We start from the raw sequence: 72,089 nt of genomic DNA on the forward strand, positions 1-72,089 counted from the left end.
CTCATCTGTAACTTGAGCCAGAGAAGGAAATGGCCAATCACTCCAGTATCTTGGCCAAGAAAACCCCAAATGGGGTCATGGAGAGTCAGACTTGACTAACTGACTAATCAACAACAAATGATAACAGTAATTCAGTCCTCTGAAGGCATGTTTGCTGATGTGTTATACTGAATCATTTAGTGATTTGGATGGTGCATATATAGAGGCAAGGGCCCTGTAACTCTGTGACCCCCCAGGAGTCTACAACCTGCAGGGTAGGAACGACTATTTCACAGTTTACAATTATTTCATAGTTGATTAAATATAGCATTTTAAAAGTACAAAATCTAGGCATCAAATTCTTCTAGGGTGGGCTGGGCTGGGCTGTGGGACAAACTGATGTGAGCTCTGGGTCCAAGCTGGGTTCCAGGTTCTGGGCTGGGCTTAGGGTTGGGTGAATTTGGCATCTGGGCTGGGTTTGGCAGAGCAGTTTTTTAGGATGAGTGACAAATATAATTAAAGTCGTTGGCAGAGCAGGCTTCGGTGATGGAGCAGTTGACTCAGCCCTGGATTTAAGCACTGCATGATGGATTTTCTCAAATTCCTTCTTGTTTGAGAAAAGTCAGTTCATTGCTTAAAAAGAGCACCTTAAATCTGTGATAGTCATAGAAATTCTTAACCTCTCTTGCTTCTGCCGCAATAATTAACTACCCAAAATAGCAATGGGATTGTCAGCATATTCCGCAAATCGGGGCAGTATAACACAGTCAAAAGAGGACCGGCTTTGGAGTCAGAAGACCCAGGTTCGAATCCTAACTGCTTCTTGCTACATGTGTGACCTTGGGGAGGAAGTTGCTTCACCTCCCTGGGCCTGAATTTCATTATCTGTATATTGGGTGGGGTCTTCCCCTTCCCAATGATTCTTTTATGAAGGCAAACTAGGCCACCTTTTGCCTCAGTTCTTACCTAACCTTATTGCCTCAAGACAAATCGAGACCTAGGAAAGACCTTAGTTTTAAAAGGCCAAAGTCTTTCACTACAACTGGGGCCAGTCATCTCACTGTATGTCTTGCTGTTGGACGCCAATGACCCTGGAGGAGAAAGTGAGGCTGGTGACTCTGCACAGCTCTGCCTCACTTAAATCCAATTCACTTGCAAGTCAAGACATCACCCTGCTGATATCATTGGTACTCTTCCAGGATGAAAGAACAACAGATAAGTCTGATTAATGGTGCTTTGGGACTAAAGTCCCTGGGCATGCTCTCCTCTGGAAGTACCATATAGTTCTGCCCATAGTTCCCCACCCTTCTCTCTATCTGGGTGAGCTGGCCCCTAAGCTATTGTCTCCATGCTTTCTCCCCAGTACCCAGTGATCGATCAGAATGTTTTTCTTGGTTCTTTCATGGATCGATTCCACCATCTCCTCTGAACTCCAAACACAAATGGGGAATATTGGAAATTTATCTTACCTAAGAATCTATTGGTTAAAACCAAATGGAATAGCAAAAGTACTTTAAAGATAAAAAAAAAGATGAGTTGCCAAGTACAGGTTTCTGAGTGATATGGGTCACAGACAAAACTCATCCACTGTTATCTGTGAGTCGCAACCAGTATAGCTGCCTTCAAAGGGCCTTCAGTCAGTCTCAAAGCCTGGTCTTCTACCCCAACTTATTAGACACCTATAGCCACGTGTGGGGAACTGTCTTATTACATGAAATATTTCTCACAACATCTTCCTTCCCTAGTCACAAACAGATATGATTGAGGAGAAACTACCCTAGACTTGCTGTCAGGAGTCCTGGGTTCAAATTCTAGCTTGAAACTTAAAAGCTGTATATAACCTTTGAATAATTCATCCCACCAAACCTCAGTTTCTTCATTGGTAAAATGGGGGTGATAATACTTTCACCGCCTACCTCAATATGCTGGAAGGAAAGTGAACTGCACAGCACTGTGAAAACATGAGCCACGACTATTATTTTACTTCCCCCAAGGCATGTTGGTCATTTAAATATTCTTGATCTCAAGGGTCTGCTAGACAACTGCTCTTCCCAAACCCTGAAGAACCTCCTTCTGGCAGCCCAGTTCTAAAGATGAATTTCAGGATCCTGTTTTCCAAGGCCAGAGAGGAAGAAGGAGCAGGTTTCCATCTGGGCTGCTTAATGGCCCCGAGTGGAGGAAAATCCTCCTACCTCATCCTACTTTCCAAATGCTGCAGGATTTCAGTGTGGTCGCCATGAACCTCCCCTGGTCTTCACCAGAGCTAATCATGACTCTGCACACAAGGAACTGTCTGTCTCCTCTGCCAGCTCCTCTAAGCTTGCCCAGGGGGTGCCAAGGCAAACACCAGTTTTACTCATGCAAAGTTGAAATAGTGGCACATATGTCAAAGGAAGAAAAACAGCTTAGCCCTAATGTTTATGCTTTCATAGTACTTGGTGAGCTCTGCAATCAATTCACTCTCTCCCTGTTTCTGAAGCCAAGGTGTCCAAAGTGATTCTGGGCCTTGCTTCACAGTTCACTAGAGGGTAGAGGCTTGTCCATTACACTCCTGGGAGGGTGGGGTGGAGCAAGAAAGCAGGGCAGGGGCTTATGAACTAATGAATTGGGCTGGTTAGCTGGCGAGACTGGGACTGCAGACATGGAGAGAGGGGGTGGGGGGGAATTTACAATTGCTCAGTTTATCTCCATTAATCAACAAACATTTATTAAGCATCTATGATGTGCAGGGCAATTGGATTGGTGCTAAGGATACAGAAACAGAAAAGAAACAATCATCTCTGCCCTCAAGGATCCTGTTGAGATATACGCATTCACACACATTCGTATACATATATATATGTATATATGTATATATTATATATTATATATGTGTGTGTATTTATGTGTGTATTTATACACACACACACACACACACACACACACACACACACACACACACATATATATATATATACACATGTATGTATGTGTGTGTATAGACAAACCACAACCTTGGTTGCCTTACTTTCCTCATCTGTAAAATGAGCTGGAGAAGGAAATGGCAAAGGATGGCATTCCAGTATGTCTGCTAAGTAAACCCCAAATGGGATCATGAAGAGTCAGACATGACTGAAAGATGACTGAACTGAAAGAAAAAAATATATGTAAATATCTGATTATGTGTGTATATATGTATGTACATATTTGTGTATGTATATGTATATAAATATAATTATAGATAGAGTTATGGATACAGATACAGATATAGATACAGATGTAGATATAGATATGTAATACCACAGATCTAGAGCTGGAAGGGACTTCCAAGGTCATCTAGTCCAACCCCTTCATCTTACAGATAAGAAAACTGAGACACAAGGAGGTTACCCCATTTGACCAAGGCCATACAGGTAATGTCAAATGCAAGATTTGAACTCAGCTCTTCTGACTTTAGGATCAGCAATCTTTCTATAATGCCACATAAGTTAGTGTAGTAGCAATTTAGATTTGAAGATCTTGCCCACCCATTAATAGGCTATGTGACCTGCTTATGTCACAGGAAGCCTAAGTCACATGTGGTGGGAGGAGCTTCCTGACAGGAAAAGGGAGTTATGTCACAGGAAATGCAGAGAGAGAGAGAGAGCAGCTGTGGCTGCTAATGGCTGCTAATGGCCGCCCTCGTGATTGTTAGAGCTGAACAGGCTGACTTAACTGTACTGTGAGCTTGTTTTGGGAAAGACCCCAGCAGGGGGTTGGAGAGGTTTGGGATGGTGAGGCTCCATGTTGTGATATTGCGTATTGAATGTTTTACCGCTCTGATAAACTGGATAAATGGCTTATGGGATATGGTTCTCTGGTGTCCGAAACAATGATTTACTTCTACCTTGTGTGTGGAGGGTCTCATATACTTTGTGATACAGAACCACACAGGCATTTTGACAATTATCATGTACTTTCTTATTATTGCCTTACTGATACAGTTAGACACAAAGCAGGTACAAACAAATGATTTCAGAGGTGGGAGAAGTTATTCAGCTGAGGACAGCAAGAGTCACTTCAAGTAAGAGTGGAGAATGAGCTGAGCTTTGAAGGAAGCTAGCTCTGGATCTCAGACACAGTCACCCCCATTCCTTAACCTGATGCAGGATCACTAGCCCCAAGGGTCCTGTTGCTATGGTACCCTTCTCCCAGGGCTTGGATAAATTTTCTGAGAAGACAGCTACCCATTCTCTTATGTGGCTACACTTCACCAGAGGGGGACCCTACCACCACCACTTCCTTCTATTCCCCTCCCTCCCACACATATCCAATTGAATTTGCCCCATGAAGGAAAATTCCTACTTTCAACTCTGCTTTAAGAGACCTTAAAAATCATTTAGGGTAACCACTGTATTTTACAGATAGCAAGGAATGTCCAGAGAGTGAAAGTAACTTTCCATTGATCACATAGCTGGCTAGCAATAGAGCCCACTCTAACATTAATACTTGTGTTCTTTATGCTAAGCTATGTTCTCTCCCTTGACATGGCTTCTGGTCTCCTCACTTTCATGGCCACCCTCCTTTTGCAGCACCCCAATTGATAAAGGTCCCTCTTAAATATGGCATAAAAACTAGACATAATACTCCACATATAGCCTGACCACAAAGAGTACAGTAGAATTATCACCTCCCTCATTCTGGGCACCATACAATCAGGTAATATATATATATATATATATATATATATATATATATATATAGCACTTTGCAAACTTTAAATCACTATATCAGTGTTAGTTACTATTTTCATCATCTTTACGGTTATTACCACTACTACTCAGTAATGTTACACTTACATCTTTTTACTGTCACAATACACATTACACTGTTGGCTTATACTCAGTCACCAAAACCCAAAGATCTTTGTCACATGTCACACTGTTTCCATTATTAGCATTCTCTTTAACATAATTATTAATTATTTCTATTATTTATACTTTAACCTACTCATTATTCAGGATGCTATTACTTAATTGGCATGTGCTTATGTTTCCTCTGTTACTTTCTCTGTTAGTCAACAAATGGGCTGTAAAAGTTGCATTTAATATTTTTGCCTCTTAGTATTTATTATTTCCTTGTGCCCTAGGACATGATAAATACTTGTAAAGTTATTAAATATTGAGAAATATGCATATTTTTTGATGTTCTTATTCAGAAGATGCCATACAATTTTCAAATCCAATTCTTCCTACAGTTTGTTCCTCCATAATTTCCTTTTTTGTTTATTTTTTCTGTTAGATTTGTTTAGCTGGGAAAGAAAGACATAAAAGTTTCCTATAACTATTATCTTACTATCTTTACCTATTTTCAGATTAGTTTTTCCTTTAATAACCTAGATGTTAAACTCTGCATACGTATTATTTTATTGTCTATGAAACATGTAAGCATAACCGTTTCCCTCTTTCTTTCTCCTATAATTGTGAATTTTTATTGTTGCTTCATCTGAAATCATGATTACAACTCCTGTTTCCATGGAGGCTTCTATGCATGATGCATAGTAAATTTGGCTCCAACTTTTCATTTACATTTTGATAGGTTTCTTGTATGCAGCAAATTGTCATATTTTGTCTTCTTATCCATTATACTGTCCTCTTTCATTTTATTGTAGAGTTCCATGATAGACAGAAGCTCATCCCTGCACCCTATCTCCATCACAAGATTGATGGAAAGATCAAATTAAATAATTGATGGGAAAGCTCTCTAATATATAAATATATGTATACACACACACATATATGTATATATGTGTGTATATATGCATATACATATACATACATATACATGTGCACATAAACATATACATATAAATATGCATACGCATATACATATATATAATTACCTTACAAATGTGAAAGATTGTTTGGGGATGAAGAAAATGGAACAAATATTTATTAAACTGTGCAAAGCACATCACAACTATTTCTTTTTTTTCTTTTTTTAATTTATTTAATATATTTAGTTTTCAGCATTGATTTTTACAAAAGTTTGAATTACAAATTTTTCCCCATTTCTACTCTCCCCCCACTCCAAGATGGTGTATATTCTGGTTGCCCCATTCCCCAGTCAACCCTTCCATCTGTCACCCCACTCCCCTCCCATCCCCCTTTCCCTTCTTCTCTTGTAGGGCAAGATAAATTTCTATGCCCCATTGTCTGTGTATCTTATTTCCTGGTTGCATGCAAAAACTTTTTTTTTGTTGTTGTTGTTTTTTGAACGTCTGTTTTTAAAACTTTGAGTTCCAAATTCTCTCCCCTCTTCCCTCCCCACCCACCCTCCCTAAGAAGGCAAGCAATTCAACATAGGCCACATGCGTATCATTATGTAAAACCCTTCCACAATACTCATGTTGTGAAAGATTAACTATGTTTTGCTCCTTCCTAACCTATCCCCCTTTATTGAATTTTCTCCTTTGACCCTGTCCCTTTTCGAAAGTGTTTGTTTTTGATTACCTCCTCCCCCTGTCTGCCCTCCCTTCTATCATCACCCCTTTTTTATCTTCTTCCTCCTTCTTTCCTGTGTGGTAAGATACCCAATTGAGTATGTATGGTATTCCCTCCTCAGGTCAAATCTGATGAGAGCAAGATTTACTCATTCCCCCTCACCTACCCCCTCTTCCCTTCCAGCAGAACTGCTTTTTCTTGCCACTTTTATGCGAGATAATTTACCCCATTCTATCTCTCCCTTTCTCCCTCTCTCAATATATTCCTCTCTTATCCCTTAAATTGATTTTATTTTTTTAGATATCATCCCTTCATATTCAACTCACCCTGTGCCCTTTGTGTGTGTGTGTGTGTGTGTGTGTATGCATACATATACACATACATAGACACACACATATGTATATATATGTATACACACACATATATATATATGCATATTCCTTTCAACTACTATGATATTGAGGTCTCATGAATCATATACATCATCTTTCTATGTAGGAATGTAAACAAAACAGTTCAACTTTAGTAAGTCCCTTATGATTTCTCTTTCTTGTTTACCTCTTCATGCTTCTCTTGATTCTTGTGTTTGAAAGTCAAATTTTCTATTCAGCTCTGCTCTTTTCACTGAGAAAGCTTGAAAGTCTTCTATTTTATTGAAAATCCATATTTTGCCTTGGAGAATGATACTCAGTTTTGCTGGGTAGGTGATTCTTGGTTTTAATCCTAGCTCCATTGACCTGCGGAATATCGTATTCCAAGCCCTTCGGTCCCTTAATGTGGAAACTGCCAGATCTTGTATTATCCTGATTGTGTTTCCACAATATTCAAATTGTTTCTTTCTGGCTGCTTGCAGTATTTTCTCCTTGACCTGGGAGCTCTGGAATTTGGCAACAATGTTCCTAGGAGTACCCTCTGGCTCTAGAATATCAGGGCAATTCTGCTTGATAATTTCTTGAAAGATGATATCTAGGCTCTTTTTTTGATCATGGCTTTCAGGTAGTCCAATAATTTTTAAATTATCTCTCCTGGATCTATTTTCTAGGTCAGTGGTTTTTCCAATGAGATATTTGACAGTGTCTTCCATTTTTTCATTCCTTTGGTTCTGTTTTATAATATCTTGATTTCTCATCAAGTCACTAGCTTCCACTTGCTCCAATCTAATTTTTAAGGTAGTATTTTCTTCAGTGGTCTTTTGGACCTCCTTTTCCATTTGGCTGATTCTGCCTTTCAAGGCATTCTTCTCCTCATTGGCTTTTTGGAGCTCTTTTGCGATTTGAGTTAGTCTATGTTTTAAAGTGTTGTTTTCTTCAATATTTTTTTCAGTATTTTTTTGGGTCTCCTTTAGCAAGTCATTGACTTGTTTTTCATGTTTTCTCGCATCCTTCTCATTTCTCTTCCCAATTGTTCCTCTACTTCTCCAACTTGCTTTTCCAACTCCTTTTTGAGCTCTTCCATGGCCTGAGGCCAGTTCATGTTTTTCTTGGAGGCTTTTGGTGTAGGCTCTTGGACTTTGTTGACTTGTTCTGGCTGTATGTTGTAGTCTTCTTTGTCACCAAAGAAAGATTCCAAAGTCTGAGACTGAATCTGAGTACGTTCCCAGCCAACTTACTTGACCCTTGAGTTTTTCGTCGGGGTATGACTGCTTGTAGAGCAAAGAGTACTTTGTTCCAAGCTTGAGGGGATGCGTGGTTGATTTCAGAGCTATTTCTATACAGCCAGCTCTGCCACCCCAGCACTTCTCCTTCCTCAAGAACCATCAACCCGGACCTGACGCAAATCTTCAGCAGGCTGTGCACTCCTAATCTGATCCACCACTTAATTCCTCCCACCACGTGGGCCTGGGGCTGGAAGTAACTGCAGCTGTAGCTGCACCTCCCCCGCTGCCCCTGGGGCAGTGGCCAAACCACGAACTTTGTCCCCTGCAGCTTTTCCCACTAACCTTCACTGTTGTCTTTGGTGTTTGTGGGTTGAGAAGTCTGGTAACTGCCACAGCTCACTGATTCAGGGTGCTGGGACCTGTTCTGCCTGGCTCCTGGTCTGGCTGGTCCTGCTGCCTCCCACGCTGAGCTCTGCTCCCCTCCACTCCATGCACAATAGACCTCATCCAGAGACCATTCAGGCCGTCCAGGCCGTCCGGGGCTGGATCCCTGCTTCCCTCTGCTATTTTGTGTGTTCTGCAGTCCACAACTATTTCATTTGATTGTCGCAACAATCCTGTGAGGTAGGTATTTTTCTTATCCCTATTTTACAGTTGAGGAAGCTAAGGAAACAAAGGTTAAACAATTTGTGATGAGTCGCACAATTATTAAATATCTGAAGGTATATCAGTGCTCTGTCCACTCTGCTACTCACCTGCCTCACAGCCTAGAAAAAGAAATTTAAATTGAGAAAGGGAATAATATGATTGAGATCTCAGTGCAGTGTGAGGACAAACTAAAAAAACAAGACCTTTTCAGCTGAAAGTTGGAGGGATTGATGTTTATAAATTCATTGTTCTAGGCCAAGTCTAATTCAGATGAATGAAAGAATTCAGATTCAAGATTAGACCTTGCCGAAACAGTCATGGACCATATAACTGATAAAAAGACATTTCCTTAGCAATTAATTAAAAGGAGATTAAATAAGGATAGAGCATTGATTCAGCAGAATAATGTTCTTTAATGTCTCCACTTTTGTCCCACTGGCAACATCCAAATAGAACGTGATATTGATTTTGAGGGCAATAGGATTCCATTATGTCGGAAAAGTAACAGGTTCTTCATCTAGTCCTTGAAGAGTGGGGTTTCCCCACTGTTTGCTTAGGGATAAGATCCCTAAGCCCTCTAAAGTGTGTGAGGAGTGTGTTTTTCCTATTTCTTTATTGTTTTGGTCGCTGATTAAATTGAGTTGGGTAAAAGCTGAGTTTGGGTGATCTTAGAAGTTCCCAGCCAAGGGATGGTAGCTTGAGTCAAATGAGGAGGGAAAGTGAGATTTGCCTGACAAAAGCAATGTGAGTATACAGGGAACCCATTAGCCCTTACATTTTTTAAAGAAATGTAGAGAAGATGGAAGGAAGGCAAATGATAGAGGATGACTATAAGTGTGGCACTCTCTGGCAAAAAATAATGCCTTAGGTACTAAAGCTCAGAATGAATAAGGCTGGTGAAGGAAGCTAAGAGCAACAAAAAGATTTCTCTTAGCTAGAAAAAGGGAATCAAAGAAGGAAAAAGACCTTTGCTTGGAGGGGATGGGATGATGACAATTGACAACAGAGAGAAAGTAAGGAGGGGAAAAAATTATGAACAGTTGAAATCCAAGATAATTAAGGAAATAGTAAGAGAGCACCTAGTTGTCCTTAATGAATGCAGATCACCAGGTAAACTAGATCCTTAGGTACTAGTACCCTTTGTGGTTTTTCATTTATACTTTAGTCTTTCCTTGCAGCGGCTCTTGCTAGTGTAGGATTGGATCCCTTTGGTGGGAAACCTCACTTTCACTTACGATGACTCTGAGTTACCCAAATTTTCTTCTCTACAAAGTGGGCCGTAACTAGACAATGGCCATCTGCCCAGTAATCGCCAAACAGCTCTAACGTTTGGGCTTCCCAGTTTTTTTGTTTGTTTGTTTGTTTTAACTCTAAGCCCTCTCTGATCGGTTCATTTAATGATTGGTGGGGGAAATGTACAGAGGAAACCTATGCCCTGAAGGCAAGTTCAATGTCTATACAAGCTACTCTGCTGCTTTCCTGACTTTTTTAATATACATTTTAGCTATTTTAAGCTCCACATGTTTATAAGGTGTGACTGAGTCTATTCAAACTTTTATATTTTTTACAAGTTACAAAATAATTCCCTCCAAATCAAAAGAGACTTCCTTTTAGAGCAAGGTAGACAGACAGATAGACAAGCAGATAGACAGACAGATATGATGATATGATATGATACAGGTGCAGATAGAATAAAGATGGAAATGAGATAGAGATAAAAGAATTTTTTCAACCAAATCTGTGATTTCATCTATGTAGAAAACTCACAGTGAGAGAGAATACTCCCTACTGACGCATATTGGCACCTTCTCTGCAATTTAGTCTTAGAGTTGTCTATGGCACTGAGAAGTCAAATGACTTGCCCAGAATCACACAACTCTCTTTCCCCTTACTTCCTCTGCCCTCTTTTTCTTCTCCTCAGCTCCATAAATCTTTATTGAATTTAAATATATTTGTGTGTATATTGTTATCAACATAGACATAGGCATAGTTAGAAATAGGAATGATATAGAGAAATGAGAGGAGGAGGAGGAGAAAAGAGGAGGAGGAAAGTGAAAGGGAAGGTAGGAGGAATTATCCTCAGAATCAGGAAGACAGAAGTTCACATCTCCCCCCGCAAAAAATGTATGTATTTTCACGTGTAGAGAGCCATACTTGTGATATTATCAGCATAGGGAATTTCTGGCATAGAAACTCCTCCTTACTGATACATATCAACAACCTATCTGTAACTTAAACTCTTAGAGTATTGCCTAGGACACCAAGAGGAAAGTGACTTGGTCACAATCATGCAGCCAGGATTTGTCAGAGGTAGAACTTTAAACCAGGTCTGCTTGACTTTTGGGCTGGTATGGCTTTGTAGATGTGTGTGTATGTGCATGTGTATATGGAGAGATAAAAATATGGATGTCCAGATGATAATAACAAAACTACTAATATTTATATAACGCCTACTGTGTTCCAGGTACGGGGTTGAATACTATACAGTTATCTCACTTGATTGTCACAAAAACTCTGGGAGGTAGGTGCTATTATTATCCCCATGGTACAGATGAGGAAACTGAAGCAAACAGAGGTTAGGTAATTTGCCCAGGGTTACGTAGCTAATAAGTGTCTGAGTTCAGATTTGAACTCAGGTTTTCTTGACCCATGCTCTATGCACTACACCATCTAGCTGCCATAAATAGATAGATGATAGATAGATAGATGATTGATAGATGATAGATAGATGGATGGATGACAGAGATAGATAGATAGATGATTGATAGATGATCGATAGATGACAGAGATAGATAGATAGATAGATAGATGATTGATAGGTAGATGGATGGATGACAGAGATAGATAGATAGATAGATAGATAGATAGATAGATAGATAGATAGATGATTGATAGATGATAGATAGATGATTGATACATAGATTGATTGATAGACAGGCAGGCAGACAGACAGAGAGAGAGAGAGAGAGAGAGAGAGAGAGAGAGAGAGATGTGTGTGGGAGGGAAAGGGGGGAGATAAATGATAGAGATGATGGATAGATTATGTAGAAAGATAATAGATTGATAGAGAAAATCTATTTAAATATATATGTGTGTATACACATATACGTATACATAGTGTGTGTATATATACACATATGTGTGCATGTGTATTTCCCTGCTCTATAAAATAGTTTTTAATAGATGATCTCTAAGATCTCTCAACTCTAGATTTTACAATTTAAAAAAAGTTCAAAAGTCCAACCTCATAACATCATTTACAAGCAAGCAATATAGATCCCACTGCAGCCCTATGTGGATATCCATCCATTAACATATCCCATGGTACTTGTTCTGCAGCAAAATAACAATTTTACCACTTCCTTGCTTCTGCAAGACTGCACATGATCACAACATCTCATATTGCCATTGCATTTTATAGTTTACAGAGGATTTCCATCACAACAACCTCAGCCAGCAGATGGTGCAAATATTATTAACCCCATTTTGCAGATAAGAAAAGGAGAGGGTGTGTGTGATTTGACCACCAACTAGCTAGTAAAGTAGAAACTTTTATTTTTTCATTTTTTATTCTGCATTTAATAAACATACCAAAAAGACAGAAAATAGTTCCATTTACAAAATAAAACAAAGAATATTGTATGTGAAACAGAGAACCTCTTACATACAGCCTGCTTTTTTCAGTTATGTAATAGTAGCTGGAATGTATATACGATTTTAAGGTTTGTAAAGCATTGTAGATACATTCTTTCATTTGATCTTCACAACAATCCTGTGCAGTAGGTAACATTATCATTTCCATTTTACAGATGAAGGAACTGAGGCTGAGAGAGGTTAAGTGACTTAACCAGTGTCACACAAATACTAAATGAGACAAGATTTGAACTCAGGTCTTCTTGACCCCAAGTCCAGCACTCTTCTCTGATCCATTTAGCTGCCTACTAATAATAAATTTAATGTTACCCCCAAATATGACATTCATGTTTGTGTAGCCTTCTGAACATCTTTTTGCTCTCTCTCATGAATTTTTAAAATGCTTCAATGACCTTCATCATATTTTTACCAACTTTATTTTTTCTTATTTTTTTCCTTTTCTAAATCTTTTCTTCCTTTTACCCCATCGTGAAATTTAAAACAATGAAGCCCTCAACAATCCATACATAGTCTAGCAAAGTAAATTCCCATATGGATCACATCCAAAAACTTCTCTTCCTGCATTTTAACTGTCACCTTTCTATCAGGAGGTGAGTGGCTTGTTTCATCTTGATTCTTTTAGACTTGTAATTTATTGTTGTAGTAATGAGAGTTCTAAAGTCCTTCAAAGTTGTTTTCTCCTATAATTTTATCATATGAATAATTCTCCTAGTTCTGCTCACTTTGTCCTATTTTAGGTCACAGAGGTCTTTCCAGATTCCTCTAAAACTGTCCGTGTCATCATTTTGTATGACACAATAATATTCTATTACATTAATATGCCATAATTTATTTAGTGTTAGGAAGACAGTTCCTTATTTTCTAATTTTTGACTACCATAAAAAGCCACTATCAATATTTTTGTATATATAAGTACTTTTCCTATTTCTTTTATTTCTTTAGGGGTATAAGTCCTGTAGTTGCATAGCTGGGTTGGTTTAATAATTTTTTGGACATAGTTCCAAATTGCTTTACAGATGGCAGGTCCAATTCACAGTGGTACCAACAATACACTGATGTATCTCTTTTCCCAAAGTCCCTCCGACATTTGTCATTTTCTTCTTCTATCATCTTGGTCAGTTGGGTGGGTGTGAGATAGAACCTCAAAGTTGGTTTAATTTGCCTTTCTCTAATTATTAATAATTTGGAATATCTTTTCATATGGTTGTTGATGGCTGGGATTTCTTCCTTTGAAAATTGCCTATTCATATCCTTTAAACATTTATCGGTGGGGGAAATATCTCTTAGTCTTATAAATTTGAATCAGTTCCTTATTTATCTTGGATATGAAATCTTTATCAAAAAAAAAACTTGCTACAAAGGTTTTTCTCCAGTTACCTGTCTACCTTGTGATTTTAACTACATTAGATTTATTTGATAAAAACTTTTAAATACTATTGTATATAATCAAAATTGTCCATTTTATTTGTGTGAAGTCTTCACTTACCCATACAAAATGTAACTGCTTCCATCTACTTCTAATTATTTGTAGTGTGACCTTTTACATTTATGTCAGTTGTGAGATGTGAGTCTATACCTACTTTTTTCCAAGCTGCTATCTAAATCTCTCAGCAATGTTTGTCCTTCCCCCAGTAAATGAGGTCTTTGGAATGATCAAACACTATGCTACTGTGTTTGTTTCTGTAAAATACGTAGCTAGTCTATTTCACTGATAGATTTCTCTTTTTTAAACTAATACTAAATTCGATCATTGATTACTGCTTTTAGTGCAATTTGAGGTATGGTACCAATAGATCTCCTTTCTTTTCACATTTTTTTTCAAAGAAGCCAGCAGATTCTTGACCTTTTGTTCTTCCATATGAATTTTGTTATCATTTTTCTAGCTCTATAAAATATTCCTTAAGCAGTTTGATTTGTATGATATTGAATAAGCAAATTAATTTGGCTAGTGTTGTCCTTTTTATTATATTGGCTCAACCTACCCATGAGCAATTAGTGCTTCTCTAATTATTTAGGTCTGTCTTTCTGCAAAGAGTATTTTTACAGTTGGATTCACTAGGTTTCTGTGTGAAGTAGGTGTACTCCCAAATATTGCATAATTTCTCTAGTTATTTTGAATGGAATTTCTCTTTCTAACTCTTCCTAGAGTTTCTAACTCTGACCTTCCTGGTTTAAGATGGAAACTTTGGCAAAGATACTACATGAAAGGTGCAGGGGAGCCCAATTCACCCACTTTTGAAACAGCAATGATCTGAAAAGTGTCCTAAGATCAAACAATGACCAAAACACCCAAAGAGAACCTTCAATAACCTTTTTCATCCATCACAGACCTGAACAAAAAAATTAACCAGAAGTTGCAGACATTAGAAGGGTCTTGCCAAAGAAATAGTATATTACCTCTTCATATTCAGCAGCTGGTCCACTTCATAATTTGTAATCTCTGTTTTCAGGGTTTCTTACAAAAAATGGTTAAAGTGTTATTATCACACATTTGTGGAGCTATCAGTTCTTCAGGAATCAGGACTTCATTGGCTTTTCTATGTATAGATTCTATTCATCTTTCATCTTCTACTCCAAAAGGCTAGCTGAGCTATTCCTCCCAGCTTTCTGTTATCTGCAAATGATGAGTCTGTGGCAATGGTCCAGAGAACAGACCAGTTATGGTACCAGTCCCACCATGAGAAGAAGTAATATACACAAGGAGAAAGGCAGGCCCCCAAAAAGGAGTGCCATAGTGATAGGACCCTGGGGGTGATAGCTCTGAGGTGAATTTTACACAGGTCAGCAGAAGAGTATGAAGTAAGGTATGTTCCCCTAGACATCAGTGGTCTAGGACAAAGCCTCATTTGCCCCTTTGCAAGTTAAAGCTTGATCTCCTTTCTTCTTTACATCTCCAACTCCCATTTACAAGCATCCCTGTATGAAAAGGAGAGAGACAGAGTTCCTTTGGAATGATCTGGAAGACAGCCCTGAGTTAGCAAAGACTAGGAATGGAAAGTATACTGGGGACTCTGAAGAGTGGAGAGAGCTTCCTTCAAACCTGTTTACCACACTAAATTCCTCTAAATATACTCATCTCTAGGTTAAAAACCCTTCTAATTATATTAGGAACAGCCTAAATAAGAAGCCTTTAATAAAGGTAAAAACACACGGCCCCATTTAATCTACACGTGCAGAATATATTAATATAATTTTAAATGTATGAGCCAGATATAAAGAGCATTTCAAAAAATCACAAGCAGTGCTTTGTGGTGATTTAGAGGCTATTACCATGAGCCGGGCCTTTAAGACACAAACACTCAGGTGGAGACACGCGCACATGCTCACCAAAATGGTGAGAACAACTGGCACCTCATAGTACAGCCTTGTCCTCCTGAGGTTTTCAGGAATGGGAGCCAGGCTGGTTTTTGGATCCGAGGCTTGAGGTGGAGTAGGAAGCACTCACTGCCCTGGAATCATTTAAGACAGGGTAATTCAGTGCTGACCAGATGGGCAGCTATGCTTGGGTACTGATAACACTTACTGGGCGAGCCTGAGCAATCTCCTTGCCTTCTCTGGACTCTGATTCCCTCATCTGTGAAATAGAAAGCCTGAGAGCTTCCCTGCCTCTCATCACTCCCTGAAATGAGGGTAAAATTCCTCAAAGAATCCAAGTGCACTCTGTAAAATAATAACTCATATTTGCCGTAAAGCTGATTTTTCTACAATGCTTTAGGGTTTACAAAGAGAGGAAGATCTGGGTACCAATTCCACCTCTGACACCAATTTGGCCTCTTGGTGCTTCTAGGATTCCTTAGGACTTATTTACTAGGTCATAAACAGGTTTCAGTTTGCATTGAAGAAGGAAGTTCCCTACAAAGACAAAGTCACATGCTCTTCAAATGTTTGCATAAAGTTTGCAGACCACTTTCCATACATCATTAAAACTTTACAAAAAATCTGGGAAGCATATAGAACAAGTGTTATTGGCTTCATCTTTTAGGGGTGGGGATTAGACCTGTGATTTCAATCAAACAGGAAGTATTTATTAAATTCTCACTATGTGCTAGACATTGTGAGTAAAAGGGGTGAGGAGGGGTTGAGGAGGGATGCGAAGGGGGAAAAAGGGCATAGTCCCTACCCTCAAAGATCTTGCATTTTAATGGGTAAAATGTGTTTAAATTGGTACATAGAAGATACATATAGAGTAGATAAAAGTGCTAACAGATGGGGGTGGGGAAGAAAGATCAAACATCCTGTTCATTTAAGTATAGGGAAATCTCGGTGAAAATACTCTCTATTGATGGGTGGCACATTGGATAGAGCACCAGCCCTGGAATCAAAAGGACCTGAGTTCAAATGTGACCTCAGGTACTTCCTAGCTGTGTGACCCTGGGCAAGTCACTTAACACTGTTTGCCTCAGTTTTCTCATCTGTCAAATGAGCTAGAGAAGGAAATGGCGAACCACTCCTTATCTTTGCCAAGAAAACCCCAAATAGGGTCACAAAGAGTCACACATGACTGAAAACAACTGAACAACAATACTTCTGCTGTAATTTACAGTCTTACCAAGTTGCCTGTGTTACTAAAAGATCCAGCACCTTCCCCAAGGTCACATAGCCAAGAGGTGAAAGAGACAAGACTTAAACCCAGACTGTCTAACTCCCATGCCAGCTTTCTCCCCACTATACTACATTGCTCTCATCTGCCCTCTTCACCTTTACAGAGCATTCTACATACGTCATCACATCCAAACCCCACAAAAACCACATGAAATGTGGCCTCCAATAATGTTATTTACATTTTATGGATGAGAAAGTGAAACCAATTGTGAGACATGGGAAACACTGGCACTAGACCACTCAGCATGCCCGTATCAGAGAGGGTGCCGTGCTCTATGAGTGAAGCAGAATTTCAGGAGCTCAAAAGGAATGTGATGCACAAATTTAGTGACATCGCCACTCTAAATGTTCGCCTGGACTATTTGTGCCTGAACTGTGCTAGAGTCTTCTGAGCTCATGTTGGTCTGATCAGCCACAGTCAGACACACTGTACCTTGTCCCCAACACAGTGATGTCATTTTGGTCCTCTTCAAGAATGGACAACAACTGTAGATGAGAAAATTAAGGCTCAGAAAGATTACATGATTTGCCCCAGGGAAATAAGTGATTTGCCCAAAGTCACAAAGTTAGTTAGGTGAGAGTGTTAAGTCTCCTGGTCCTTAAGAATTCTTCAGAATCCTGGTCTTTTGGCCTCCTAGACCTGTACTCTTAACTACTATAACACCTGGTTGCTACCTCTTAAAATAAAGGCACAGTACTTTACAGAAAAGAGGTAATGGAGAGGAGATGGCTGAACCAAGAGTCAGGAGACTTGAGTTCTATGCATGACTTTGTGGTTAGCTACGAGACTTCAGGCAGGTCATACCTACTCTCTGTGAAATGACAAGACCAGACAAGATAATTTCTGAAGTCCCTTCCATGTCCCAAGACGTTCTCATTGGCTACATGGTTTATTCACTTAAGCAATTTTGCTTCCCTGCCTGACGCAGGCAGGCCCCAATGTGGAGGGGGGAAACCCACCAAGATACCAGGGGTTTACTCCCCAGGGGCTTGGTTTGGCTCAGTGCTGTTATTGAAACTGGTTTATTCCTGTCTTTGTTTATATTGACTGCATTTTATGATGCTTTGGTAGTTGCCAGTAAAATATTTATTTAGCAGTGAAAACATTCTGCAAATGATTTTCCTCTCCCAGAGGGAACAATTTCTCCACCTGCTAAAGTGACCCAGAGCTGTTTCTGTGCCAAGCAATCACATATTGATAAACCTTCTCCCCTGGCAAGAATGCATATGAATGCCCTGTGTCAGACTAGGCCAAATCCACATAGCTAGTATTTATTAGAAGAGCATGTTATCATGAAAGATCAGATGTCTTGTTTTCAGCTGCTGTAGCCACCCCTAAGAAGAAACACACTTTTTTTGAGTTTCCAAATATTTCTGTTTAAGACTATTTCTACATGATGCCCAGTGTCAGAGGGGAAAGTGAAAAATTCAGTCAGGCATCCAGATGTTTCTAAATAACCAGATGTTTGGCATCACTTAGGCCAAACATGGAGGGGTTTGGCTGAATTTTTTACTCCTCACCCCAATAGGCTGTTGTATTCAGATATGGCCTGTGGCTATTTGTAGTTGAACTTGACAGGGTCTGTCCCTGGAGATCTTTTGGCTTGGCCATGACACCAACAACCTCTCAGTCTTAGAAAAAATATCCTCATTTTATTTCATTACCCCCCACCTCCAGCTTCCTTCTCTGCTGCCATCCCCACCCTCTATAACTCACTTGCTCTGTACAGTTTTTAGAAGCTGAGCTCTTATATTTCATTTCTACTGTTTCTGTTGGAAACAGGGCAGGACAAGACAAGCCAAGGATGGCAGAGACCAAGACACTAAACAGACCTTGAAAGAGGGCAGGAGGCCTTGGGGTTGGGTGCGGGTGGAGGGCAATAGAGAATGGAGGAAATCAGAGTAAGAGAAGGAAGCAATTTATATTGAGTAGCTCATTTCTAATTTTAAAAATCTGGAGAAATATGATCTTGCGTACTAAACTTGGGATATTTGATCATGATCTCTCAAGGATTTGAAAGGCAATGACAAAGAGCTGAAACACAGAATGCAGCCTGGCAGTCAGGACACCAGGGTTCTAGCATTGTCAAACTCACTTTATGCCCTGGGATAAGTGACTTAACTTCTCTGGGTCTCAGTTTCCTATCCTGAAAAATGAAAGGATAGGAATTAATTACCTTTAACATTTATTTGAATTCTAACATTCTACAATTTTATTTCCCCACATTAAATACAATCTCTGGTTATATATTCCATGGACTTTTCACTATGACTAGAAAATGTTCCGGGTTTTGACATGAAGCCATTAGAGAACAGTACAAGATAGCATGCCGTCAAATTTAAAAACATGTATAGCCTTTACGCCGTACCATGCAGGGCATACTGTATAGAGCACCAGGGCTGGAATCAGGAAGATCTGAGTTCAAATCCAGTCTCAGACACCTACTAGCTATGTGAGGTCATTTAACCTCTTCCTCAGTTTCCTCATCTGTAAAATGGGGATAATAGCACCTATTTCCAATTCAATCCAATAAACATTTATTAAGTGCCTATTATGTGCCAGGCACTGTGCTAAGGTCTGGGGATAGAACTAATACAAAAAGAAATACCATCCCTGCCCTCATTACAATCTAATAGAGGAAAACAACACACAAAAAGATGAAGGAAAGGGGAGACAGGAATACCAGGGGGTACTTGAGGGGGATATCTTATTCTATAGAGTTGGAGGGAAAAGCAGGTGGGGGAGCAGATGCAGAGTAGAGTGAGTCCCAAAGTCCAGTGTCTGCTATCCATAAAGGAAGGCACTGGGAAGAGTCTGGCGCTCCATCCTCCATCCTTCCAATGAGAGGGGAGAGCAAGTTAAGGGAGGTTGTGTTCATCAAGCTGCACAGTAATAAAATTGGAGGCAGGGCAGCAGATTGAAAGTGGAGTAAGGGTTCCCAGGACTGTTGTAAGGATCAAATGAGATCATAGTTATAAAGCACTTAGCACAGTGCCTGGCACATAGTAGGCACTATATAAATGTTTGTTGTTGTTATTACTAAAGGGTTACATAAATGTGAGTTTCATTATTATTATTAGGTGCCACAGGAATTGAGTGAAAGCTGGAATCCATGAATCATTCAATCCACAAACGTTTATTAAATGCTTACTATTCTCCAAGCTCTGTGCTAAGGAAGACTTCCCTGGGGAAAAAATGGAAATTAATTTGGACCTTGTAAAATGATCAGGATTTGTATAGGGGAGGAGAATATTTTGAGTAGCAGGTTGGTGCACTGGAAAGAGGACCTGTATTCAAATCCCAGCACTCCTGCTTAACTATCAATGTAATTTAAAACCAATAAGGTTTACTGTCTTAGACAAGGGGAATCTAGGTGGTGCCATAGTGCACAGAGTGCTGGGCCTGGAGTCAGGAAGACTCATTTTCATGAGTTCAAATCCAGCTTCAGGCACTTACTAGCTGTGTGACTTTGGGGAAGTCACTTAACCCTGTTTGCCTCAGTTTCCTCATTTGTAAAATGAGCTGGAGAAGGAAATGGCAAACCACTCCAGTATCTTTGTCGAGAAAACCCCAAATGGGGTCATGACTGAACAACAACCTTAGACAAATCAGCTGTCCTATCTCATCACCTGTTTTTTTCCTCTAAATCTATGGTCCTGTGTGTTATAATAATCATATTAAATGTGCAGACAATGCAAGGACCATTACATTCATCCCTATTTTTATATATGAAGTAGATATTTCATGATTTCAAACCCAGTGTTCTTTCTTTCTTTTTTTGTAAATTCAATTTTATTACAAACTTAATAAGCATGAACATTTCAATATACAAAGAACCAAAAAAAGGATTGAGTATAAAAAGATGAACCTCTATTAACATTGAACTCTATGCCTCTGTAGGGTTTTTTAGCAGCATGTATTAAATTTAACACAGTAACAAAATTGTCTCATTCATTTTTACCCCTTTCTGGACTGCTTTTGGTTTTCTTCTGTGTATTTTTAAAGTCTGCTTGATTCTTTTTTCTCTCTTTCTTTTTATATCACTAACAACCCTCTCCTTTTCATCCACCACAAAAGCTGTCCCTTGTAAATGTATGTGTGTGTGTGTGTGTGTGTGTATGTATGTCTTTATCATCAGCGAAAAGAAACCCAGCTCTTTCTACCAAGCCATCCTGTCTCTCATTGACAAGGGGTAAGATAGAGAGGGTGGAGGAGGGAGAAAAAAGGAGGGGTATTTCCAGTGTGGGAAAGCTACATGAATCAGTATAGTATTATTAAAAATTAGCATAGGTATAGCGTATAAATAGTATAGGAATAGTATATAAATTTATATAAATATATTTATATGTATTTATATAAATTACTATAGTGTACATCTGGAGGGCAGGAAGCAAATCCATGACTGAAAGGCAAACGGCATAATGATAAGTGGTGATAAATACAACTGAACAGGACATATGGGCTCAGTCTCAAATACCTGGCTAAGAAGTCCATGATGGATCTCACAGTCAATAGAAAGTCTTCATAGGTTGCTGAGTATAACTAAACTAGTGTTAGGAATTGCTGCTCTAAGTCCTTCCATCTTACTTGGATCTTGGTGCCATGTTGGTGTTCAATTATGTGAGCCAGGGCATGGCCTCACTGTCTGGATGAAGGATCTGTTCTTAGTCAATCAGACACAGTATACTATCTGGGAAGCAGTCTGGGTATTGTGGAATCACAGCCACATTAGGATCAGAAATCTAGTCCAACCCACCCATTTGAAAGATGCGGAAACTGAGTCCCAGAGAGGATATGTGACTTGCTCAAGATTACACAATGAGTAAGCATGAAAGGCAAGATGTAAACCCAGTGTATCTAACTTTATTAACAATCTACCACCTCTTTTTCCCAAATCCCTTCTGGATTTACTCAATTCCTCACTTGGAATTAGATTTAGATTTAGGACCAGGGACTCCCAGAGCTGGAAAGGATTTTGGAGCCCTCTGCTGCCATCTTCCCCTTTTTATAGAGAAGGAGAATGAGTCTCAGAGAAGTTTAATTATTTATTCAAAGTCACATGGCTTGTGTATGACTAAGCTAATGAAGCAGGGAGTCAAATTTGTTTAGAGTGGCAGCCCTCGCACCTAAAGAAGGATACTGAGAAATACTTTGGGAGAAACACTTTGAGAGACATGGTGTTAGAGACAGTCTTAAAGATACAATGTCAGAAAAGTGCTATCAGAGAAATAACATTAAAGAGACATTTCTTTTAAGTTGAGTTAAAGTGGAAATAAGATTACAAATATAACAGGAATGGTAGAGCTAAGGCACATGGAGCCCCTCAACAAGCAGCCAATAAGCCTGCCCAGCTCCACCACCTCAGTTACACTGGGACATAGACCTGCACAGATTCATCACCCCATCACACCAAGAAAGGGTGAGAAATAACAAATAGAACCAGAAAGAGAGGTACAGTGGACATCATAGAGGTACAGGTACATCATAATAAAGAACACAAGAAAAATAGAAACAAATTATATATAACCAGAAAGAGACAAGGTAATAGTGAGCTGCCAGAGCAACTTGACCTCCTTGAGTATATTTCAGCTTTTCTCTGTTTAAAAGAAAAGCCAGTACGTGCATGATAATGAGGCAAGGAGTCCTATGCCCAAATAGTCTCTTTTCCAAGAACCTTTAATAATTGCACTGGTGCAAGAGCACATAAGAGGTGGAAATGCTGACCCATAACTTTCTAAACATAGGTCAGAAACTTGTTCTTGAGAATAAACTTCATCAGGCCAAGAGATGTAGGAAGGAAGGAAGGAAAGAAGGAAGGAAGGAAGGAAGGAAGGAAGGAAGGAAGGAAGGAAGGAAGGAAGGAAGGAGAGAAAGGAAGAAAGGAAGGGAGGAAGAAAAGGAGGGAGAGAAGGAAGAAGGAAAGAAGTAAGGATTGATAGAGACAGGGGCCAGTGGAGGAGGGACTGACTTAGAACAAAGGGGTGAATCTACTAAGATTTTAGAATTTTAAATAAAAGTCGTTTGTGAATATTGCTAAACATTTTAAAAAACTGAATATGAAGAAATTTGAGAAGACTCTCATGAACTGATGCAAAGGAAAATAAACAAAACCAGGAAAAATACTGATAAAAACTACAACAATATAAATGCAGGAAAAAAGAAATTAAACATTCTATAATTATAATGATTAATCTTGGCCCAAAATAAAAAGAGAAAAAAAAAGTTCTGTCCTCCATTCTTTGCAGAGGTAGGGAACTATGTATGTGCAACATTGCATATACCATCACACTTAGTTGGTATGTCAGTAGGTTTTGTTAAACTAACTTCTTTCCTTTCTTGATTTTTAATTCTTTGTTATAAGGGATGGCTCTCTGGGTAAGGGTGGGAGGAGAATATATGTTAAAATGAAGGTGATAGAAAGATGCTACTAATAAAAATTGGGGGGGGGGCTTTGAGATGATCATAGATTTAGGGTTGAAAGAAACCTAAGATGTCATCTAGTCCAACTTTTAGATGAGAAACTGAGGCCCAGAGATGTTCAATGATTTACCCAAGGTTGCATAGGCAACAAGTAGTAAAACTGAGATTCAGATCAAAATCCTTTAACTCTCAGTCCAGAAGTCTTTCTATTTGCCCATGCTGCTTCTAACTCATGTGTTTTCAGGTTGGACTACTCAAGGAAACATCAAATGGGCTCATGAATTGTAGTTTTTGAATGGATGTTAACTCAAATTGTACCTTGAATCTATAGTCTGGGAGCTCAGGCTATACAAGGAAAAGCACATATACAAATACACAAATAATATAGTAGGCTAAGGTAAGTGGAAGTACTTATAAAATAAATCCACCCAAATCTTAGATCAAATGGCACCTAAACTTTCTAACCAAATCCCCATCCAAAGTCATATAGACCAAGCTGGGGTCTTCTTTTTATAAAACATCTCCATCTACCTGAGTTCTTTGATGTAGCTCGTTGGACCATTCTTCCAATCCTGTTCTCATTCTCAGTTAGGTAGGCAGCCACAGGAAGACATGACAGCCGTGTTGGTGCTGTTCAATCATTTATTCATTAAGTTTTATTTATTAAGTGGCCACTCTGTGCCAGACACTATGCTAGGCACCAGGGAAACAAAAACAAAAATGAAATAGTCCCAGTCCTCAAGAAGTTTATACTTTATTGAGAGGAAACAACATGTACATATGAAAAATAAATACAAAATAGATAACAAAGTAGTTTGTAGGGGAGGGGACTAGTAACTGGAGAATCAGAACAGTCTTCTCATAAAAGGTAGTACTTGAACTGAGCTTTGATGGAAGCTAGGGACTCTACAAGGTGGAGGTGAGGAGGGAGTGCATCTTAGGCTTGAGGGGACAGCCTATGCAAAGAAGGTAGGAAGTAGCATGTCATATATAGGGGAAAGCAAGTAAGAGTTAGGCTGGAACATAAAGTTTGTGAGGGGGAGTAATATTTACTAAGCATCGAAAGTTAGACTGAAGTCAGATTGTGAAAGGCTTTAAATGACAAAGAGAGAAGTTTTTATTTTATCTTCCAGGTGGTAGGAAGCCTTGAGGAACTCTCGAGCAGAGGAGTATTGTAGTCAAACCTGTGCTTTAGGAATATGAATTTGGCAGCTGTGTGGGTGATGAATTGGATAGGAGAAAGGCTAGGAAAGCATTTAGGAGGCTCTTGAAATAGTCCAGGTGAGAGGTAATGAGAATCTAAACTATGGTGGTGGCCATGTTGGGGGAGAGGAAGAGACAAATTCAAGATCTGTGAAGGGAGACTTGATAAGACTTAGCAACTGATTCACATAATGGGTGAGGGAGAGAAAAGAGTGGAAGATTGCAAAACTGAGTGCCTGGAAAAAGGGTGATCCCCTAACAAAAATAGGAAAGTTCAGGAGAAGGCTAAGTTTTGAAGGAAAATACAATTGACTCTGTTTTGAACATGTTAAGTTTAAGATACACCAGTGACATCTAGTTGGTGTTGTGGTTCTAGAGTCCAGGTAAGAGACTAAGGTTAAAAAGATATATCTGAGAGTAATCTGCATAGAAATGATGAGATCATTGAGACAAAATGTAGAAAGAAAAAGAAAAAGGTCCAGAATAAATCCTTAGGGGTACACTCATGCCTGGGCACAGGGATCTAGCAAAGGAGACTGTTGTAATATTTTTTACCCTTCTCCTTCTCCAAATAAAAAACTGTCCAATGAAATATGTCTGACTATAGGGTGTACATGCAAGAGGTAGAGCTCATAATTTGTGCAACGGGGGAAAATAAAGCAAATAGAAGAGAGGCGAGAGAGATGATGTTCGGGCATAGAAGGAAAACTCAAGAGATACTGCCTTCATCTTACACACGAGAGATAGCGCCATTGAACTGAAGGGCTCTAGATGCAGAATCATGGACTTTCCATTGGAAGGGACCTCAGCCTTCTAGTCCAACACAACCAGAAAAAGAATCTCCAATACAACTTACCATTTGGTCCTCTCCCCTCCCCCACCCCGCTTTGCCTGAAGATTTCTGGTGAACAAGATCCTACCACTACACCCCCTCATCATCACCAGCTCTCACACCTGAGGTAGCTTATTCCATTTTTGTATAACTTTGTTAGAAAATGTTCCTGACATCATGCCCAAATTTGTCTCTGCACCTTCTACTTATTCCTCCCAGATCCACCCTCTAGGAGGAAGTAGAATAAATTTAATCCCTCTTCCATATGATGGTGTTTATTTAAGTACTTGAAAATGACTGCCATATTTCCCTGAGACATCTCTTCTCTATATTAAATATTCCCAGTTCCTTCAACAGATCTTCATATGACAAACTCAAGGTCTTTCACCATCCTGTTTGACCTTCTTTAGAGGCTTTGAAGCCTCTCAGAGTCCCCTCTAAAATATGGTACCCAGAACTAAATACAACACAAAAGTTATGATCTGATGAGGACAGAGTACAGAAGGATGATTAGCTCCCTGTTCTTGGAAGGCAGGCCCCTCTTAATGCAGTCAAAGATGGCATTAGCTTATATGACTTCAGTAGCACAGAGTTGATTTGCATCTAGATAGCAGCCCACCAAAATCCCTAGATCTTTTTCAAACTACTGTCTAGCCATGTCTTCCTCATATTGTATTCATGTAGGCAAACTTTCAATCCCAAGGGCAAGATTTCTTATTTCTATTAAAATTCATTTTATTAAATTGAGCCCAATGTTCTAGTTAGTCAATGTATTTTTGGATACTAACATTGTCATCTACTGTTAGCTATCTCTATCAACTATGTATCATCTGAAAATGGGATATTGCTTGCCATCTGTGCTTTTATCTAAGTCATTGGTGACAGTGGTAAACAGCACGGAGTGAAGCATAGATCCTTAGGGGCTTCCATCCATTGAATTATCAATGACTGCTCTTTGGAGCTGACTATTAACCCATTTCTAAATTCATCTAATGGTCATATTATCTTATTCACATCTCTTGATCTTCCCTACAAGAATAGAATTAGAACAATTTATCAAATATTTAGCTAAAATCCAAAGTAAACCATAACTACTTAGCCTTCTATTGATCTATCCTATTAGAAAGGGAAATAAGCTTAGTCTGGCATGACCTATTCATGATAAAATCGTGCCAGATTTTGGTAATCACCACATCTTTTCTGTATGCATGCTAACCACATCCTTAATAACACATCTTAGAATTTTGCCAGGAATCCAAGTCAAGCTCACAGCCCTATAGCTTGCCAATTTCATTCTCTTCCCTTTTTAAAAAAAAAAATGTAACATTTACACTCGTCCATTTCTTAAGTATCTCTCCGACTCTCTAAAATCTTTCAAATGTCATAGGGTAACTCAGTTATTACATCTGCTGAATCTTTCAGGCAGATAGGTAGTCCAATGAGTGGTGAGCCCAGAGTAGGGAAGACCATGGTTTGAACCCACCCTCAGACAACTTAGTAGCTATGTCACCCTGGGAAGGTCACTTACCCTCAGTTTTTTTAACTGTAAAATGAGGATTACAATAGCACAGACATCCTAGGGTTAATGGAAGGCTCAAATGAGATAATATTTGTAAAAACATTCAGTGCAATGCATAGCACATAGTAAGAGCTTAATAAATACTTGTTCCATTCCCCCATCCAAGGATATAGCTCACCTAGGTGAGGTGACAGCTCAAGATCAGCTGAGTGCGTATCTATCTATTTACTTAGGGTATCAATTATTAGGCATTTTTGTTCTATCCTTTCAAGTGCAAAGAAATGAGCAGCTCTTAATTCTTTCACTTGTCAATTATCATCCTCACATGCACCCTGAGCTTCTTTGATAGTTACTTCTCTTTTCCCAAAAAGCTTTTAAACAAATCTTTTGCATTGGCCTTAGTTTACCTTTTGAGCCTCAGCCCATTCTGAACTTTGAGCATTCCTGACAGGATCAGGACACAGTTTTATATTACTAACTGTTCTTATTTATCCTTTTCATGTCTTTTTTTTTCTTCTCTAAGTTGGTTGGTGGGTTCCCTGTGCAGCCACATTCATCCTCTAAGACAACTACATTATTACCTCTTGACCAGAATATTTTCTGTTTTCATCTTCAGACTTTCATTGGGTATTTCCTAGCTGCGAGGACTCCAGCATGGTACCGTGGACTGAAATCTGAGTTTGGAGTCAGAAAACCTTCTTTTCATCTCAGCTCTGTCATTTACTAGCTAATAACCTTGGGCAATTTATTTCAACTCTCTGAGACACAGTTTTCTTATCTATAAGATAAGGGATCAAACTAGATGATTCCTAAGGTCCCTTTTAGTTCTAAATCTTATATCTATTTGCAGAAGGGTTCTCTCAGTCATCTGCACCATGTAAAGAATGGGAGGGCCTGGGTTCAGATACTGCTATTACTACCCATGTGACCTTGGATTCATCACTTTACTTTGCTGGATTTCAGTTTCCATATGTAAAAAGAGATACTGATCGGACTAAATGTTCTCTAAAGTCCCTTCCAATTCTAAATTTGTGATTCAATGATGCAATTGGCTTCTCATAAAACCATAGATTGCCAAAATCAGAAGAGAACTCAGAAGATTGTTTAATCTAGCGCCCTACCTTCTTTTTAGGTTACAAAAATTCGACCATTTCAACTTCCAGGAGCCAAGATGGCAGAGTAAGCAATAAGTCACTCTCACCCTCTCTTATAAACTGTGAAAAACACAGAGAACATTGCCCTAGGAAAAATTCTAGAATAGCAGAGCCAGCAGAAAGACGGAGAGACAGCAGTCTTTTAGCTCAGGAGGCTATGAAGATTAATGGGAAAGGTCCTTCTTGCTGTGGCTGAAGGGGACCAGTACAGGAGCAGAGGCATCCCAGCAAGCCAGCAGCAAGCCCTGCCTCAGCGGACCAGTGAGAGATCCTGAGCCCAGGGTGGAGGAACAGGCAAGCACCAACACTAGGCACACACCAGCCACCACCACGGGCTCCAGCTCAGCACCAGGTAAACTACCAGACCACTACAACCTCCAGCTGCCAGCACCTGAGACCCCAGCACACAAAACCAGTAACCAGGCCCCGAGCCCCCAGCACAAGAAGTCTGGGACAGGGGGGCAGCTAGGTGGCGCAGTGAGTAGAGCACCAGCTCTGGAATCAGGAGGACCTGAGTTCAAATCTGGTCTCAGACACTTGACATACTTGTTAGCTGTATGACCTTGGGCAAGTCACTTAACCCCAATTGCCCTGCCTTCCCCACTGCAAAAAAAGAGAAGTCTGGGACAGTGCCCCCTGAACCCTGGAAGCAGAGATCAAATTTAAAAGCCAGAAAAAAGGCAAACAACATGAGCAAAAAGCAACAAAGAAAAATAATGACCATAGAGAAGTATTTTGGTGACAGGGAATATCAAAACACAAATTCAGGAGAGGACAACATTGTCAATATACCCACATCCAAAACCTTAACGGGGAATATGAACTGGTCTCAAGTCCAAAAAGCCTTTTTGCAAGAGCTGAAGAAGGATTTTAAAAGTCAAATAAGAAAGGTTCGAGGTTACAAAAATTCTTGCCTCTCCCTAATTTCTTAGCCCTTCCTTATTAAATAGATGCTCTGATTGAAGGACAGCAAAGAGCCGGGTTGGGGGCACTCTACAGAAATACTGGCTGTTCTGGGTTTCATGGAGCCACAGTCTGGTGAACTGCCAGTGTTTTCTAAAGCAATTTCTCTCAACAAAGCTGGGCAAGGAAGAGATACAGGTGTCTCCAGGATCCTTTCCTTTTGTGCAATATTGTCAATTCCTGTGTTAATTAAGAGTCACTGACATCCAGGAGATTAAGTGGTTTGAAAATCTGGGGACTTAGAGCCCAGACACCAATCACACTAGACATGGCCCCTTTCCTTCTCAAGATCAACTCACCTCCTTTCACTTTTCAAATTAGAAACATAGCAAAAAACTGAAATATGGGGGAATAATAGATCTTGATAAAGAAGGAAAGAAAAAACTCTACCCAAGAATCTTCTGGACTCTCAGAGGCTTTCCAGAGTAACTGTATTTTACAGACAGCTCAGCCATAATCAACGAGGGGAGCAGAAAGCTTCTGTGAAGGAATCCCTTTCAAAGCACTGTATCACAGGAGTGAAATTCTCATATCAATCAGTTAAGTAGCAGCTAGTGTCTACTGTGTGCCAGGCATTGTGCTGGCTGTAGAGGATACAGATACAAGAGATGGGGGTGGGGAGAGAGAGAGAGAGATAGAGAGAGAGAGAGAGAGAGAGAGAGAGAGAGAGGGAGAGAGGGAGAGAGGGGGAGGGGGGAGAGAGAGAGAGAGACAGACAAAGAGACCAAGAGAGGCAGAGAGAGATAGAGACAGACAGAGACAGAGAAACAGAGACAGAGAGATAGAGAGACAGACAGAGAGGCACTCCTTATTCTTAAGGAACTTACATTCTGTCTGGGGAAACATCTGCAAAATGTTCCCCCAGTGTCTCATAGAAGTAAATTGAGGAACAATTATGAGGCCATGGATAACTGGGGCTTGGTCCCTCAGGAAAGGACTCCTTTTCCAAAAGAGAATCTTTTCCCCTTGAGGATGGATTAGTTTTGTTTCATTATTAATAGACAGTTAATACTCCATTCATTTCTATCTCTTTCTCTCAAAATCCCCATGACAATGAATCATCAGACTGCCTAGATATAAGCCATGCCCCTCTTGACCTCCCACTTCTCATTCTTTCATCCCCATTCACCTCAACCCTATGCCTCCAAATGTCCCACTCCAGTTCTGCTTACAGTGCCCTCTGGAATTCTCATTCCCTTCATTTTAAACCTCCTCTTCTCAGGTTTCTTCCACCTACTCTAACTCACAGGCACCTCATTTCTCCCCACCCCATCCCACCCCCGCCAGAAGACACTGTCTCTAGTTACTCTCTCCAACACTAACTGCACTTTCTCAGCATACTAGTCTTAGAGAAATCATAATATTCCTTGTACCCCACTACCATTTCCAGAATCTCCATTTTCCATCATCACTCAGCAACTTCTCCTTTGAGGTTCACTGCACTAAAATTCATCATCCAATTAAAAACTTAGCAGCAGTTATCTATGAATTTCCTGGATATTCTTCTTCATTTCTCTAGGTGTTCCGTATCTGGCTCATAGTCTTCCACTAACTTCACCCAAGCTCCTGCTTTATGTCAGGGTCCCCTCAAGCACCCTCATTTCCCAATTCCACAATCTTCTCAGTTCCCACGACCTTCTCCTCAACCCTCCCTCAGCTAGCTTTGATTTCACCATCACCCACAAGTATTCTGCTTCGCAACAATCAAAAAGTCTGAAATGATTTTATCAAATAATAACCTCCTATTATTCAACCCTTCCTGTACCTTTACCCTTCCTAAATCTAGTCTTAATCACCACTCTTACCTTTAATCCCTCCATCTCACAGCATTCTCCCAGGCCATACCTGCTGACTTCACTTTCCTCCCTGACCAACCTCAACCCAATAATCAGTTCAACTCTACATTGTCCTCTGGTCTCCAACCCCTTCCCCCTCCTCCTGCAATGCTCACACCTTGCCAAACCCCAACCCTGTACTATTTCTCCCATTTTCTTCCTCTCTTCCTACTCACATGCTGCTGCAGCTGAAGGAAATCACCCAACTGAGTCAACAGGGTCCACCACAAATTTATGTTACCCAGTCTCAACTGGATTCTCACAAAGCAAAAAAAAAATTTACTCCTCCTTAATCGAGTCTTTAACCGTTCTAAACCTTCTTTCCTTAAGACTCTTACACCAAATCTCATGTGGGGGTGTCTCCATCATCAAAACTTACCTTCTATATCTCTATACACTTACTGACTCTTACAGCTCTCTGAGTAGGCTCAAAACTAAATGGTTGCTGGCTGCTAATACAAACTCATTCTCAATCAAATTAAATCAACAAAGCTTCAAGATTGCAAGTGGACAGTGTTCCACTCCACTAATTGTTTAGCTAGTTATATAACATCCTCTTCCTCAACTCAAAGAAAAGAGGGAATAAAAAACCAACTAAAGATCTTGCCCTCTATCATTTAGAAAATGGAATAATTCAACACAACTTCTAGTTCACCAAAGTTTATAAAAGACAATCTTTTTTCATTATGGATCCTATTATTTTAGTTTTGAAAAGTATAGGTGGCTCAAGAGGCTAAGAAATTGCCAAAATTGACATTCTAATGCTAAAATTAACAATTACCCTAATGAGGAAAAAAAGGGAAAGATATATGAGAAATGTGGCTACATAGGGAGCTCTCTGATGTGCTAAGAGGAGAAAAATGGAAGGAAGTACACGTAACCAAGGGTTAGTATCTAATACATTGGAAGGCAGAGTTGGAATCCAAAAATAAGATAAGCCTAACATAACATGATGAAATTTAATTTTGTAAAGTCCTACATTTGGGTTTAAAAAATCTACTGCATAAATAAGCAGGCAGGGTGGAAATGTAGCATAGGTCACAACAAAAGGTTTTTAGTAACTAGGAGCTCAGTGTGAGTCAGTCAACAATGGAATATGACAGCCAAAAAAGCCATTGCATTAATAAAGTATTTTGCCCAGACAAAGGAAGTGATATTGATACTAATAGTTGCTAACTTCTGATCCCTTCATTTTCCTTAAAAGGACATTGAGGCCCTGGGAGATTTGTCCAAACACAATGTAAGTTTCCATAGGGCAGAGACTGTCGTGTATGGGGGTGTGTGTGTGTGTGTGTGTGTGTGTGTGTGTGTGATACACACATACATACATATATGCCTGTGTGTCTCAGACACTAGCACAGTATCCAACACATAGTAGTTGCTTAATAGTAAATGTTGATTGTCCAAGGTCACACAAGGGGTTAAAGTGGAAAAGCTGGGATTTGAGCCCACATTTTGAGACTCCAAAACCAGTGCTTTGTCCGTTACGCCACAGCTGCCCCACCCCTGGCCTCTTCCCACTGCGCTGTTCGAAATCTCGTGGGAATCCATACCCGGGATCCTCACAATGAACTGAGCTGCTGCGCATATATTTATGTTTCCTCCGCATTAAGATCGCTGGTCAGGATGCAGTTGCTGGGTACAAAATTGACGCACTCGGCCTTTGCCCATCAGCTGGCTCATTGCTCCCAAACACAATTGCGCTGAGCTAACTAGAGCGCCCGTCATGCTGCGGGCTCTTCCTGTGGACCACGGGCCTTGCTCAGCCAAAAAAGGCAGATTTACTCCCGAGCCCGGAGCCCCGGCCTGTTTCCCAGAAACGGAGCCGGGTGCCGTATTCCTGATATCAAAAGGGCCCAAGAAAACACACCCTCCCTAGTTACCCCGCACGACGTCCCTGAGTCTGAGATTTGTTGGTTGTCTAAGTACCTATAATGTATTTCATATGTTGTGTCAGTCAAATGCCCATATAATGTTTTAAAGCATGCAGAAAATTGCATCCTTATGAAAAAAAAGAAAGCAAATTACTGGGTCTGAATTAAATCTAAGCTGCAGATTTTTGTAGCCGTTAAACACGCCGTGGCAACGGATCGCATTAGCTGGAAATGTTGCTTACTTTAAGAAATATTGTTTTTATCAATTCATTACATTTCAAGAACGGCTAGGCAACACTCAATACGCTGAGGCTCAGATCACGTGCCTCTGTCTTGTGCTACGGGACGCTTGCAAAATAGATGTTCATGTTAAAATAAACACATTTAAGCTAAGGGCTGACAGGTTTTCCGAGGCTGTCAAGGGCCTAGGAGGCCACTTCAAAGCCTACAGCCCCGGGGCCCGGCCGTGGCTCCTGGGCCTCAATCGGGTTGGCCCTGGCCCACTTTCCACCTCCCTCTCTCGGCTCCAAGCTCTTGCCGTCGGATTTCAAGCATCCCTCGGCTAAGTGGGACTAGGCTCTGAGACGCGTTAGGAAGGTATTCTCTGAGCATTACGGGAGTGACCTGAGCAGCGGGACTCAAGCCCTGGCTGGACAACAATCTCTGCTCTAGGACCCGGGGCGCTGCTGGGGAGGTTAGGGCAGGGGCCGTGGGGTGGAGGGAAGGCACAGGCTGAGGTTCTCGGATCCCCGAATGATGGCTTTTCTATCTCCTCCTCGGACCAGGCTCTCTGTCTCCTCCATTTAGGCAGTACATTCCAGCTGGGACCCCACAAGAAACAGAGGTCCAGAGGTCAAGACAGCCTGGGGATCCTGGATGGAGCCCCACATTTGTAACAATCCTATGCGTCTGCGTGTCTTTCATCCCAGAGTAGAAGCAGGGAGGGGGGGAAGCAGACAGGCCAGCAGTCTGACGGAGCAAGCCCCAGACCAGGCTGCCTGGACCACCTGCCAGGGCAAGATGCCAAGTGGGCTTTTAAATCTCCTCTTCAATGATTAAAGGATCGGACTGGAGGGGTGCCGTGGTGCAATGAACTGTGCAGTAAGGTCCACACCACCCTCCTCTGATTTAGTCGGCCTGATCTCAAGTCACTCAGCTCTAAAACTGCTGGTAAATTGGAAGGCGGTGGTCATAGATTTAGCACTGAAAGGGACACTAGAGACCACCTAATCCACACCCCTCATTTTACAGAGGAAGAAATGAATCTGCAGAAATGGCATGATTTGCCAAAGGTCACACAGGTAGTAATAACAGAACCAAGATGTCAACCCACGAGAGACGGTAAGGTGTAGTGAAAAGAGCCTGCGTTTAGACTTAGGTGACTTGGGCTGGCTGTGCAACGTAATATCTTTCGTGACCGTGGACAAGTCATTTAATTTCTCTGAGCTTCTCAACGGTAAAATTAGAGAGTTGGTCTAAATTGCCTCTAGGATCACTTCCAACTTCATAATCAATGATTCTATGGTCTTTTGACTGGAAATGCAAATACGGCTACTTAACGACTGTACAAAAATGCGTCCTATGGAGAGCCTTCCTCTAGCTGGGGGGTTGGAGGCTGGGCACCATAAGTGGATTTGAAACCTTGTTCTGCCCTAATGCCCTACAACTATTTCACCTTCCTGGGCCTTAGTTTTCTACTCTACAGAGATAAGTCTAAAAATCTCTTCTTGCAGTCTGTAGTCTCAGGGGAGTCTGTAGGGGCTCAGGAGAGCTTACTTTCTTTAGGTAGATTCAAACGCTGAACTTAAGGGTCTAGGTGTTACTGGGGCGGCTATCGCCTCCTGCCAAGTCTAGACACAATCTGGCCCTGAGCTCTATTTGAAAAAAAAAAAAAGACAGGAAGGAGAATGGGAGGTACGAAGCCTTCATCGAGCTGCAGGAATGCTGCCTAAACTGGGCGAGGGCCTGAACCCAAATTGAGAAGTCTCTCTCTTAAGACACCTCGCTACAGGGTCTAGGACACCGAAGCTCTCTTCCCACCTACAAAAGACAAATAGGCAAATGCTTCTTCGTAAGCCCTGTCCTCAGATTGCCGGACACATAACCACTGGCTTGGACCCTGTGTTTTCCTATAGCACTCTGACATAAACATACGTTTTCCCCTCCCGCAGCAAGGGGAAGAAGATCAATTTGAGTAAGATACCATAAGATCACAGAGGTAGAGTCTATGAAAAGGATCTTGGAGATCATCTAGTCTGAGCCTCTCGAACTTATAGATGGAGAAACTGAGGCCCTGAAAGGGGACGTGACCTGCCCAAGATCACATAGGTACCAAGTGATGCAGCCAAGATGCCAGGTCCTCTGACTTCAAAACTTGAACGCGCAGCACCAGCGCTGAGCTGCTTCCTCTCCTCTCAGAAACCCTTGGCATTTGAGGAGAGAAGTCCGGACAACATAAGAAACTTTCATAGGTGCTTATCTTAGAGTGGAGGCTAATAAATGTTCTAGGAGGGAAGACGATTCTGAGAAGAGAGATTATATTGTCTCTACCGGGAAACTGGCCAGCGCCCGAGGGTGTGTGGAACGGATGGGGGGGGGGGGGGGTTGATGCTTGAGGAGAGTATGGGCTCTTTCGACCGTTTTTCAAAGTCCTAGGTGACTCTCCCAAGATGCTTCAGAGGTTGGAAGAGGGAGAGAAGCGAAGGCCAGATCAGAACTTGGTTCCTACTTGTGACCCTTCCTCCTCCTCCCACTACATCTCCTGCTGAACACGCCCCGAAGGTCCCACAGCTAAGCAGCCGGAAAGAAAAGAGCGGAAGACGCTTTGGGAATGGATTTAGAAGGAAGGTGTCTTATACAGAGCTCGAGCTAAAAAACTGAGACAGCATGATTGGTGCCTACTAACTGCATAACCCTAGGAGGGTCACTTATCTGGGCCATAGTTTTCGCACGGATGAAAAAACACGAGAGAGTAAACTCTGTCTCTAAGGTCCCTTTAGTCTCTAATGCTCAAACAGTCTTTAATATACGTGCATTTTTCTACACTAGCATCCCGGGCCCTCATCTCTCTTCTAGAAGCTACGGGGTCCCCAACCGCTACAAAAATTGTGGTCCCCTTCTCCGGGAATGTGGGTGACCACAGAGGCACAGTGGTCTCAGAAGAAAGGCTAAATGAGGTGGGGGACGACGGAGACGTAGATTCAGACTTGGGGGAAACAGCAGTAGGGAGTGGAGGTGCGGAAGAGACGCCTTCCCTCACGTCACTGAGAGCCGTCTCAGCTCGGTGCTCCTGGAGAATTTGTCCCCTCACCTTGCTCCTGGGCCGCAAGCCACCATGCGTGGCCCGCAGCCAAACTCCTTCTCTGAGCTCCCAGGCTGTTGCAGCTACCTGTGTTCTTGCCCTCTGGGAGTATTTCTCTGGGGAACTTTCCCCTGCACTCTGCAGAAGCCTCTAGGCTACAGGGCAGTGGAAAGGAAGGGCTAAACTTCAGCGCGATTCTTCGGTTCTTCTTAGTCCTACTACCAGCAGCGACCAAGCCTGGCTGTGCCTGCCTTCTTGTATCCCGCGGGATAAGAGAGCTAATGAGACAACGCATTTAAAAGTCATATCCAATTCGTTAAATGCTATCGATCCACAGTCCCCTGTTTTAGCAAAGTCTGGTATTTACAGAAACTGAAACTCAAGAGACTGGACCTGCTTCCCCTGTCCATGTCCGCTCCCCCCACTTTTTACTCGAATAGACTGTGGTTGAGAATTGGGGCTCCCAGGCTGCCTTTTTTTGACCTTTCTTCATCTTTCGCTTCAAAGTGTTGCGTCAGCCTGAAGAGTGTGAAAGAAATTGGGGGAACTGATTTTTCCTTTTACCTTCCCCAATGCCCTTCCCAGGGTGACCATTGCAGCCCCCCCCCCCCCCCCCAGTAATTGTCAGGCCCAGGAACCGGACCGGAAAGAAGTGGGAAAGCAGGAAATCTCTACAGGTTGGGTTTTTTTTTTTTTGGAGGGAGGTTGTTGTTGGGGGGGGGGGGTGGAGCAGAGCGGAGAGAAGATTAAAAAAAAAAAAACCCAGGGCCATCTCCCTCATTCGGAGACCTGGCGATGCTGCCCCCTGCTGTGTTTGTGCCCTAGGCAGCAGCACTAGTGTTTCGAGGGACTCTGGGGAGGACACGAGCAGGCGTGTAACTCTTGGTGAGTTCCGGGCCTGGGCCTCGGAAAGAAGGATGCTTGCTCCCCCCCCCCAGGCTCTGACCAAAATAGAGTGGTTCTAGAATTTCACTCTGCTTCTTTCTCTCCCTCCCAGCCCCAAACCAAAAGACGGATGCAAAACAAGGGGCTGAGGCTCTGACGGTGGTAGGAATAAACCCTGAAGAGCTCAGCTAATTCCACCCCTGTATGTCTGCTCGTTTGGCCCTTCTGGACCTCAGTTTCTTCATCCATAAAAGGAGAGAATGCCATTAAATGACCTCCAAGGTCTTTTCCAGGTCCAACAATCCGATTCTGAACTATCGGCCTAGTCCGTGGGGGCTTGACTAACAGCCTCCTGAGAAGAGAACGCAGGTGGCCAGTTTTTAGAAAGCCACTAGTCTGAGAAATCAAGTCTGTAGGATCACAGATTTAGAGAGGGACCTTTGAAACCATCTAGTCCAATCCCTGGATTTCACAAAGGATGAAATGGAAGTCTAGAAAAATTGCACCCAAGCTCCGTTAAAATGTTCCATCGAAAAGAATGCATTTGTGAGTGCCTTCATGTCTCACTCCTGTTTCGTTTTCTGTTGTCTGAGGAGCTGTAAGAAGTGATAGGCAGAGGGTCAGCCTTGAAGTCGAGGAGACCTGAATTCAAATCTTGCCTCTGACTCACATACTGGGTTTATCACCCTGAGTACATCCGTAAATTTCTCGGGGTTCAGTAGGCACTCTCTACGCCTCTAATTTATAGAAGAGTTAGCGATTGCAGCCGTGAAAGGAGTTTTCTCATTGGGAGCTCCCTAAACATGTGAAATCCCAGGCTTGGAGACCCCTGAATAAGACCACCCCCACCAGCTGGTCTTTTACTCTCTCCTTGCCCTGTATTCTTAGGAATGGGTGAGGGGCGGAGAGGGAGCAAGGACACCTCGGGATAAAGGGAACCCCGCAAACTCTAATCATAGTCTGGGGCCTTGGTGTTAGTCACACCGTAGAAGGCACTGAATCGGGCAGGAGGCTCGAGACAAAAACAGAAACCAGAAGGGACAGGGAGTGTGGTATGGGGTGAGGGTAAAAGGTAGGGAGGTCGGGTAGGAGTCAGGGGCAGTGATCTGACAAGGGATGGCGCTCCCAGCCGCACGGAAGGTGCAACTCTGAGTTTCCTGCCGAAGTTCTCCAGAGGTCTGGAGAATGATTTCGCGTTAGGCTTTCACTCTGTAATCAAACCAAATAGAAAGCGACGCAAAGCTGCCAGCCGAGAAACCTGACCATGAGGCCAGAGGAACCGAGAGCTGGAAGCCCGGGATACTATGCACGCTGGCAGATCCTGCGAGGTCTATTGTGACCCAGCACCCCAGCTGGCCTGTCTAGAGTCAGCAGCGGGTCCACATCGCGATGCCTCAATACCCAATTATCTGATTGTTTTCAGTGAGAGCTTCCCCTTCCGGGGTGCCGGCGGGCACCAGTGCAAGTCCAAACAAAGCTTCGGTACCCGAAATTAAAAAAAGGAAAACCCGTGTAAGCAGCCTGGGTAACAAAACCAAGAAGTGATACTCAAGTCCTGAATCTAGTCAGAAGAATAAATGCTCTTTATCCCGAGACTTAAGGGATCTCCCGCCCCGCAGTTCTACTCCCCACCCCGCCAAGGATTAGGAGGCTAAAACCTCTGACTCCGTACAACTGCCTCTATTCAAGGCAGGTGGCGTTCTATGGAGACTGCTCTAAGATTTACCTTTTGGTACCGAGCTGTAGTGGGATGTGCAGCTGATAAGTAGGAGAGAATCTCAGCCTTTCTCTTTTAGAGACTCTTTCCATACCCCAAAGTCAAAGCAAAATAGAAAAGTGGGATGATAACTCAGATAAACAATACGAAAAGTCTCTCCCAGGACACCAGCCATACACCCACACTGAGACACACCTGCTTTGGAGCAAAAGATCCAGATTCCCCACCCCACCAAAAATTATTCTTTTGATAAGTTACTTTACAAATGAAACCAAACTGTCCCATTCCCACACCCTTTCAGCCTCTACGTTGAATCTGCTACCCCCTAAAACCTCTTGCGCCCAAAACAGCCGAAGAGAAATCAGCCTCAGCCGAAATGAGACGGCAGGAGCTGCAGAAGCACCAACGTCAGCCCGTGTGTCATAAAATACTTTATTGGAATAAAGTCACTATCTTCGAAGGGTAAGGCGGAGCGCTGGAGAAGGCATCTAGGTTGGGTTTGGTCTCCGATACCTCTGGGCTGCTACTGGCTCCCCTTACGAACCTAGGACTCCGGAACCAAAAGGAGACCTCTAGGCCGCCCATACCTTGGAGAGGTCCTTCCAGGAAGTGGCCAAGCCCTGAGGGGCGTGAGTGTGAGTGAGTGTGAACTTTATGTGTTCGTGAGTGTGCGCGCTCGCCCCCACCCGCTAGGGCGGTTTCGCAACCTTAAATACCCCATCAGCAGAGACAGAAAAATTTTCTCCTCTATCATAAATTCGTTTGAAGAATCCTTTGTTTCTTGGGTGGGTGGCGTATTTTTTTTTTCCTCGTTTGTTTAATTCTGGCTTCCTTGGTTTCCCAATAAGACCGTTTTTGCAGAAACATCGAAAGGAAACAATTTTTTTTTCCAGCAGCAGACACTCCTCTCCATCCTTATTGCTGCTCCAAGTAAGATCGTTCTAGTCCGGAGAAATGAGCAGGCGACCGAGACTCGGTCTGTTCCCAGGGTGGAAGAGAGTGGCAAAACTGCCTCGCCCGAATAAGGCCTGGAAAAGTTTGATTTGTCCTCTAGGCTAATCCGGTGCTCGGGAGGAAAGGCCTCGAGGGTAGTCTTTGGTTTGTCTAAGGGAGAGAGGTCCCAGGGTCGAGGCATTAACAACATCCACCCGGTCGGTTACGCCGCAGGGCTGAAGAATTCCGGTGACCAAGTTCACTCCTCCTGATTGACTTCGCAGGGTGAGCCCAGGTTCTCCGCCTGCTTCTCTGCCTCCTTGGCCCGCTCCTGCTCGGTCAGCTGTTCGCTGGTGGGAATGGAGTTCTTCTTGGGGCGCCCCTTAGGTTTAGTCGGGGACTCGAGCCCGCCGCCCTGTAGCACCTGTAGAATGACAGAGAGAAAGATCGAGCGCTTGCAAAGCTACAGGAAGCCTCGGGAGAGGGAGAGGTAACAAGCAGCTGTCTCACTGCTCTGACAATATCTCCCAACCTTCCTTCTTCTCCCTAGATGCCGGAATTCTATTCTGGATTAAACGTTGATGGGGCCCGTCCTTGCTTTGCCTCAACCCCTTTCCTCCCGATACCAGGAGCTATTTGACTATTTTCCTAGCTCCCTACGTTCGAACTCTTCGACACTAAGTTGAACTAGAATACTGAAGCCTCTGGGCAGAAAGGCAATTTTCCCCTGAGAACTCAGGTTGTTCTCGATGTAACAAGGCCAGGGTAAGTTCTGTGGACGCTGCCGGGACACCAGGTTGCGGGACACACGAAAAAGATCGGGAGGACTGGGGGCGTGGCGAGGGATTCTGGGGCCTCACACTCACTATTTTCTTCCACTTCATCCGCCTGTTCTGGTACCAAGTCTTCACCTGCAGCTGGCTCAGGCCCAATGATTCAGCGAGGTCTATTCTGTGGAAGCGCGAAAGCGGAGGATGCCTTCAGGCTGGGTTCCCCGCTTCCTTCTCTTGCACCCTTGAAAGTTCCTCGAGGGGAGGCAGTCTCTCCCCGCTAGCCTCACGAAAGAAAAGTGCGTTCCCGGTCCCAGTTCCCAGCCCCCCTCACAGCTCCTCCACCCCACTTCTCCATCCCCCGCAGGCCCTTGACGCTACCTGTCCGGAGTAGAGAGGTACTTCTGTTTTTCGAAGCGCTTCTCCAAACCCATAAGTTGCAGTTCGGTGAAAACCGTCCGGCTCCGCCGCCCCTTCTTGGCCTTGGTGCCCGGCTCGGCCGGGCCAGACTCCAGCTTTCCACGGAGGTGCAGCTCCAAAGGGAGGTGAGGTGAGGCGGAGCCCCCTTGGAGCCCGGAGCCTGCGGCTAGCAGCGCAGAGCCCAGGCCAGAGCAGCCCAGGGGCGCTAGGGGGAACTTGAAGACTGCAGCTTGCTCTGCCTTCAGCACCGCTGGTGCCAGGGAAATCAGGAGACAGAAACCCAGAGAGGAGAGAGAAGAGAAAAGAAGAGATGAGACAAGTCAGCGCCGGCCCGCGGCCGCCACGCAGGATTCTCCGGCCGCAGCTAGGGCACCGCCAGGTTGGCTCATCCGTGCCGGTGGGTGAGTCACTAAAGCCCTCTTCTACTGTTGCTAATCGGCTCTCCCATTGAGAGACCTGGGAACCGGAATACTGGGGGCACTTTCCCTAATCTTCTCTGATCCCTCTCCCCCAGTAGCTCTGGAACCCCGAAATTAAGTGTTCCTTTCTCTGGCTCCATCAGCGTCTTCTACCGTAACATTTCTCCAGACCCTCCCCGCTCTCTTTCTTCTCTGACCATAAAATGGCAGAATCCCGAAGTCCAGGATTCTGAGCTTCTCTAATTCGTGGGAAACGGAAACCAAGAAAAAAGCAGAAGCCAGAGCGAAAACAACATCGGTGACTGAGTTAGGAAGAGGCGAAGTTTGCCTTCATTTCCAAGATGGCACTTTTTAGCTAGAATATTTACAACAGCCTTTGGAAAGATGAAATTCAAATCTGTATGAAAACACGGGGTATGCACATAAATATGAATAAAGGTATATACACCTGTTCGGGAGTGTGCACAGATGCCCATGGATCACTAATATCTATACACATTAAGTGTATACAAGTGCTTCTACACATTAAGCGTATATAAATGCGTGTATATGTGGGTCTTTGTGAAGCTGTTGCTGTGTGTCTGTGTGTGGGTGTCTGTGTGTGTGTGTGTGTGTGTGTGTGTTAAACAATTGTTACTCTGGCCAGACGCTCCAACACAAAAATGCTTCGGCATTCTTAAACTTGAAAGGAAATTTTACAATAAAATTAATGACTGGCAACGAATAATCCACAGGTTGAATTCACCTCCTAACTATTCTCCATGTTTGTCAGCGCTAACCTCGAAGTTAACTTCAGGAGATTCCGGCCTGCCCAGTACTATACAGAAAAGGAGACATGCAGGGAATTGCCCCCGTTTTGCCAGGGAGGATCGCTGAATAACAAAAATCTTCCTCTTGAAAGAGGGATTTTTCACCTCTGCTTCCTTGCTCTCTTCGTGTTGAAAAAAAAAATCACTTTAAACTCGGTTTTAGTTTAGTATATCTTTTCTAAATGGGTACTCCCATAGTTTCCTCTGTTCCTTCCCTGCCCCCAATATTTAAAGCTTTAAATATGCTTTCAGTCCCTAAAATCCCAAAATGACATCGCCCCCCTTTGTTTTACAAAAAGGAATCAACCCTGTTCTACAAATGTCCCAGCATGGCTCCCATAGGATGGGTAGGAGAGAGAAAAAGAAGCAGGGTGAAGAGAGAAGGAAACAGGAAAGAGAGTGAAAAAGAAAGAGTGAAGAAGGGAAAAAGGAAGTAAAATATTAAAGCTACAAAGACATAGACAAAGAAAATGTCATTTTCACAACTTTAAATAATACATGAGGACTTAATATTGACAATGGACTATTAAAGTTGAACCTAATCTTGTTTCAAATAACATTTGATCATAACTATCTCATTAGAAAATAAGGCAAGCTTCCCAAGGCCCAAGAGAGTCGATACTGTTGGTGAAAAACCTCTTAGGAACCGCTAGTCCCTTGACTGTCCCAGGACTATACAAACCAACAGGGGTGGGGAAGGTGACTTCCACCCCAAGATGAACTAGACCCGGGAAATTTGTTTGGGACCAAGCAGAAGGAGGAAGAAGAGAACGTCCTCTAGATGGACTGAGACTCCTCGAAGACCCATTGCTGTTAGCCTCCTTCAGGAAACAAAAGCAAAGAGCTTGGGGTTTGAGCCCTAAGGGCTTGGAATTTTTGGTCAGGCCCATAGGGAATTCAGTGGCTACTAACTTAGAGCGGATACCCTGTCCAGTTCAGACCCTATTCTTGCCCCCTCCATCACAGGCTGGATGTCTTCACGAAAAGAGTTCCAATATTTAGCAGAGTAGGCCTCGATATTAGAGAATCTTACCTTCTCACTCTCACCATCTTATTGTTAGGGATGGCAACTATTTTCTTTCTCCATTTGCAGACCCTTCCAAATCAATGAGGTCTCCACTAACCTAACTGGGGATCAGGGTCGACCCACTTTCTTCCCTCAGGGACCAATAGTTCCTCTCCTGGCTCCCTTTGACGTGGCAAACGTTGGCCGCATGGGATCCAGCCTAAAGCCACCCAGAATATGAAAGCCTGGGATCTTGAATGTCAAAGAAAGATTCTGAGAAACTGCCCTTTCGACCTTCCAGGTCCACTGAGGGCTACTGAGATGGGGCAAGATGGGGCAGCCTGGGGCTCAGTACCATCAGGTTCTCATACATCTCTGGGAGCAATCCATGGGATCTCATGAAGGACCAGGAAAAGATGTTACATAAAATTATACATGGGGGGGGGGGGTGATTGAGTTGTCTCACCATAAAAAGTATATCTAAAGGTGGGACCCAGCAGGGGTTTGAGGTCCTGGAAGAAGGGTTTTTTGAGGGGTCGTGGGTCTCTAAGTTGATATTACGGGTGTTCCCTGTAGCCTTTTTCTCCCTACCTTTGGTTCATACAAAGCCCCTCTGCTGAAGAGCTCAAAGCACTCTTAACAATGCAACAAGATGAATACTAAACAGAAAGCGCCGGATCCTGGGCCCAAAGCAGTCGGGCCGAAGAAACTGGAAGAATGGTTCAGAAAGGGCTTGCACCTCCCCCTTCTAACTAGCAAGATCGCCAGGCAGGACCAGGCCCTTTTTGGATTGCCAACTCCCCAAGGGCAGGGCTCTCTATTTTGTATATCCCTTTGTGCCTAAAATGGGTCTCCCGGCCCCCTAATCAAGTTGACAGACTGACTGGACGACTCCGCTAACGGATGGACTGGAAGGCTGGTTGATTGCATCAGGGAAAACTGCTTGGTGGTTATCACGTCTCCCGCGCGGTTGGCCAGCGCCGAGCGCGACTGTGACCCTTCCCGGCCGATGGCCCCCTGCCCTTCCCCTCCCGCCTCGCCCACCGCTTGGCCGCACGTACCCAGGTGGCTGTGGAAGGGCCGCGCAGACAGCAAAGCTTGCACGCCGAACTTGAGCAGCTCACCGGCCGCAGCAGGCGCAGCACTCTTGGCGTCTGGGGGGTCAGTGAGGATCTCTTCTATCATGAAGCTCCGATAGCGGTGGGAGCGGTGGTCTGGGAAGGCTTCAGCTGGGAAGTAGTGCGCGGCGCCCAGCTCCATGGGGCGCTGCATCCTGCTCTCCGGCCAGGCTTCTGGCAGCCCACCGGCCTCCTCCGCTTTCTCCTCCCGCCTGGAGGGGCCCTTTCGGCCCCTAGATGGCAGAGATGGCCGAGGTGCCTGGGGGGCTGCTCCGGGGCCAGGGCTGGCGCCCGCTCATTCTCCCGGCTGCTTGGGCCCGCTTCCCTGACTGCGCCTTCACTGCTCTGCTGGCTGCTGTCTCCGCCCCTCCACCGGCAAGCGCCTCAGCTTTGGGTTCTCCTGCCTCCTACTCTGCCCCCTGGGAAAGGCGCACGACCAGGGGGGCTCTGGTGGGGAGGACTGAGCAGGGGCCCTGTAGCCTCAGCGCCTCATGCGTCCCGCGCCCCCGCGCGTCATCGCCGAGATGGGTTTTCTCCGCCCCTCCCGGGAGGGGACAGAGCGGAGCCTATTATATCCTTCACCTCCGGCCGAGACTTGGGGAACAGGGGCCGAGACTGGGAAAGGGGGCTGGGCGGAGAGGGGATGGGTGGTAGAAGGGGGAGGAGGAAGAAAGGAATGGGGAGGGAAAAGAGGTGGGGGGGGGGGGGAAGAGAGAGAGAGAGAGAGAGAGAGAGAGAGAGAGAGAGAGATAGAGAGAGAGAGAGAGAGAGAGAGAGAGCAGTCTCTACTCCCCCACCCACCCCTCCTCGGCTGCCCAGCCCAGACTAACGGCTCGGTCCTAGGGAAGGAGAGGCCTCGTTGGGAGGAGCAGCGGGGCCAGAATAGAGGTCCTCTTTCTGCCTGGTCTCAAAGTGAGAGAACCCATTGCAGATGCATGGGGACATTCTCAGTTTACAGTCCCCAAGAGCCCAGTCCGCCCCAAAATTCACTCATCTCCTTTAATCCTCGAACCACTTTTGCTCCCTCCCTGAATGTGCTGGGCGGGGACGGTTAACGAAGACATTGGATTGTAGTTATCAATCGTCCTCTAACCTTTAAAACCCAAAGTCTGGCTGCTTAACCCCGTTTGCAAAGAGGTTATTCAGTTTCCTGTTCTAACTCCGGGGCTCGGAAGTAAGACCCAGCCCTTCCTAATGGACTTCGAAAACGGGTCCTGAGCATCCGCGGGCAGGAGCAACCGATCTGAGCCACCCACTCATGACTCGGAAGTTTATCCGGGACGGGTTCTGGCCCTAGCTCTTGCTCCTTACCCTGTACTCAGTAGCCTTGCCCCAAGGGGGAGCTACCATCCTAGGCCCTCCAAGCCAGAGGAGGTTGCATTAACCTCTCCAGCATTTCCTAAAGCCCCTGTTTAGGCCCGATGGTTAAGAAGATGATTACAGAGGCTATGAAGTAACTGGCCCTGTCCCCTGGGTACTACAGTCATCAAGGAGAGAGGCTGGTTAGGTACCACCAGGCATGCTGGGCTACTTGGGGGCAGAGCAGAGAGAGGTAATGCTGTGTCTGACCTACCAGGGCAAGGGCGACTCCAGTTCCCAATGTAAGTTCTCTGTCCCCTAATTAGAGACTGAAGTCCAAGGTGCTAACCACAAGACCCTGCACTCCAACTCAAAGCCTAGAACTCTGGAGGGCCAAGTAATGAGGTGGAGTTTTCCTATAAGGGACTAATGGTGCAAAGTGGGTGGTAAGACAATCCAACATGCCTACCGCAGCCCAGATGGGTGACTTCATCTAGGATGGGTTCAGTCCTGGGATTTCTAGAAAGAAAATCAGGGGAAAGGAAAAAAGGGAGGATATGTGGGGGAGAGGGACACCGAGGGGGGGCCTAGGGAAATAAGATGGGGACATCCAACCAGCTGGGGAGGCCAGGGCTATGCCTGCCTCTCTCTGTTTCTGTCTCTCTGTCTGTCTCTGTCTCTCTCTGTCTCTGTCTCAGTCTCTCTCACATACACACACACAAACACACACACACACACACACACACACACACACACACACACATCCTAGCTTCATCCTCCTTTTCCATCAAGTTCTGAGAAGGGTGGAAAAAGGAGATAAGTTGGGACCTGAACTGATTAGGAACCTTGAAGTGTGTCAGAGGCATACTTGTGCCTGAAGTGGTGGTGGGGGTAGGGTGTAGCTGCCATTTATATTGGGTTGTTGGGGAGAAAGGAGGCCCCTGTCTCCTGAGAGTAAAGAACAAAATACTAACATAGTCCTCACAGGGTTTCAGTTGTCAGGCCTACTTGGTGCCTTCAATGAATGAAAGATAAGTCAGCCTGCTATGTATGTCTTCCTCCTCCACAGGGAAGAATCAGAGCAGGTTAGGACTCTGGGGCTCAATAACCCAGGGATCACAGAGTTTTCCTGGGATAATATCGATGTGGGCCAACTGGAGGGAGGGGAGCAGAACTGTTTTCTCTTGGGTGGTTCAGCTCTCAAAGTCTCAGAGAGAGGACTTGGAACAGAAGAGTTCAGAATCCTCTGTCCCAGGCCAGGTCACTAAAATGAGTCTGGGTCTACCCCCGCCATGTCTGGGAGACATTCTGAGAAACCAGAAACCCTCTACTCTATCCCTCAGATTGGAAAAGGACAGAAATCTCTGTTGATAGGATAAATTTAGTGAGAGGGGGGTGGCTGGGGGAATGAGGAGGAGCAATTGTTGAATGAAATTATCTGGAGGGATGGGAAGAACAATAGGGACTGAGGCACCCCAATAATATCACTGATTCAGTGTCAGGGAACAATCTCTCTCAGATCTGCTTATCAGACTCCTGGTACTCTAACTGCCCAAGACAGCCACCTAATAATCCCGAATAGAGGTCCTCCCAGTTAATAGCCTATTCAATCAACAATTTTCTGTTCGTTCTTGTTATGTGATTAGTATTGTTCAGTGACCCTCCAGGTAGAGACTCCCTGCCCAGCATAAAGTTGGCAGTTGGGCAAATATCCAAATTATTTAGGTGAGTACCAGCGTTTGACTTCACTAATTACCGAGATCATTCCAAAGCCCTTTTCTATCCCCAAAGAGCAGGTGATTGAGGCCTTATAAACAAGCGAGGGTGGGAGTGGGGGGAAATCTGTCCGACCCACAGAGAGGCCATTCCGCAGCAAGTTGGTGAGGTTTAGAAAGGTGGAGGAAGTGTATTCAGGGTTTTGCATTCGATCAGCCTCAACCATATCTTATATAACGTTTGAGGATGAAGTAGCACCTACGGCCAGCCCTGCAGCACAAGTAGGCTAATCTTGGTAGAGAAACAACCGTTAGATCTGGCTCTATCTTCCAAGAGTTTACAGTCTGCAGGGTGAGACTGGGGGTAGAGGGAGGAGTAAGTGTTAAGAAGTAGGAGGCTAAAAACGAAAAATTAACTACACCCAAAAAGCGGTACCCGGTCAGTACCTCGAGTGTAGTGTGTGATCCTCATCGACTCATTTTCAGCATTGGGGAGGGGGATTGAAATAACAGAGTTGAGAAAATAAAGGCAGCTTCCATATCATCACCAAGGTGTTCATCTATTTCGTTTACAAGTTTAGGGAAGGATCCCAGGATTTAAAGTCAAAAGACCTGGGTTCAAATACCGCACTGCTACTTAGAGGTGTAATGTTGATCAAGATGCTTCCACTCCTTGGGTCTCAATTTCCTCCTCTGTGAATGAATTTAGGACTCCCAGCGTCTCCAAGACTCCTTGCTTTGAATAAAACTGGGGATTTGGATCCCTCCGAGCTTACCCTGGGCAACCTTGGTCTAAATCCACCTAGCTCCCTGCAAAGAATGTTCACAAGACCATACCCTCCCAACACCAACTGGACCGCAGGTTTTTAGGGATGGGTGAAAATCGAGAGGTACTTTCCTGGTCTCGGGAATGCTTAAGGCAGATTCTCGCTGCCTCCAACCAAGCTACCAAATCACCGGCCTCTCCACTCCCAGCCCGAGGTAAGACTGATCAGAGAAACTGCCCCATCTGCTGGTGCTCTCCTATCCCACCCTCTTAAAATGATCCTGTATTTATTTCGTATATCTTGTAGATATCTCTTCATGTACGTGCTGGTTTCCTCCACTTCCCCCACCCCCACCCCCGTGGGTGTAAGCCGCTAGAGGGAAGGGGCTTTTTTTTTTTTCTAACACCATTACCTAGTATAGAGCGAGGCATATAGTAGGTCTTTAGTAAACGCTTGTTAATTGATTATTTCCTCAAACTTACAGCCCTGGGACTCGAATAATTGTCCTTTTCTTTCCCTCTCCCATTGGCCAGAGCTGCCAGTTTCCTTTCCAAGCAGAGAGCTCAGGGCAAGGGTATCACCATCTCTGATGCAGGAGTCTCAAACGACTATAGCTCAGCCCGATTCTGCAGCCTCTCCCTGAACGCTAGCCTGGAGCCGAGCTTCCCATTCAAATCTAGCGCAGTCTCTGCTTCTTGGACTTCCTTCTCAGGAGTTACACAGGCCCTCTTGGAGAGTTCCCCACAGTCCCCTCTCTGTTCGCGCTCAGTCCTGGAGCTCCCCTCTCCCAGTTCCAATCCCTTACGAACCCGGCACCGTGAACAGGAGAAAAGTACGCACCCAAATTCCCTCTAAGTCCAGCAACAAAGGGAGGCCTTAGTTCTGCGGTCGGTAGGAGCTAGGACAATCAATTCCACCCTCACGCCCCCCTCCATCGCCCCGTAGCGAGCTTCGCAGCTCCGAGGAGCTAGGGGCGTCTCCACTGGCTCAGAGAAATTCAGAGAGCAAATGACTGCCCCGTTAATTACAGCCCAAATTTCGCCCCTGGCCACTGCGTCTCAGAGAGCTGGGGCAGCGACAAAATTTTCTGCCTAGCAGCCTGTGTCTACCTGTGTAGACACAGCGCCCAAAGCACAGAAGTGTGTGCTGCGGAAATCCAAGGCTCCAATTTCTGGTCGGCCTGAAGGCTAGCTCGCGCACGCTGAGGAGGAGGAGGAGAGCCAAGTGGCCACGGATCGTAGAAATCTGGGAGAAATCTTGCAGTCCCGACCCCCAGTAGGAATGATCGCAAAGAACAGAAAGTGACACTCATGGTCTTTGGGAAATACTCTACAGTTTATGAGGTCCAGGGAGTTAAAAAAAGGGGGCTTAAATCTACAATTCTCTGCCCCCATACAAACAACAATAACAACAAAATATGAGGCGGCGCGAAAGAACCCAGTTACCCAGGCACATTGTGACTGGCGGGGTAGGGTCCCTTCAGTGCCCAGGATCCGGGTCGAGTGAGGAACAGCAGGTAGGAGACCTTAGAGAGGAATTTCGTGGTCCAGTGTGCCTCTTACCTCAGGCCAAGTCCTGTCCACCAACCTCACAGACCTCAGGCTCAGTGCCAGATCTCATCAAGGAACCCGAGGTGACAGTCGGGAACCGGACGGTGTAGGGGGATAGTACGCGATTGTTAATACCAAGAACTATTTGGAAAATGTCCTTTTTTTTTTTTTTTTTTTTTTTGCTCAAGTCGTTCAGCAGTGATAGAGCACTGAGCCCGCCAGGCTGGGCCCAAAAGTTGACAAGAGTTCTCTTAGACTTGGGCTTTGAATCAATAACTCTGGAATGACTCATCCATCCCTTAGTTCAATTTTCTCTGAGGCTCAGCAGGCACTGTTTCCTCAAAGTCTCTGCGCGTCTCCTTCCCCTATCCTACCCCCATATTCAAAGAGACACATGTTACGTCTTCCCTGGTAAAGACATCGGGGGTATGGACGGAGGTGACCTTCTAAATTGTTCGAGTTAACTCCACACTCAGAGAACTCAACTTTCAGCTGAAGCATTCAGATAATTATCAGTGGAGACCTTAATTCTTAATTCCTGTTGTCCCTGGGGCTCGAAAAACTGCCCTGCTCCCACCCTCACTGAGGGTGGTCTCGGGACTTATCTTACCCAAGATCCGGTCTAGGGGATACAGACAGGGCAGGTAACTTTGGGAGGGAAAGGAGGACAGGAATCTTCCAGAGGCCCGACCCCAATTCTACGTCTTACGTAATCGGCAGCTGTTTACAATTGGCCTTGACCTGCAAGATCTTCCCTCTCCGCCTCCCCACCCCCACCGCGCCCCGCAACTCTCCAAGGGCTGCAGGGCACACGGCCAGTGGGAAAATAGGTCCCACAACTCTTCCCCACCTCTACTCCCCTACCTTCCATTCCATGGGCACTTCATATTCAGGAAACCCTCAAAGTGGTAAGGACCCGTGGAAAGCGTGACATCACATACAACCTCCCTCCCCAACATCTCTTCCTTTCCCCCGAGGTGAAAGGACTAGCCCAGGTTTGAGTAATTCCGTCTCAGTGAGCGACGCTTGAGTGAAGTTACGTTCTTATTTACACATTCATTCAGCCGATTTGGGGGCGGACACCTGGAAGTTCAGACAGTCTGGGTGTTTTGCCACCTTGGAGAATCGTGCTCCAGCAGCCTCGGGCAGGCTGCTTCCCTCGCGCCAAACTCTCCCAGATCGAACCACCTACCCTCGGAACCCCCTTCCCCTGCTGGGTTAATCCCAGCCTGCTCGCGGCTTTCGGTCGGAGGTACCCTACTGAATTTGGGGCCCCATCACGCGCTCTCAGGCTCCATGGCCCGCAAATTCCTACTAAACTGCCTTCCAGTTTAGCAGCCCTAAAAAGGGGGCCTTCCCGTTGAACTTTTACAATCAGCGGAGACCTGGGCAGACAGTGAACAGAGCATGCTGGGCGACTAGAACGAGGTTCCCCAGTGAGACGCGCATTTTGCCGCGTTTCGACTAGATTTGTAAGAGAGAAGAACTCTTTACGTTAGTTCCCTCTCTGTGCAATTTGTCGGAGCATGTAACGCGCAGAAACAACAGGTAGGGAAAGGTGGAATCAAGGAAACTGACTGTCTTTGGATGCCAGCGTTGGGGCACTCGGGGTATGGGAGTGGAAAGGCTGTAACGCTTCCCTCCGGAGCAGCGGAAAATGAGAGTTGCTGCCCGGGGTTTTGAGATTACAAACCCCCGTAATTAAGTAGATCTGAACCTAGAGCTGGTTTCCACAGCAGAATTCGCCCATCTCCCCAGTTCAATTTTAAAGATGAGCTCGTGCAGTATACGTGAACCCCTCCCCACCCACCCCAAATTTGGGAATTGAATTCACCGCTTCGACACTGAAAAAGCAAAATCTCAAATGCATGGAGACTTTGTCCTTTAGTTTATTGCGGTAAAATCTATTTCAGAGAGAGAAGGAAAGTCATCCCTTTATTCTAAATGTAACTGATCATTACATCAATTACTTGTTCAATGATCATTAAATCATTTTTGAAAGAGGCTTTTCATCATAATAACTTTTAAAACTTTTAAAATAGGATGGGGGTCTAATGTAAGATTTGTAATTGCATCTTTAAATTTTTTTTTTGATCTTTCCTTCTTTATTACCTAACTTGCAAGAAAGCTTTATTTTAAGCGGTTTCCTTCTTATTTGTGCAATGGTACGTTTTTTGTGTCGAATCTAGATCCTCGATGACCAATTTTTGTTTAGAGATACAAAGCCCCTCTAAGATTTCATAGCCGAAATAAAAGCATATTTTTAAAACAAACATTTCCTCCGAAAATCATTTAAATATTTCATGTGTATTTGCTTAGAAGGTTTGAGTCCACCCTTTTCTTTTAAAAAAAAAGTGGTTTTTTTAACTGAATTTGTAATCTCTAACTAAAGGCCCCGGTTTACAGTCTTTACACAGTTCCAAAGCTGAAAATCCTCTTTGTCCTCTAAAGAGCTGGACGGGAACACTTGAGGGAATGGCCGGGGACTTTGAATATTAAAAAAAAAAAATTGCTTTCCAACAAATAGAGAAAATATGTTCATAACAACAGAGCAATCTATGTCTCTTTCCCTCCAGCCCTCCCCCCTCCCCAAATGAGCAAGATGACAGAGAAACCTAATATTCCGATTTCCACGATAAATTCGTCTCCATTGCATCAATGTAATTCAAGCAAGGTATTTGGTAGCTGGTATGTAGCACTAAGTTTAACAAAATTAAATAGCTAAAATGGAGGTTGGTTGGCTTAAATATTTGAAGCAATACACAAACTAGCTAAAAATCAGCAAATGGAAGTAAGTGTATACAATATAAACAAATATATGTCCACCACAGAAATGGCTTACATTTCTAGAAAGGGAGAGCTGTCTTTGAAATCCTCTAAAATATCCCCTGTTTTTAAAAGCTCCCCTTTGGGTTGCTGACAGATCTGAATATTCGGATTGCAATGGGCTGTTTCAAGCAGCTTTGAAATGAAAGTTCCCCCCTCCCACCCAATTCCAGCCCACACCTACCCCCTCCACACACATACACATACAGCGACCTCACTACCCACGCACAGGCGGATGTTCTTGAGGGACTTGGAAAGCTTTTCCAAAATCAAGATTTCTCATTCTCACTCTGAGTGTATGGAAAGTTCAGATGTGAAGTTAATGTGATTTACGATCTCAGTCTAGAATAACACAGTGGGGGCGAAATCCACAACACTTGAAATAAATAGCTTATGTAATGTACATTTCCAGTGCTCTTTGGGAGACAGGAGTCTCCTTGCTTGCATCCTGCCTGGCCTTCTAAAGATGGAAAGGTAATTTGGAGAGTAGATTTATGATCCAAGATTTATTTATCAGGCTGCAATGGGGGTGTCCATCCCAGGGACACCTGTACTGCTCAGTTCACCTCTTTGTAAGTTTATTCTCAATTAAGACTTTTTGATGGAGGTAAGGTAGCAGGTGTAATTGAGGTCCACTGAGAAGGCCAGTTGACTCCTTATCATTAATCAGGGCCAGGCCAGTAGGATTCAGAATTCCATAGACACCCCCACTCAACACTTGGCCTGGTAGAGACTTCTGGGTGTGCTTTCTTGGGACACACCGTTTCCCTCTGAAGCCAGGATTCCCTTTAGCCACAGGATTCTCTAGCTTCATCCATACAGGAGCCATACTATCTATACTCATCAGAACAAGGAAGATGCAGGAGAGTCTGGAAATGACCAATCATCAGAGTTGAAAGATCTGATATTCTGTTTGCTTTGTTCATCTTCAGAAATGTTCAACTAAAATGTCTAATTAGCACTTCACTAGGGGAAGGCTAGGAAAGATGTCTCTATAGCCAACTAAACTTATCATATAAAGATAGGGCATGTGAGCAATATGAACATAATCATATTTTAAACTTTCAGCTTTTTAAAGCTTTCAGCCAAGAGCTGCCGTAGATATTAATAATTATATTGTTTGTTGACTATAACCATTATGCTTGATATTTGCACAGCAAATTATTCATAATGCTGGTACCTTACATATGCATTTTTAAAGCGCTGGGCAAAAATGACTGGCACTTCACATCAATCTCATGATGATCTGAGAAGAAATTATTCTTTTTTTTTTTAAGATGAAGAGACAGAAGTTCAGACAGGTGAAGGAAATTACCCCAGGACACATAGCTATTTAGTAGTAGGCTTCCCATGACTCCATCTAGTGCTCTGTTAGATGTTCTCTATTGCCTGTGTGAGTGACTCAGGGTATGGGAATTATGTTAGACTATGATTCCCAAGCTCCCTCCCTCCTATCTATTAGAAGGCAGGGGCTGTGTATTTTCTTTTTTTCAAATATCTGTTTTCAGTGTTTAGCATAGTACCTGGCACATAGAAAGTGCTTAATAAATGCTTGTAACTGATTCAATTTGCATTTTTTTCTACCTCCTTACTTTTCTTAAAGACTTTTTAGGCAGAAACAAGCACCTTATTTGCCTGTCCCTATTCACCAAGAATAACATGAAGTATAAAATCTTGTGCTAGAAAATATATTGGCATAAGTATCTTCTAACACATACTTCCATTTCTAAAGAAATGAGGAAACAGACCCAGGATCAGGTCCCCTACCTTCTCTGTTACTGTAGAAAGCAACACCACATCTCAGTCCCTCAGGTTCACAACCTGTCATCCTCAATTTATCCCTGTATCTCACTGCCTGACCAATATCCAATCTGTTGCCTGTCAATTTCTTCTTTACTACATCTTTGCAATATGACCTTCTCTCTCCTTTGACATGATGCCCTCATAACCTCACTCTTAAACTACTGCAATAGCCTGTTGGTGGGTCTGCCTACTTTGGGTCTTCCCCCACTCCAATTCATCCTTCACTTAGCCACCAAAGTGATTTTGCTAGAGCAGAAGTCTGACCAAGTCAACTCTCTACTCAATAAACTCTTGCAGCTTCCTCTTGCCTCCAGTATCAAATATAAAATCTCTTGTTTGTTAACGTCCTTCATAGCCTAGCCTTCTACCTTTCCAAATTTCTTATACCCTACTTCCTGACATACACTCTCCCATCAAATGACACTGGCCTTGCTGCTGTTCAATGGACAAGACTCTCTATTTCTTAGCTCCAGGCATCTTTTCTGACTATCCCCCATGCCTAAAATGTTTTTCCTCATTATCTCTACATACTGGCTTCCCTGGCTTTGTACCAAGTAAAATCCCATCTCCTACCAGAAACCTTTTCCAACACTTTTTAATTCTAGTGCCTTTCCTCTCTTAATTATTTTCTATTTATCCTGTATATGCTTTATATATGTTTGTTTGCTTGTTGTCTCCATTAGACTGTGAGCTCCTTGAGGGCTAGAATCGTCTTTTGCCTCTCTTTGTACAGTGCCTAGCATAAAGTAGGCACTTGAGAAATGTTTATTGACTGACTGCCTGAAGTGACTTGCCCAAGGTTATATGTTGATTCAAAATCAAAGCCAGCAATAAGAATCCAGATGACCTCCTGACTTTGCAATTTCCTCCCTTTAATGTTTTTAATTGGTACCCCCCCCCCCACACACACACACTACATTCCTCACATTTGGAATTTCTCAGTTCCTATTCCCAAAGGAAAACCCCCCAGGAACCAGGCTAATCTCTTGGTTACCTTTGGAGCACCAAAATCTCCTCTAAGAGGTGTGTTGCTATTGGCTTCTGTTTCCTTTTTAAATTTCCTGGGTCTTTTTTTTAGTCTACAAAGTGTATCTAACTATTGTAATATTTAGGAAAAGATGGTGTAGACACTTCTAGGAGTTTCCCAGGGCAATAGGATTTTGCATAAGAAGTTACAGATACGTCAACAATAGTTTTCAAAGGCTCTGATAACAATTCTGTAAAGGAATAAGAAAAAGGGAAGATGTCTAAAAAACAACTATTATAAAGGAGTTAGTTGTTATAGAAGTGTTTGTAAGAAATCTCTGTTGATGTGTTTCCTGGAAATTGCTGAAAGTAACACCCACAGTCCCTTTGGGCTCGCAGCCCTCTGAGTACCCTCTATATATAATGCATCTCATGCCATCTGCTGGCAACAGCCAGCCTTGCAAGTCAGAGCTGTGGGATGGTGAGACGTTTCATGTTTTAGCCATGTATCAAAAGTTCTGGATACCATCATCTACCTAGCATTGAAGGATCACAGTATAATAGATGTAGAGTTATAATGGACTTCAGATGTCATGTAGTCCAAATCTTTCATTAGCATGTAAGCTTCCTCAGCATAAGAGTCTGGGGATTTTTTTCTTTCTTAGTATCCTCAGCACCTAACACATAATAAGCAATTAATGTTTATTGGTTTGTTGATTGCTTATAGAAATGAGGAAAATGAGTCTCAAAAATGAGTTCTTCACTTCGGTCGGAATAGTCAGTGACAGAATCAGTATTTGAATCCTGGTCCCCTGATTCTAAATAATCCTGGACTCTTTTGACTATTCCAGTTGTCTGATCCACTGGACCTCCCCTGCCCCCCCAAAAATGTGGTCACAGGTATGAAGGGTAGAAATGATTTTTCAATATTTCATTGTATTTTGAGAGGATTAGCAGCTACATCATTTTAATAGTGTTTCAAGGTTTAAGGACTTCTGCATGGATCTTAAACTCATAGAATGTTAGAGCTGGGAAGGACCTTGGAGATCATCCATTCCAACCCTTTATTTTTCAGGGCAAGGAAGTTGCTTATCTGGGGTCACTAGCTAATTAGGGACAGCTCTAGGACCAAAATCAAAGCCACCAAGTCCAAGTTTCTTTCTCAAAGATCCTGCGTATTTTGTCATAAGAACAGAATGCAGTGTGATTCATGAAAAAAAAGAATATTGTTGTTTATCTTTCTTTCTCAAAGAGGACCAATGACATCAGGAGGGTGATGTCTTGACTTTTGAGTGAATTAGATTTAAGTGAGTCAGACCTGTGCATTATCTTCTCCAGAGTCATCCAAGTCCAGTGGCAAGACATAGGCCACTATGGTCAACTATATTGACTGGTGATGGCCCCCTGAAAACAGAATAAGCAATATTAAGAAGTGTGGTCTAGTGAGCAAAAAGCTGGCCTGAGAGTCTAGAAGACCTGGATTCAAGTCCTGCTTTAGACACATGCTGGCTGTGGGACCCTAACCAACTCACTTCATCTCTCAGGGCCCTTAGGCAACTCTCTTAAGATTATAAATTGCAGAGGACTTTCTGATTTCTATTGGCAGAAAAAAGTTCTTCACTTCCATGTGCAAGTCCAAAAGAAAAAAAAAGACCACTGTTTGATATGACTATAAGGTAACAAAACAAATTTATTTTCTATAAACAAACCAGAATTTATATGCCCAAATGGGTATTATTCCCTTCTGTATAGTTACCTTGGGAATGTCGAATTACGGAATCATAGAACAGAACAGGAAGGGACCTCTAGTCCCTAAAAATTATCTAGTCCAATCCCCTCATTTTGGAGATAAAGAAACTGAGGCCCAGAGAAGTAAAAGGTAATTTCCCCATGTGGTATTATGGCATAGAGTTCCCCTCACTCAGTGCAATATGATTTACTACCCTACACTATGCACTTATTTCAATATACTGCTATTGAGCAAGATGAGTCTGGAGCTGCTCTCAGAGAGCTGCCTTCAGAACCTGGGTGAATCCTTTCAATTCTTTTCAGTGGTGGATTTGGTTTGGGGGAGTGACCGAAGGTCATTTCATGTCAAGTCTGGTAGATAAAGTGGATTGGTTACATTACTGAACACTATTTTTTTTGCTTAAAGAAAAAAAATAAAACCAAGAATAAGAAGACCATATTTCTTATGCAACTTATGAACTGGCTCTATGTTTGGGGCTCACAGTTCTGTCAGTAGAATGCTCATTTCACAGCAGAGAGGGAAGGTAAACCTTAGCGCGCAAAATCAATTCCCTGTTTTGACATGTATAACCAAGTTACCAAGAAGCAAGGAGATGACCTTTAAGTGGAGATAAGGCCTAGAGATAATAACTCATATTTATATTTTGTTGTTGTTCAGTTATGTCTGACTCTTTATGACCCCATTTAGGGTTTTCTTTGCAAAGATACTGAGGTGGTTTGCCATTTCCTTCTCCATCTCATTTTACATATGAGGAAACTGAGGCAAACAGGGGTAAGTGACTTGCCCAGGATCACAGAGCTAAGAAGTTTCTGAGGCCAGATTTGAACTCAGATCTTGCTGACTTGGGGCCCAGCACTCTAACCACTAAGCAACCTAGGGCTTTATTATTTACACAATGTTTTACTTAGAGTACATTTGTTGGGTAAGCCAGTGTGAATGTTACCGTATTCATTTTACAAATGGAGAAGTAGGACTCAGAGAGGTTGTTGACTTGTCTAGGGTCACACGAGAGTATCAGGGTCAAGAGTCCATGCAGGTCTCCTTATTCTTTCCAATACACTGCTCTTTGACAATCCATTTCCCCATTTCTTTTTCTAACCATTCGCTACTCAGAAGTCACTAAGGTTTCCAAGGAAGGAAGGGATAATGATTGTATAAGGTGGGGCTCCATTGATTATCCCATGACTTTAAAGTAATTACTTGGGCTTGAGATGAACTAATTAATTAAATGGGATTTTATAATAGTATTCATAGGCCAGAAGCCCCCTACCTACATTATTAGTTTATCACACTGTTGTGCTCTGATAGAGTTACCTGTGTTCAAATTCTAGCTCGTCCACTTAATAGCATACTGACCCTTGACCAAGTCATCTCCCATCCCTGGGTCTCAGTTTTCATATCTGTAAAATGAGAGTGTTAGACTCAATCAGTACTGAAATCCCTTCCAGCTCTAAGCCTAGGAACCAATGACCATCTATAGCAGTAGATATTTATGTCTCTGATCCCTACACTTAACTGAATAATCAATAACCAACTCTCTCTGGGTGATTATGTTTGCAGAATTGGCTTCTTAGTAGGATGTAAGTAATAGGGAGATTGGCTTCTTTTTTCATAATATAGTCGTGCTGTGAAAGAAAACATAGACAAGAAAAAAAAAACAAGAAAAATAAAGAAAGTTAAAAAAAATATGCTTCCATCTGTATTCAGCCACCAACAGTCCTTTCTCTGGGAATAGACAGCATTTTCCATCCTATCCTTCAGAATTGTCTTGGATCGCTGTATTGCTGAGAACAGCTAAGTCATCTAGCTGATCATCTTACAATATTTCTGCTACTTTGTACATAGTACATTTCGCTTTGTATCAGCCCGTGCAAGTCTTTCCGGGAGTTTCTGAGAGCATCCTGCTCATCATTTCTTATAGTACAATACAGTGTGTTTCTAAAGTCTGGACACATAGGCAAAAATGCATATTTTCAAGAAATGAAATGAATGAAAATTATTTGATTGGAATATTAGCAAATAACATCTTCAATATGATTTCTATAATTTGTTTTTTTTTAATTTTCTTTTATTTTTAGTTTACAACACTCAGCTCTACATAATCCTGAGTTCCAGATTTTCTTCCCCCACTCCCCCTCTCCGTCCCCAGGACAGCATGGAATCCGATATATCCGTCTTGTATAACCTCACATTGAACTCACCCACACACCAGTCAAGTTGTGAAGAAGAACCACAACCAATGGAATGAACCATGAGAAAGAAGAAACAGAACTAAAAAAAAAAACCAAAACAAAAACAAAAGAGAAAAAAAGGGGAAAAAAGGCAACCATAAAGTGTGCCTCAATCTGAATTCATACTCCACAATTCTTTCTCTGGATGTAGATAGCATTCTCCAATGTGAGTCCTCTGGAGTTGTCCCTGCACCCTGCGTTGCTGAGAGGAGCGAAGTCCATCAGGGTCAGTCCTCACAGAATCCATGTATCTGTGGTTGTGTACAACGCCCTCCCGGTTCTGCTCTGCTCACTCAGCACCACATTGTGTAGGTTTTTCTAGGCTGTCATAAAGTCCATATCATCCCCATTTCCCACAGCACAACAGCATTCCATCACTTCCATACACCACAACCTGTTCAGCCATTCCCCAATTGATGGGCATCCCCCTGACCTCCAACTCTCAGCTACTACAAAAAGAGCTGCTACAAATATCTTTGTACATATGGGTCCCCCTCCCACCCATGTGATCTCCTTGGGATACAACCCCAGAAGTAACTTCCATCATTTGTGATGCAAAGGTTGATGCGCTTTGCAAGATTCACGTGAACTTGATGCAATAACTCCATGTTGCCATCAATTGCCTATGTGTCCAGACTTTAGGAACATCCTGTAGTATTCCATCATAATCACACACCACAATTTGTTCAGCCATTCCCCACTTGATGGGCATCCCCTCAACTTCTAATTCTTTACCCCCAGAAAAGAGCTACTATAAATATTTTTGTGCATGCAAGTCCTTTTCCTTTTTATTTTGTTTTTTTATCTCTTTTGGGATACAGACCTAGTAGTGGTATTGCTGGGTCAAAGGTTATGTACGTTTATAGCCCTTTGGGCATAGTTCCAAATTACTCTTCAGAATGGTTGAATCAATTCACAACTCCACCAACAGTGCATTGGTCTCATTTTCCCCGTGTTCCCTCCAACATTTTTCATTTACCTTTTCTGTCCTATTAGCCAATAGGTATGAGGTAGTACCTCGGAATTGTTTTAATTTACATTTTTCCAATCAGTAGTGAATTAGAGTATCTTTTCATATGGCTATAGAAAGCTTTGATTACTTCCTCTGAAAACTGATCATATTTTTTTATCATTTATCAATAGGGGAATGGCTCTGATTTTTATAAATTTGACTGAGTTCTCTATGTGTTTGAGAAATGAGGCCTTTATCAGAGAAACTTGCTTCATTATTTTTTTGCACAGTTACTACTGCTAACTGTATTTCTCTCCATCCTATTCCCCTTGCCCCTGTTTATTCTATTTTCTCTCTCCTTTCACCCTGTCCCTCCTCAAAAGTGTTTTACTTCTGAATATCCCCTCCCCCAATTTGTCTTCTCTTCTATCAACCCTCCCTCTCCCAGGCCCTTCTCTAATCTCCTTCCCCTCCTACTTTCCTGTAGGGTAGGTAAGATAGATTTCTATACTCAATTGAGTGTGTATATTATCCTCTCTCTGAGCCAATTTTGATGAGTGTAAGGTTCATTCACTCCCTCTCACCTCCCCCCTCTTCCCCTGAACTACAAATCGGGAGACTGGCTTCTTACTGGCTCAGTTGCTGCTAATCTAGGCTTCTTAGCTGCTGTCCTACAATCTTTTCCTACCTTTCAATGCTCTCAAAGTCTCTGCCTGAGAACATCCCTTTTAAGGTGGCTGCTCAATCACCTCCTGATTCTAATAAGACCTCTGCATCTCCTGAACTCACAAGGTTTGGGCACATGTATCTTAGAGTAATTATTTAACTAAGATTAGTAAAGGAGTAACACAAAACATAGAGGCACCAAATACTCTTGGACACATGCTGCTGGGTGGGGAAATTTGACCAGTTGTCCCTTCACATCATGGCAGGTTGAAGTAGTAGCCCTTGTCACTCCAAGGGATGTGTGTGTGTGTGTGTGTGTGTGTGTGTGTGTATGTGATAGAGAGACAGAGATAGGCAGAGACAGAGAGACAAACATACACTGAGAAACAAAGACAGACAGAGAGAAGAGGAGAAAGAAATAGAAACAGAGAGACAGAGGTAGAGAAAGACAGAGAGAAGAGGGGAGAGGGAGAACAAGGGGAGGGAGAGAAAGAGAGAGAGAAAGAGAGAGAGAGAGAGAGAGAGAGAGAGAGAGAGAGAGAGAGAGAGAGAGAGAGATTCCCCTCTAAAGCTGTAGACTTGTACCTACAAAAACTAGTCCTATATTGTACTTTTCAAAGAAATGTTCCTGAAAACATTTTTCTTGGAAGTTTACCACTTGCAGAAGGACTTTGAAAATTGAATTAAACTAGACATTAGATCAACTAGAGGTACAGACAGAATCAAACAGGTATTTCTCACACACAGCCAACATGTGAATTAATTTTCCTTCAGTCAATAAACATTTATTAAGCAAATACATGCCAGCTGGGACAGCTAGATGACTCAGCAGACATAGTACTGGGACCAAAGTCAGAAAGACCTCAGTTCAAATCCAGCCTCAGACACTCACTAGCTGTGTGACCCCAGGCAAGTCACTTAATCTCTGTTTGCCTTAATCCACTGGAGAAGAAAATGGCAAGCTACTCCAGTATATTTGCCAAGTATGGTCCTTGGGGTCACAAAGAGTGGGACACAACTAAATAACAACAACATGCCAACCACTGTGCTAAGCCCAGGGCAAAAGACAATCCCTGCTCACAAGAAACTCATAGTCTACTGGGGGCAAAAACATACAAACTAGGCATGGGGAACAGCCAGTAAAAATACCCTCAGTTGGAAATAGAGGGTCTCAGCAAAGTCAGTATCATTAGATTGCAGAGTATGCAGAGGTATGGTGATGGGGAGTATATTTAATGTAGAATTTAATGTCAGAAGTTTTCCATAGAATATCTCACCATTATTTATTTGTGATGATTCAATGAAGGCTCATAGCCTCAAGTGGATAATGCAGATAAAGATAATCCAATTTTCAAATTTTTCCTAAGGGATGGTGCACTGAAAAGAAGCATTTCTATTCAAACCAAGGTCCCCCAGCTCCAAGTCCTGTGTTCTTTCTACAATATTAGTAATTCCCCATCTGGCCAAGTATGACAACCCCTTTTCAACATCAATAAATTTCAAGGACACCCACAGGATTCTCAGCCTATTTCGACTAATAGGGGACTGAATACATATGGATAAATACAAAACTTTTAACTGTTAAAACTGTTCTTATTTCTTCTTCTGACCGAGAAGAAATTGCCTGTTTGCCTTTTTATAAAGATATCATGGGTATTGTTTTTATTGCTTTGTGTTTGGTTGTAAACAGATATTGAATTGTTATATTTTTAGTTATATAGTATATTTCTTTTCTTGTCTCTTACAAAATGTGAATGCCTGGCTGGAATTAATTAAGATATTAAAAACATTGTGTGTTTTTTTCAATCAAATTAAATCAAAATATCTGTTGACTGAGAAAATACATGCTGAGTTGATAAGGGTGACAAAAGCTGGAAATAACTGATGTTGGAGGATCTGTGGAATGATAGGCACACCATCATATACTGTTGGTGCAACTATCAATTGGTTCATAGCCTCTGACAAACACGCACATCTCACAATGAGGCATATATCCCAAAGAGGTCAAAGAAAGGTCCCAAATATTACATTCATAGCAACACTTTTGTGGTAGCAAAGAAGTGGAAACAAACCCTTAAGCAAAGAATGGCTAAACAAATTGTGGTATATGCATCCTTATCAAACACTGAACATGAAGAATTTAGAGAAGGATGAGAAGCTTTATATGAACTGACTTGAAGTCAGGTATGAAGAACCAGGAAAATAATATATACAATGACTATAACAATGTAATAGAAAGAAGAATACAATGAAACAGAATGCTGTTATTATAATGTCCAAGAAGCTTGGCCCTGGAAAAGAGTTTTTAAAATGTACTTCCCTCTTTTCATGGCAAAAGTGGCAGGACTGAACATTATTAAGCAGCAAAGAACATTGTATAGTCCATTGGGCAAGGTGGGTATGTTGCTGTTTTTGCTGAACTGCTTCCCCACCTGTCTAAGCTTTGTTTAAAAAAAATGACTCACTGGATGGGGGGAGGAGGAGGGATATATTCAAAAATTAATATGATATAAAAAGCCATCTATATGAAGTATGAAAAAGAAAAATATGTAGATAAAAAGTTACTGTGTATTTGTGAATGCTTTTAAATGAATTTAGATCTTATTAATCACTACAGCATCTTCATATGTTTGAAAAACTATTATATGCAAAATATCTATCCATTCTGCAGCTGGTGGCACAGTATGTAGAGCACTGGGCCTGGAGTCCTGAGTGCAAATCAAGCCTCAGATGCTTACTAGTTGTGTGACCCTGGAAAGCCATTTAACATATTTGGCTCAGTTTCCCCCACTGTAAAATCAGGCTAATAATAGGACCTACCTTAAAGAGCTGTTGTGAGAATCAAAAGAGATTTGTAAAAAGTGCTTAGCACACAGTGCTTGGTACACAATACGCACTATATAAATGCTTATTCTCTCCCTCCCCCACTTGAGGTGTTTGCTTATTTATTATACTAAATCAGTATGCATATTTTTGGTTCTAAATAAAGATCAAAATGAAAATGTTTAGGGTACATGTAGATTCTTGAATAAGACTTTCCAGAATAATAACAATTTCCTGTCCCCCTCAGAGATTTTATTATTTGATTTAATTCAACAACATCTATTAAGCACCTCCTATGCTTAAGGTCCCATGCTAGGCTTAGGGATGAAAAGACAAAAAGGGAAACGGTCCCGGACCTTCGAGAAGCCTCCATTCCATTGAGGGAGTCACTACACCATACCAAAATGCTTCTAGCATTCTCTTTAATGGTGTGGGCTGAATCCCTTGGACCCCTTCTCTTCTGTAACCTCTAAGGTCCCCCTGAAACTGCTAACTGTGGCAGGAAGTGGGATGAAGTATAGAGCCCTGGAACTCCTTTTTTCTAAAAAAGGATTAATTTATTAAAATGTTGCAAACACCAGACATAACATTTTACTCTCCAAAGTGAATGCCTCTTTCCAAGACAGCTTGAAAGTTTATCTCCAGAGTTGCCATCATTTTAGCCAGAGATTGACAGGAGAGCTCAAGTTTGGGGTGCTACTGTACCACTGAAAAGACAGTCCACCTCGTAGATTCCATTTTGAAAGATACAGGAGACCTCAACTCAGCTGGTGGGAAAGGCTCCTTCTGCGAGAACAGACAAGGCTTACTCCCTTCATCCCCAAACCCAGGGAGATTTGGGACCCAAACTTGGATTTGATGTCACCACATAGCTGAGGTCCAGTCCTCATAACATCCAAGATCCAACCCAGACATTGACAAAGCAAGAGACAATTCTCATGACATAACTTGTGGGTCTTAAGAAGCACCTCTGGCCCTTCCCTCTGATTGTCCAGGTCTTCCCAGAATCCGCATGTTAGGAAGGCTACCCAGCCATCATTCCTCTCAAGACTAAACTCTCCACTTTCCTCCTGGCTTTCTCTATCCTGTCCTCCCTTGCTTTTTCAGCTTCCTCTTATGTGTTGTCTTCTCCCATTAGAATATAGGCTTCTTCAGGGCAGGGATTCTTTCTTTCTGCTTGTATCTACATCTCTAGCACTTAGAACAGGGCCTGGCACACAGTAAGCGCTTAACATTTGTTGACGTTTGCCCTAAAATAGTTCCCCCAAATGCCTGAATGACCAGAAATTATTACTATTGTTCTTTTCTTGATTTAAGGTATTTTGCCTCCTGTTAAAATGCACATGTTCTCCAAAGATGGGGAAAAGATTCAACTAATTTTATTAGGCATTTACTAAACGCTACTATGCGTCTGGCACAAGACTTGGCCATCAACAACTCACTGGAAATTAATTAAATTAACTACTGTCCTAACAGAACCTAATTAACCTAAAGGATAATAGGGAGGTGACAGGGAGAAGAGGAGAAAGGAGGGAGATGGGAAAGGTTCAGAACACAGGATACTGTGGGATATAAAGGGATTTTATGGGCCTCAGTAAGGGACACCAGCCACCTAGAATGGACAAACATGGCTGTGGAGAGGTGCTTAAAAGAAACCTTGCCTAGGTAATGAAATGACTCTTTTATAGGTAGATATTGTATGTATTTCAAAGGCAAGGGAGAGAGGGGTAGCATAAAATATCTATGAGCATACTGAGAGAGTCCCTGACTTAGAGCCAGGTACAAATACTGCCTCTGACATTTAACTTGTCAAAACTTAAATGTATCTATATTCTTGCATCACAGCCATAGGCAGGTCACAACATCCCTGAGTTTCGGGCAGCTCTGTAAGACCATATCACTGGAGGGAGTTTTGACACTAAGGAAGCACAGGCCATTGGTCCACTGGCTCCTGGGAAGACAGTGGGCAAAAACGGAAAGCTCTGAGGTCCCAAAGCTAGTAGATCTGGGTTCAAGTCCTGGCCCTGACACTTCCAGGAAATAGGTATTCTTCATCCCTCCAGAGAGCTGACTGGGGGAGATAAGTCATTTCCAGCATCTTCAAGTTCCTTCTGCTCCTCTTGACCTGGAAAAGATTCCCAGTTAGCCATTCTATCCCATTCTTTCAAGCTTGCTCATTGCTGGACAGCATCTTACTGGCTGCTTGTTGCTAAGATTTTTACTTAATTGAGCCTAATGCTGCTGCTTCAGCTCAAGTTGGGCACAATGAAGGGTGAGCTGGGACAGATCCTGGAGAGATTAAAAGGTGAGACCAGATTTGGTGATCATAAAACAGACCATGCATTTCCATATGGGCACAGTGTTGCACAAGATACTAGTTTGGAAACTGCTATTAAAAAAAATCCTCCACTAGTGAGATCAGGCTGGGAGAACAATCCTAACTTTGCCTAAATTTTTTTGTCTCTCTCTCTCTTTTAATGGAGTGGATCTTGGCTGATCCAAAACTCAAAACTCTTTCCCCAGCTCTAAACCTTTAACCACTTGGAAAAAGCAGGAAGAATGGTATGGAGATTGGTCAAAACAATGTCTTTATAGTTTTGCTATGCAAAATATGCTGTGCATCAACTCCTTTACTGTGGTTTAATAAAACATGTGGCAACTGAAAAAGCAATCATTTGAGTCTTACAAATGAAGTTGGTTTACTAACAGTAGGGTATTTTCCAATGGCATAGCCCCTGAAAGAGCTATGGTGATATTTTCACAATACCCATATTTCAGAATGATATTTCATTTCTTTTCCTCTAGGCTGAGTTTTAAATCTGGCAAGTGAGCCTGACTGAACCTGTCCAGTACAGACGGTGATGGGAGAATTCTGCATTAAGAGTTTGTAGCAAAACACCCTCTAGTGAACAGTGAGGTTATAACAGAAGTTGGGAAAGCCCATGAACCTTCAAATGATGTTCTCCAAGGAAACCACAGAATTGGTGGTTTGAGTGTATCACCACCTGGTGGACAAATTGTATATTACATTCCCCTACTGGATTATTAATAAAATGACAGCCTGCTTTTCTGTGGGCTGAAGAAAGCTGAGGGAAAAAAAAAAAAACAAAAACGCGATATCCTGATAAGGCACATCCTTGGATACCCATAAAATAGATACAGTGGTGTCTCGGTCATAGTTATGCGTCTCCCGTGAACAAGTCACTTTACCGCTTTGCAACTTAGTTTCTCCTATAAAATAGACAACATTTAAATCAGCTACTTCCCAAGGTTATTGTAAGGATGAGGACTTTGTAAACCTTAATTATCTCTACAAATGTGTGCTATTGATATTTATACCATATTGTAAAATTGTAAGATGGGATCTTAAGAAAGGATCCGTTAGTGGAAGAACCCAGTAAGAAATTTAATGTTAACCTGAGAACCTGAGAAAACAGCTGGGCTGGTTTAGAAATGAAGCGTTTATTGGACCTAATAGACACCAGCCTTGCCAGTCCCTCCCCCCCCCCCCCCCGTAGGCTGGAAATTAATTAAATCCTAAAGCATTCATAGTGTAAGCCAGATTTTGGTGGAAGGTCCCAGAGGAGGCATCAACTTTGTAAATTGAAAAAAAAAAAAGCTGTCAAGTTTAGGGAGAGGGGGACTGGGGAAGGAAGGAGGAGTATCCACTGGCACAAAATCTGCTTTCAAAACTTTTCCTGGATCTGAGAACTAAGGTAGTCTGAGACACTAGTTAAAGGTAATACAGTTGAGTACAACCTAAATTGGGGGGGGGGGGAACCTCCATCTATACTAGAAAGGAAACAGAACTCACCAGAAAAGATCATTACACTTTGGTAAATTTCGTAACCAGCATTTCCCTATTTTATTTTACTTTTACTCTTCATTCCGTAGCAAAGAAATGCTAACCTCAGTTTATAGGTTCATAGCATTTTGAGCAGAGAGGAACCATAGAATCCACTGTACAGATGAGGAAACTGAAGCCCACATATGAGAAATAGCTTGCCTACAGCATGATTAACGAAAGGAGATTTTGCTGGGGAGGAAATCAGACAATTTGGGTTCCTTTAAGGACTCTTACCTATCTGAGTGACTTAAGACATGTCATTTAACCTGTGTGAACTTTGGTTTTCCTCATCTTAAATGTGTACTGAGGAGGTGGGGGAACTTATTTGGTCTCTGACCAGTTGATTATATGCTAGTTATAGTCACAGAAAGAATGGGTTCAGTAATGGATTGTAAATTAACTGTGAGGATATGACCATTTCTGGCAATCCTTTTATGAAGTGGGAACAATTTTGTCATTGAAAATGGAAAGACTACTATCTGGGAAATAACTGACCATGACTCTGATAGGCCGTTTAAAAAGCTGAAGCTGACCAGCTCTGAGAGACTCCAAGCTCAGAACAGACTTGTGGCATGTGATCCCTGTGCCTGTGCAAGAGGGCTAGGTGGCAGGGTTCCTCTTTCCTGCCTGTTAGTCATGACATCTAGCACCAGTTAGTCATCCAATGGGTGTGAGAGATTTTGAGCCATAGAAAATGAAGGGATTGCTCTTGATTGGTCCTGTGATCCAATGACTCCTACAATCTCCTTCAACGCTAAATTTATGTGTATGGCTATGATAAGATGGAAAGAAAGAAAGAAAGAAAGAAAGAAAGAAAGAAAGAAAGAAAGAAAGAAAGAAAGAAAGAAAGAAAGAAAGAAAGAAAGAAAGAAAGGGAGGAAGGAAGGAAGGAAGGAAGGAAGGAAGGAAGGAAGGAAGGAAGGAAGGAAAAAAGAAGGAAAGAAGGAAGGAAGGAAAGACAGACAGATAGAAAGAAAGAAAGACAGACAGAAAGACAGACAGAAATGAGGAAAGAAAAAAGAGGGAAATGAAGAAGGAAGGAAGGAAAGAAAGAAAGACAGACAAAAAGAAAGACAGATAGACAGACAGAAAGAAAGAAAAAAGAAGGAAGGAAAGACAGACAGAAAGAAAGAAGGAAAGAAAGAAAGAAACAAGGAAAGAAAAAAGAAGGAAAGAAAGAAGGAAGGAAGGAAGGAAAGAAAGACAGATAGGAAGGAAGGAAGGAAGAAAGGAAGGAAGGAAGAAAGAAAGGAAGGAAGGAAGGAAGAAAGAAAGGAAGGAAGGACTTTTTTTTTTTCACTAGAAGCCTGGACACTGTTTTCTCCCTTCCGCCAGCCATATGTAGCCCTATCAAAAACTAGTACTGAAAAGTTCCCAACCCAAGGCAAGACAAGAGCCAAATGAAAGATGGCCCTCAATCCTAGAGCCATTTCTGGTGTGACAGAACTGGCTGCCCCCACTTTACAATCCAGAAAGCTGACCCACCCAGCTAAGTAATCTTACCATGAGGCTATGTCTGATGGAGTTTGTGTAGATATCAAGGCTCTCTGTGTACACAGTGGGCATGGTGTTTCCTCTTCTAGATCATACTTAAGCTTATGGAGTTTTTATACAAAAAAAAAAGAAAAGAAAAGTACACACAAGTAAAGTAGTGAGAGAGACTATTTGTATGTAAGTCAATTGAGCTTTAAATGACAGGAAACAAGCTTCTCCCTCAGAGCCAGAGAGCTTGGTGAAGAATTCCTGCCCGCCTGCTCCACTTGTTGAGAATTCAAAAACTCTCCAGTGATTTTGTTCTCCTGGGAAGGTGGGAAAGAGGGAGGAAATAAATATTTACATAGTTCCTACTGTGTGACAGATACTGCACTAAGTACTTTAATTAAAAATATTATCTCTTTTGGTCCTCCAAACAACTTTGAGAGGTAGGTGCCATTATTATCCCCACTCTATGGTTGAGGAAACTGAAGCAAACAGAGGTTAAGTAAATTGCCCAGGGTCATACAACCAATAAGTGTCTGAGGTCAAATTTGAACTCAGGTCTTCCTGATTCTAGGTCCAGTGCTCTGTCCACTGCACATCAGTTATTTCTTTTTGTTCTCCTGGGTTTGATTGTGAAGCCCAGAGGGGTTTTGATAGAATCACTAATTTAGGATTTTAGATTCCTAGACCAAAGAAAGGGACCCATCATCTGATTGTTTCAACTGCATATGGAAAAAACTGGTTCTTACGTGCTAGGTTTCAGAGCAGGGTCAAACTAAAAACCAGCTATAACTCTCTTACCTTCTTTCTACCTTCTCTTCCCTTTCTTACAGGTTAAGACCTAGAATTGACCAGAGCCCCAGGGTAGACATGGTTTCCCCCCCAAATTATAGTTATATAGAGTTCGAAAAGACCTCAGAGATCATCTAATCCAACCCTCCTAAGGAAATTTAGGCTCTGATTGGTTAAGTAATTCACACCATCTACATGGGTCATATGTGGCATGTTTTTCCCTTTCACAGCATTGGTGCTTTCACGGTTTCTTCCAGAGGCCCCTTCCAATTCATAGTTTAACTATGTGTTAAAGCTTTGCAAGACAATCTAAATCCAAACTGCTTAGCCTGACATTCAAAGGCCTTCATAACCCTATGCCTCCTTACCTTTCCACCCTAAATTCACACCATTCTCCTCCTCAGCCATGTTGCGGTGGCCAAACTGGACTACTCATTGTCCCTTGTGTTTTCACCTATTATCTTCTCCATCTCTCTACCTTTGTTCAAGACGTGCCTTAAACCTGGAGTGTCATCTGTTCCACTCCTCTCTTAACACTTCTGGCAATCAACAACCTGTGACTTGTTCATAGCACAGAATAGATGTTCCCTCCTCCCTTCATCCTAAGCCATAGGTGCAGAGCCAGAGCTAGCATTGGGCATCGGGGGCTTTGTAAGGATATTAAGGCACGGCTAAGTTCTGGCATTCCTCTTGATGGCTCCAATTAGCATGCTTCTGATCCTGTCACTTCCCTGTTCAAAAAAACTTTACATCATCCTCTACTCATGCCCTTGCTCCCACCTCCTCCTTTCTCCTCAAAAGATATGGATCAGGAAGGGGGAGAAAATTTAAAACTTATGGAAGTGAATGTTGAAAACTAAAAATAAATAAATTAATTAAAAAATAAAAAAAAAAGATATGGACCTTTTGGGGTCATTTTTTAAACATTATTTCAAAGTGTTATCCAGAATGTTCAGACAAACTCACAGTTTAATCAACAGTATATTTATGCATCATTTTGCCACACAAACTGATACTTTTTAAAAAAAAATTGATACTTTTAAAGCACAAGTCTCATTTCTTCAGATTCTCACTATCAAGAAATTCTAGGGCTCCTACTGCCTCTATGATAAAATACAAATTTCTCTATTTACATCTAAAATCATTCAAGAGCTTCCCTCTCAGGCTTATCACGCATGAATTCCTTTTATGCACTTTAGATTCCAGCCACATTGGTCTGCTTGCTGTGCTACACACATAATGCTCAATTTCTGATCTCCTTGCCTTCTTCCCACAAGTGGTCCCCCATGCTTGGAAGGATCTCCCTTATCACCACTGCCTCCTAGCATCTCCATCTTTCTTTCTGGTTCTGCTCAAGTGGTACCTCCCATATGACATGTCTCATGATTCCCACCAGTATTGGTGTGCTTGCTGTCATACCCCTAAATTACTTTGTATGTATATGTGCGTATCCACCCCTTTCAAATAAGATAGTATTTGTAAAGCATTTAGCACAGTGCCTGACAATAGTAGGCACTTAATAAATGCTTCTCCTCTTTCCTTCCCCCTTCTAGGGTCACACTCACCTGCACTAGCCCTGTTGGGTTAGGTTCCAAAAGGAGAAGACACTACCACTCCCACGATCATAGGGTAGGTAGCCTTGTGGGTGACTAACTTCCATTAGTGTGCTTCCCATTAACAATTAGCCAATACTTAGTTTTGGGGGGATTTTTTTAAGCAAAGGCATTTACTCAAATGGCATATAAAAAATTTCCCCAAACTTGAGGGATACCATCCTATAAACACACATAGAGTTGGTAGAGGGGGAAGAATGGGCATGAATTTAAAGTAGAGCAGTATTTTTAGAAGGGTACACATATAGGGAACACACACGACCAAGACAAATCCCAACTTTGGGACTGCAGGGCCTCAATATCTTTTCTTTCTCCAGTGGGTCCTCATGAAATTCTCTGTAGAATGTGGGGTCCATGATGGACAAGACTCTATAATGCTCAACTGGGCTGGCTTCTTAGAGGGCATGGCACCTCTGCTGAATGGCTCAATCTACTGTTGGGCTGGCTTGAGAAGGTTCACCAGACTCAGCTGCTACACTGGACCTGGAAGGCCACTCAGCCAGAGGGCAGTTACTGCTGCCCAGGGCATGGGAGGGTTGCTCTGTTAAAACATGCATTTAAAATGCATGCAATCTAGTTTCCTCAGTAAGGTACACTCCACCTAGGTTTATGGTGATCACTCCCAACTAGTCTGTTAGACTTCCCAGCCTCTTTTGGGGGTCTTATGCTAATGAGTGGCTATGGACAAATATACAGAAAAATTTCTTTGCTGGTCTCTTCATTTGCAATTGAGCTATTCTAGCCTCAAACCCTTCCTTATTAATTTGATATTAAGTGTAAAGACAATTTTTAACATTCATTTTTTAAAATATTGATTCCAAATTCTTTCCGCTTTCCTTCCTTTCCCTCTTCTCTGAGATGAGAAGCAATTTAATATAGGTTATACATGT

General features: G+C 42.7%; 1 protein-coding gene across 1 annotated transcript; it reads right to left on the minus strand.

The window, feature by feature from the left end:
• Window positions 1-39,837: 39,837 nt before the first annotated feature.
• BARX1 (BARX homeobox 1) lies at window positions 39,838-44,274 on the minus strand. The gene is made up of 4 exons (XM_036737582.1): window positions 44,064-44,274; window positions 40,730-41,018; window positions 40,445-40,529; window positions 39,838-40,002 (listed from the first exon to the last, which is right to left on the minus strand). The coding sequence occupies exons 1-4, from the start codon at window positions 44,272-44,274 to the stop codon at window positions 39,838-39,840; spliced, it is 750 nt and encodes a 249-aa protein (XP_036593477.1).
• Window positions 44,275-72,089: the final 27,815 nt, after the last annotated feature.

The sequence above is a fragment of the Trichosurus vulpecula genome, chromosome 9 (genome assembly GCF_011100635.1).
Source record: "Trichosurus vulpecula isolate mTriVul1 chromosome 9, mTriVul1.pri, whole genome shotgun sequence".
NCBI classification, from domain to species: Eukaryota; Metazoa; Chordata; class Mammalia; order Diprotodontia; family Phalangeridae; genus Trichosurus; species Trichosurus vulpecula.

Excerpts from the sequence above, each read along its gene's own strand:
- BARX1 (XM_036737582.1), bottom strand. The coding sequence starts at position 44,274 with ATGCAGCGCCCCATGGAGCTGGGCGCCGCGCACTACTTCCCAGCTGAA. Across the intron at positions 41,019-44,063 it reads GCCCTTCCACAGCCACCTGG|CGGTGCTGAAGGCAGAGCAA; the intron begins GTACGTGCGGCC and ends CCCTGGCACCAG. Across the intron at positions 40,003-40,444 it reads GGATGAAGTGGAAGAAAATA|GTGCTACAGGGCGGCGGGCT; the intron begins GTGAGTGTGAGG and ends GTCATTCTACAG.